This window comes from Haemaphysalis longicornis, unplaced genomic scaffold (assembly GCF_048455015.1).
Source record: "Haemaphysalis longicornis isolate Haplotype H1 unplaced genomic scaffold, Haemaphysalis longicornis Haplotype H1 scaffold_11, whole genome shotgun sequence".
NCBI classification, from domain to species: Eukaryota; Metazoa; Arthropoda; class Arachnida; order Ixodida; family Ixodidae; genus Haemaphysalis; species Haemaphysalis longicornis.
In genome coordinates, this window is record NW_027526214.1 from 34,293,729 (window position 1) to 34,365,817 (window position 72,089).

Consider the following 72,089-nt stretch of genomic DNA (forward strand, 5'->3'; position numbering starts at 1 on the left):
TTCTCTTCACTCATACGCTGCCTGAAATTCATATGACATATGTGGTTTAATGAGGGTCCATCCCAGGTGCTCGTTGATCAATGCTGTGCGGGCGTCGTTGCTGGGGATCGCTGTTCCCCTCCTGCTCCCTTTCCTAACCTGCGGTCGCAGCTGCTATCGAGTGTTACTGCGTGGCGTCCTGCCATTCGCTCAGTAGAGAACCGCCACCACCTTTTTTGGCACAGGGCCGGGTTTGATGGTTTCACGCGCACTTGGCCGTCTGTGTCACCGGGGGGATCGGTGTACAGTGTTTGACCGCATGCGTGGGGCATACGACACGCAGTGGGCTTATGTGCCCGCAATCTAAGGTGGTTACTGCGTGTTTGTGGCCACTTCGTATTTCTCGTGGCCACTTCGTATTGTGCACGTCATTCTAGGCCTATTTTCTTCTCTTCTTTATTCTACTTTGCAGCTCATCCAATAAACCACCAGTTCTCGACCAGTGTTTTGTTTTGTCTGCCCTTGTTCGCCTAATCGACAACAAGTAGCGCGGATCATCTTGGTACTTAGCCCTATTTACTTGCCATTTTTTGGTTCGACGCCTAGTACGTTGCCTTTTTAAAAATTTATTTTACTAGCGTTGCCGTTTATGCAAACTAAAAAAATTATACGATAATATATAGAGTTCATTTCGGGGTTTACAGCTCGTGTACTTTATTGTGAAGGAGTTGAAACATCTTGAAAAAACTTTCAAGCAAAGTACCTATCAGTGGTCACTGGTAATAGTTTATGTGGCCACAACTTAGGATTTCTGCCATAAAAGTAGTTAGGAATCTCGCCAAAAACCGGAGTGGAGCTTATGGTGTTGCTTCATCATTTAAAAAACGTGTATCGCTGTCCTCGACTAATAAAACAATCTAGTGAGTTCACGTTCAAAAGAGGTTGGAATTCTAGGAAAGTAGTCGTTGCAACTTTTGTCTTTCTTTTGATGAGTTTGGTTGTGTAGAGGCTAAACATTCCAGCAATATTACATGTGAAAACTCCCGAGTGCCGTTTTTTCTCATTCGGAAAAATAAGCAAGGATGAATGACGAATGCTGCTGTGAAACGGAGTAATATCATATTCAGCGTGCTAGCTAAGTTTAAACTAATTTGCTACATTTTCGATTGGGAAATAAATTAGAAATGCGCCAATATTTCAACAACACAGGTTGCGCATAGACACGAAAGCGCATTTATTGTCGAGCTGATGCCATTACAGAGCCGGACTTGCCACTAAACGCTTTTACATTGCATTCCGGTTTTATTTTAGAACAGTTAGCAATGTTTTAGGCTGAATTGGCTTTGTTTCCACTGAACGCTTAAACAAACCTGTGTTTCCGGTAGGGAAAATCTGCTTAATATCTGTAAATACTTCTTTATTTTACCTTATGTTTACATGGCTCAGCTAAACGTAGTAACTCACAGCCGTGTTTAAGGTAAGATGTGTAAAACTGCTTTTAACCTTTATATACTAAGTAAATAGAATAACCGTGATATTGTTATTTGTAAGCAGAATGCTAATTCTGGTTAACGCATAAACTGGTGGCTATGTACGTTATTCTTGCTGGAAAAAATTATTTTCCTTTACAGGCCCCAGCTCAAGTGAGTTTCTTCGCAGGTTGTTTTCCATAAGCACATAGCAACACACCTTATGGCCAAACGATAACCGGGCATGGCTTGATCACCAATGAGGAAATATCGCGTCGCTCAAAAATTTTGCATAAAATTGATATTCAGGAACCTGGTAAATGCGACGCTGCTTAAAATATTACAATCTTTGTAAAAACATCACCATATGAGCAGCTGTAACAAGATCACAAGAACATGCAGCGAAATATGGTTGATACGAGGGTGTAAATGAATAAAGTCTATTTCTTGAACGAGCGTGTTCTTAGCAATCGATGATTTTCGAATATAGTTGCTGAGCTTTTACAGTTTTTGTACGAAATTTGTGACTGGTGTCACTAGCAATCTACAGTGAACCTACCCAGCGGAAATTTTAAGTCCGAACAAATGATCGTATGAGCACTCTGGACACGTACACAGTGACAGACGTGCTATAGGAAACTCTAAACAGGGATTATCAAAGGTTTTTACTGTGCAACAAGAACGCGGCAATCCGAAGCAACCACACCGGAAGAAGGAAGTTTTGTTTAAGTTGTTCGTGATATTCTAGTGCAAGCATTTTTTTGCGCATGAAAATCTTTGATAAAGTTGTACCTACTGGACCACAAAGAACTGTTGGTATACATAACAGACCCCAGCAAGAAGCGTGAAGCAGGCGTCTGCCCAAGCAGTCAATTTCATTTTCAGAGTTGTGCGCGCTCAAATGATTAAACAAATTAGTGGACTCAAAATGTACCATACTTGTCTCAGATGTATGTTCTTATACATCATATCGAAGTAGAAGAATTACTGAAGGAAAAGGCATATACACAAACTAGTACGGTTAAATATCGGCCCTAGCGTTAATGAGCCCACTCGGCTATTTTATCAGCGGTAGCTGCGGTCGACCACTGCATCCGTTATATGAAGTAGCTTTTTTTGTTGAGTTGTTTGATTCTGTGTCGCGGGGGAAGGTAAATTGGAATAAGGGCATCCAAGGGTCCGCCGAACCTTCAGGAAATTCTTTGTTTAGGCCAGGACTAAGGGATGGTGTTTGTTGGTAATTGGTTTGGCGCCAAACAACTTCGTGCAGTAAAAACCAATTCACGGTAAGCTTTTTCGCAATGTTCTTCCAATGCACTGCGCAAATGTCAAACTTGCAGAGGTATTGTTTGCGCGGTCGGAGGCGTTATGTAAAATTCCGTATTTTGCCGACATACCTCGCGAGGCAATATGCAGAAGCAATTTCTCAATGACCACTAGCGCGTTTCTGTTTGGCGGGCACATTTTAGGCGGGTGCATCAGGAGTGCAATCGTTTACACCGTCTTCTCAGTTACGAAAATTTATTGTAACTTTAAGAATTCGGGCTTATTAGCCTCGCTCGTTTGTGGAGTCTCTGGTCCGGGTACATAATTGGAGAATTTTTCTTCCTTCAATATTGAAAAGCATCTCAAACACAATTTTCGGCTTAATATCTTATACCCTTCGGACATTTCCCGTTTTGTGAGAAATGTTTGAAATAACCGTGCCTTAAAGCCGTGTAGTTTCATATAGGTATCAAAAAAAATATATATTTATTCACTCAAGAAAACCTTTTGCGAGAGGACTTTATCGAAAATAAAGTGCCAAAAAAAGGAAAACAGCTATTAAAAGTTTGATGTCCTAGAATTTCATATCTTGTAAACGGAACTTGCTTAGAGCAGTAAAATAAAGAAATATGGGAATGAACAATGTATGATGGCAACGTTTTAAACGAATGCCAATGGAAAGCTTGAGAACATAAATTTAATTAAAAACCTGTCCCACCAGAAAAAGAAAAGTGTTCAGCAAATATTGTTCAACTGTACCCGCGGACCTTTGTTCTGAAAAAAAAAAACGCCTTACACTATACAAAAAGATGAGGACATATATGTAGCTAGTTCTGGGTTAGACTATTGAAAAACACTTTTTTAAAATCTTTGAGGAAATTAAAATTGCATTATGTAGAACATACAACTTGGTTCCCAATATATGTTTCAAAAGCATGGTACAAAAATGCTTGAACAATGTACGCAAGAAGCTTGGGTGTCCTTTGCTGTAAAAAATATAGAGGTCCCAGAACAAGGCCAAAACTAGCGTTTATCTTGTGAGCATCATTCCAACAGCGGTATTAAGTTATTGTTCGAGAATACTAACAGAAGAAATATTGTTGTTACATGGCGAAAGACAGATATGAGATGAACCCCGGTAGTTTAGGAGCGATCTCGTTACACTAGGCACATGGCGGCCATCAGAGAGTGCACGCAGGATGCGCCCCTCACACAGCCCTTTTCATCGTTCTCTCGTCACATGGCCTACCGGTTACCGGTTTCGAGCGACTGTCCCGGCCGAAGCCACAGTAGGTAGAAGATGGTGTTAAGAACGAAAGACGAGATGAGAATAAACATGTATATACTTGCTACAGCGAGTTATTATGGTTGTCCTAGTGAGCAGAGGCCCCAGAACAGCAGTTGGCATTCACGTCCCGAAGAAACGTCAAAGGCCGTTTGAAGCGTGCCGGAGATCTGGCCGGAGGAACGGCGTCGGCCTGACTGCAGATCGCGGCTGGTCGGACCAGCTTGTCTGCACGGGTCATAAGCAGGGAACATGCTGCTGGGATATGGTCACGTCCATGGCCCACCGGGGCTGGGGCGGGCCGACGCCATCCCAGCGCCCTGGTGAGACAGCTTCATGAGGCGAGACAGGATCAAGCTCGGGGCCAGGACGGGGATGAAACCAGCACCCTCCACCAAAGGTTACGTTGCCGCAGGACAGATATGAGACGAGCATGGTAGATCATGGGCGATTTATTTCCACAATGTACATGACAACCATCAGAGTCCGTGCAGGCTGCTCGCCTCACAGAGCTTTGTCGTCGTCAGGGGCTGTGTCACAGCTACCATACACTACCCCGTCATATTCGCCTGCTGATAATGATGATGATGGTTGGATTTTTGTGGCCGAAAGCCAGCGCCAAATAACGCTACTAAACGACAGAGATATTCAGATGGATAATAAATTCGGTTACTAAGATAAACATTCAAATCTACCAAATTTCATGGAGGAGGCTGGTGTAGAGCGCCAGGTAATGACTACGCGTGATAGGTAATGAAGCGTAAAAATTCAATTTCGGCCAGAAACTGTAAGGAGGGTTGTAGAGCAATCATGGGATGATCCGCTAGAAAGAGGTCCGGGTGTAATGAAATGTGTTGTTTGTATACTTGTGGAACTGTTTGAATCTCTTTGTCTGGTCTGCTTTGCGTGTAATGAGGACTTACACTACGAATAGGCCCTCCCCACACCTGCTACACAGGGATCTTGAAGATCCAGTGAGCAGATGAGGGAGTTTCGTGTGTGTGGCGTATCCGAAATCTAGCCGTGGGAACTTCGATGAATGTGTTGTGTGAGTCACTAGTGTGTGGCGTATCCGTAATCTAGCCAGGGGAACTTCGATGAATGTGTTGTGTGAGTCACTAGTGTGTATTTTAGGTGTGGTTTTATGATGTGTAACTGGTCGTCTGTGTGTGCACTAGACTAGGGGGCACCATGTTTTGCGAATGTGATGTCTTATCTGTGCCTTGAGGTCGGTGTAGGGTAATGTTATGTCCACTGTGTTTTTAGGTGCAGCAGCTGCGGCCATTTGATCCGCGGTCTCATTCCTCGAGATTCCAGAATGGTCTAGAACCAAGCACGGGATAAGGTGAAAATTTTAGCATATACAGATATTATGTCATTAAAAAAAGATATACTATTCGTTTTTTTGTCTGGGTACGTGGACGACAATGAATGAACAACGCTCAAAGAGTCTGTAAAAATAACGGATTTAGCAATTTGTTTGTGGAATATGCTGAAAGATGAGTAAAATACCATATGCTTCTGATGAGAAGATAGTGGTGTGTACACTCATGGTTCTGCAAGAAATAAAGTTGCGCACATGACTGGCGCCCGACACCATATGTTTTCGAGGCATCACTATAAAATTTGGTACATTTACATTTACTATGCAGGGACAAGAAAAGCTGTAGAATCACAGTTCTCGGAACGCTGTTCTTATATATTTCTTGTAAAATACATCACAAATTGCAAGCTGATGTTGCTATGTGACAAAATGTCAGTAAATGATGATATGTATACATCTAAAAACCCGTCAGAAAGGCCTGAATGTTCCTTTCTCACCCTCAGTGAAAAGTGCAAAGAAACAGATAGATGATTTGAGAAGAGGTTGGTTGTGGACGTATTCTTGACCACAAGTTTAAAATGACGGTTATTCAATGATGAAACCTTAAAAGCATATCATAAATCTATGTACATTCGTTGATGTTCCAGGCACCATTTGTTATATGCAACTCATAAACTCTGGCCAGTCAAGTGCGGAACGCACCAGAAGCAAGGCGAAGGCCCAAGCGAAGTACTAGATCAAGAATCTTTAATGTTGTCATTGATGCCTACCCAACACGACACTGCCGTAGTCTAACCGAGACCAGACTAACGTAATAAATACCGGGAGAAATGGTTCTTTCTCTGCTTCATGGTATTCGTTGGAGAGGACCTTCAGAATGTTTAGTGTTTAGAGGCATTTATGTTTAGGTTGTTTGATGTATGGATTGAACATGAGTTTCGAATCAAATAAGACACCTAAAACAAGTGCCTAATTTTAATATGAATAGATGCACGATAAAGGGTAGTGTCAGGGTCAACAATAATCGCGCGCTTGCGGGAGAACAGCACAATTAATTTGCACTGGTTTAGTTTAAAACCTTAAGCTAAAAAGTTTATTAACACGGAGCTGTACTTGACCTTCGAAAATGGATAGGTTACATGATTTAAAATATACTGGAACATCGTCTTTCAAAGATGGAAGAGAAAATTAGGGTTGGCAATGCCTTTCGGAGGGAGTTCATCTCAACTATAAATACTGGGCAGTATAAAGCTCCGCTTTCGGCACACCATTTTTCTCCACATGTATCCCGGACAAGGATAACCCAACCTTAACACGAAAGGTCCTCTTGGACATGTGACTAGAAGTAGTGTTCAACATTTTACCTAACACACCAAAGGACTTCAGGTGTCTAACGATGCAGTATCGCCAGGCTGTGTCCTAAGCCCTTTCAAGACAAAAAAATACCGTAAGGACGAACTGGTTACGAACAAATGCATCTTTTATGTATGACTCCAACGCAGCAAGTGTATCCTTGCTAGATCGCCCCACCCTATTGCCTGCCTGGCCGCTCTCGATAAGACCATTCTACACCAGAAAGTACACGAGCCTCCGGTTTATTATCTTGTCCAGAAGCTTGCACAGGCAGCTGGTCAGGGTAATGGGTCGATAGCTAGCGGCCCTTCACATGTTACAGGAAAGTTACAACTATAGCGTCCCTCCAAGAGTCTGAAATGGTCCCCGAAACCCATAAATTTTTATATAGGTGCAATATTGTTAGAAGAGTGTCTAAGTTTAGGTGCTGTATTATTCTATATGTGATGTTGTCTGGGACTATAGCTCAGGGTTTACAAATTCTCAGAGCAGCCCTGAGCTCATGAGGTCAAAACTCAGAGGTATAAGAGCAGGTTGACTTTTCGTTATAAATAAAGACTTCTTTTTGGCCATTTGTTTGTGCGAAAGTGTTTGTGTTGTGTGCTGAACTGTCCACGTGTATAAAGTGTTTTGCAAGCGTATTGGCCTGGTCTTTCTCTGTGTCCCCGGTTGTACTAACCAGGGGCAGGCTGTGTGTCTGATGTTTGAGTTTTTATATAGGTCTCCTGACCTTGTCTGTATTGGTGTAAAAGTTTATGGATTTCAAGAAGGAACGCCAACTGTCTCGTTTTGCCTCATGGCAACCAGGGTTTCCAATCGCCTTTGCCCTTTTGAAAGAGAGGGGGTTATCCGACGTGGGATACCGGCAAACGATAGCCCACGCCTTGTGCTGGGTGTCTTGCGCCCGACTACAGTCCTCACTTCACCATGGTCTGCGCTGGTTGAACAGAGCACCACAGGAGTGTGGAATGGACCTTCACTAAGCGTTGAGGATGTGTGATGTGCGTAGTTGGGTTTCCTATTCAACGTGTAGCTGTCTTAAGGATGTGTAGTGTCGTTAAGATGCATGTGTGGTTGTATTGTAATGTACTATTGCTTTCTTGAAGATGTTCTGGGAAGGTAGACTGTTTTTGTCTTTACCGATGTATTGCCGCAAGGCAGTTATTTGAGAAATGAGATAACCGTTTGCTGTACAGAGACCCGACATGGAAAGTGCGCAATCCCCCCTCCCAACGTAGGTATGACCCATTGTTGTGGGGGCAGCTTAGCTAGCCGTCGGAGAAGAAGCTCTAGTGGACTAGCGTGTGCCCGAGCAGAATGACCTACCTGCCCGCCTGAATCTGACTTTAAAACTATCTGTTAATAAAGTATTCTACGTTTATTACTTTTAAATTGGTGTTTTCCATGCTCCGCCGCAATATGTTAGTGAGGTGGGTAAGTGGTCACTGCCATATAGGAACGTGCCCACACTTCACTCAAGACATGGAAAGAGAACTGTGGAACCAGTCGCCAAGTCACGATATGAGTATGTGTGGTGTTCAATATTAACATTTATGGGCTTATTTTTGTTTAAGAGGCACGCTGCTGAGGATGCATTGAAGTTCTCGATTACGGTACCTTGGGCATCCGTGCGGGACAAGCCCCACGGAGAGTTGAGTGTATTCAGGTCGCACTTAAGAATAAATGGTTTGTGTAGCTCACCCTTAGGGTCGTCAAAATTGGATCTCGAAAGCTGTAAATCAGGAAGTATGTAAACGCAGCATACTGTTATTACCCTATTGAAGATTGTGGTTCATATTGTAGCAGCCTCAAGGACAGTCTGTACTTGTACGGTGTGACACGGCAAGGAGTTTCGGGCAGTGATGACCGTGCCACCTGGAGATGTACCGCCATCATCCCTGCCCTTCCTAAATATTATATAACTATTTAAAAATTTGTGTTTTGAGTTTACAGCATTTCTTAGAGAAACATCAGACTTGGCTGATTGGATTGCAATATGTCGCAGGCGTCACCAAGATTCTTAAGGAGGCCTCTGCAGTTTCATTGAACAATATTTTCTCTTCCGATTATAAACATTGAATGGATACTGGAGTGCGTCTTTGTGAGTATTTATGTTATGTCTTTCGAGGGTTGTGCTCTCGGGGGGAGCTTTTTGGACTTCTCCCTTGGTCTGGACATCGAAGGCCGCTGCTTGCGCAGCGCGGAAGCGTTAATGGCACTACGACCATCTAGTTATGAGATGTCCGGGAGGTGCCCAATGGACCGGGCGCTTTGACTGTGCACCCATTTTGGTGCGCTGCATTTGATGCGCCACCGCCGAAGGTATCATTACCACCAGACGGGGTGCGAGCAGTGCTGCGGTGTTGGAGCCGATGCGGGACCCCCGTTTTTAACTCTTCGGCAGCCTCCAGTGGAATCAGGCAAGGTGAGGAAGTAGGGGCCGGAACAAAATCGGCCCCGACGTTGACTGTTGCCACTTTAACCGCTGCTGCCTGGGCAGGTGGTAAAGGGGACCTTCTTTTTAACCCCCGGGCCGTGACTAGAGCGTCTACAACATGTCGAGAGTGGTCGACATCCAGACCGGTATTCTGGAGATCGTTGGTTCATATCCCACCTGGCAGGCATTTTTTCTAGACTTTCTTATTTTCCAAATTCTTTATTGGTTTCAATGACCTATTACATCCTCCCCTTTGCTTTCCGAAGTTTTCTTGACTGCCAATTCTTTATCATCATCATCATCATCACCAGCCTATCTACGCCCACTGCAGGGCAAAGGCCTCTCCCATTATTCTCCAATTATCTCGGTCCTGTGCCAACTGTGACCAATTTATGCCCGCACACTTCTTGATCTCATCTGCCCATCTAACTTTCGGCCGCCCCCTACAACAATTGCCTTCTCTAGGGATCCACTCTGTTACCCTTAATGACCAGCGGTTATCTTGCCTTCGCATTACATGCCCTGCCCACGTCCATTTATTCTTCTTAATTTCTACTAATATGTCTTTAACACCAGTTTGCTCCCTGACCCACTCCGCTCTCCTCTTGTCCCTTAATGTTACACCTATCATTTTCCGCTCCATTTCCCGCTGAGTCGTTCCCAATTTAAGTTGAACCCTCTTAGTGAGCCTCCGAGTTTCTGCCCCGTAGGTGAGTACCGGTAAGATGCAGCTGTCATACACTTTCTTCTTCAGCGACAATGGTATGCTGCTATTCAATATCTGAGAATGTCTGCCATATGCACCCCACCCCATTTTGATCCTTCTAATTATCTCTGCCTCATGGTTGGGATCTGCGGTCACAACTTGGCCTAAGTAGATATATTCGCTTACCACTTCCACTGCCTCGCCACCTATTCCAAGCTGCTGTGCTGTCCCGAGGTTATTGATCATTACTGTAGTTTTCTGCACATTAATTTTCAGGCCCACGGCTCTACTCTGTTCGCCCAGTGCGGAAAGCATGCTTTGCAATTCGTCCCCCGAGTTACTGAGCAAGGCAACGTCATCAGCAAATCTGAGGTTACTGAGGTATTCTCCATTAACCCTTCCTCCCACCTGTTCCCAATCCAACGTTCTGAATCCCTGTTGTAAGCATGCTGTGAATAACATTGGAGAGATTGTGTCTCCTTGTCTGACACCCTTCCTTATAGGTATTTTACTGCTCTCCCTATGGAGGATGATGGTAGCTGTAGACCCATTGTAGATATCCTCTAGTATTCTTACATAATGCTCATCTACCCCCTGGTTCCGTAATGCCTGAATCACTGCTAGGGTTTCGACCGAGTCAAATGCTTTCTCCTAATCTATGAAGGCTATATATAGGGGTTCAGTATACTCAGCGCACTTCTCTATCACCTGATTGATCGTGTGAATATGGTCTATTGTTGAATAACCTTTACGGACCCTTGCTTGTTCTTTAGGTTGACTAAATTCTAAGGTTGCAGAAAATCTGTTAGCGATTACATTGGTACATCCTTCATGTCGGGTTTCTTATGTATTAGGATGACGTTCGCGTTCTTCCACGATTCCGGTACACTTGCGGTCATTAGGCATTGGGTATACAGGTTTGCCAGTTTTTCAAGTACAATTTCTCCGTCGTCCTTCAATAGGTGTTCTATTATCTGATCCTCACAAGGTGCTTTGCCCCCTTTCATTTCCTTCAAAGCCTGTCTTACTTCTTCGGTCAATACTGGTGGGATGTCTATCTCCTCTGAACTTCTTTCTTGTTCGGCATTATCCTGGATGACACGGTACTCTACAGATCCCTATAGAGCTCCTCAGCTACTGCGAATATTTCATCCCTTTTTGTGATGGCATTGCCTTGCTTATCTTTATGCGCACACATGCAATTTTTGCGCATGGCAAGACGCCTCATCCCTGCTTTTAGGCTACCTACGTTCTTTACAGCGCATTCAATCCTCTACATAATACACTTCCGTAAATCTGCTGTCTTACGCTTATTGATTAACTTCGAAAGCTCCGCGAGTTCTATTCTCTCAGATGGGGTGGAGATTGTCATGGTTTGCCCAGTCTTAATGAAATCTTTCATCTCCTGGGAAAGTTGACCAGTATCCTGTTGAGCCATCGTGCCCCCGACTTCTACTGCACACTGTCATAATTCGTGTAAGGTTGTCGCTGGCTTGCTGTGTCGTAAGGTCGGCTTCCTCAGTATGAGCTGAATATCGGTTCTGCAGCGCGATCCTGTATTCTTCTACGTTACGTCTTACTGTTAGCTCATTTTCGGCTTCGGTTAGATAGGATGTGTCCATTTATTAGCACCGTAAAGGCTTCACCTGCCCTCCTAACATTACTAAGCCTTATGACATCCCATTTATGCCCAATACTTCCTCGAAAAACGCGTCTGGACTCGTTTCACTATAAACGGTTCTCCAGTTAAACGTTGTCAGGTTTAGATTCCCATGGCGGCCTGTCCGGGACCAGGGAGTCTTACACCCTCTGTGGCGACACAGGTCTGACCGCCGCAGTGGTCGGTTGCTTCACAGCCACTGGAGACTGGGCACCCTGGGTTCAGGGTAGGTTGTGGCCCTTACTACACCTGGGTGACCAACCCTGCTCTGGTGAGGTTGTGCGTTACCAGCATTGGTTACCGGGGTCAGGCCGCAACCCAAGCACCATTCTACAATTACATAAATACGAGGAATTTATTTCTATTTTCTTATTCCGGTGGGAATTATATGGCACCGGGATTCGAACCACAGTCCTTCTGCACGTGAGGGGTATGCTCTTTACCTCTACACCACCACCGCACACAGTTTTTCCGTATTCCACAGTATGCTGTTTTTATTTCTTCATCACCTATATATATGAGTTGAATCCCAGGGACACCTACTGCTCTTCTCGAGCTCCAACTTAAACTAGCCCATGCGCATTCCAGCGATCAGGGGGACAGCTTCCTCGGTGCACTGGAGGTCTGGGGCAGGGTCGCAAGACAACGGCGTGATTCTGAGCTGTGAAAATTGCCTACGCGTCTTTAGCAAAAATAGCTGGTTGTTTATCAGCTTCCAACCAGTAACTTATCAACAATTTCACTCTTAAACAATGTAGCTTGAAAATGGCTCACATAAATAGCAATTCTTCTTGGTTCCTGGATGTGCCAAACAACGTGTTACCACGCCATGAAGACTCAGGTGCCCCGCAACTTGGCTGCAGTCGCAGGCGAGCCAAAATGCACCGCCATTACGGTTTCCAAAATACAGTCCTCACTACCCAATACGACCACACCGACAGCACAACACCCCTGTTGCGCTCTCTACTAGGTTTTGCAGCTTGTTAAGCCCCCACTCACCCACTTCCAGAAAGTGGGAAATCCTCGCTCTGCTTATTCGCAATATCTCACCATTGCAATTGTATACATAAACCTACTCTTTTTTTATTTCAATACAGATAATTCAAAGCATTGTAATCAAGATGAACTATAGAAACTGCTGACGTCTTCATTCAGTCTTCTTGATTTCGACATGGCGCTACCAAGGTCCTCAGAACACACTGCGAATTCCCACTCAAATAATACTTTACAGACGACATCCAGCGGATGAGTAACATCAAACACCTCAAGACAATAGCACAACACTCACACATGAAATGACTAACTAAGCACCCTAAGAAGACCATCCTTCATATTATCGCCGTTGGTACTGGTATTAAGTGCTCCCTTGCAAAAGAAACGTTGGCAACAAAGGTGAGATATACAGCTTCTGCAGACACTTCGCAGTTTCAGAAAACTTCGTCCTGGTCCAGGATTCGAAGCCGTGACCACTGCTTAACCGTAGCGGTCGCTCTACCAACTGAGCTAACTGGGAATCTAGTCGTTAGGTGGGCGAGAGGAAATTGATCAACAACTCGAAGTAAAGGACTTGTGTTAATCGAACAGATGTAGGCGAAATCCCTAAGGTGGAGGACGTTTCTGCAAAGGAGCAGGAGCTGGAGGTAGCCTTTATTGTGGCAGGAAGAGTCTACATCAAGTAGGGGAAGGGGGAACATAACCTGGGGGGACATGTCAAATGCATACGGTTCGGCACGAAATGGATGGGCTCCTTGAGAAGGCTGGAGAGGCCGCTTAGGGTCACCAGGGCAGGCCCACGACTTTAAAATGCTCGCGCTAGGCACCGCTTTTTAGAGAAAATGTGCCATTAACGGCAGCATAGAGGTTTCTAGTGTACGAGGATCAATGTAAAGACAGGTTGTATTTGGAGGAGGATAGAAGGTTCTGTAGCGCGCGATCATCGGGAAGTGCCAAATTAGGTGCTGGAGATTGGAGGGTGAGGGAGGCACAGAAGGAACATCGAGGCGGCAGACACGGGGTGTACCATTTGTGGAAGCCCTCGGGGGTAAAGCTAGCATTGACAAAATATTTGTTTATGAAACTTTCGGCTGATATTGGGAGCGGGGGCAGGGCGGATAAAAAGCCGGTTGGAGTCATGGCCTTGAGGCGGTCTTTTTTTCTTTTTGTAACGTAGAGGCTGTATCGCTGTTGGTAATATCTTAGTAAGCGGAGAAGGCAAGTCGGGTAGCAGCGGAGGACTTGAGATTATATACTCCCGCGCAGCCGACGGGGCTGCACGTTCCCCGATGATGTCTTCTCGTGTCCAGGTGACCAGTCGATGCGAACATGAATGCCACTAGATTTTAGGATGGAGATCTGATGAGTGTTCTTGTTGGCGATGGTATTAGTTGGCGGGGGGCATTTTAGAATCTGCAAGGCTTCGAAAGAGTCCGTCAGGATGCGTATCTGGGAAGTCATGGAGGAGTGAATGTAAAACATGAGGTAGTTTATGGCTTGAATGATAGCAAGGAGTTCCGCATCCAGGATGGTAGCACATATAATATTAAGAGATCGTTTGCCTTCGATTGAAGGGAGGTCAGGTGAAGCCCATGCCATGCCAACTAGCGGAGGAGAAATGCTCCCGTCGGTGGAAATGGGGATTTCGTGGTGAGTTTACTGTTTCGGAGAGGATTGATGCGTGCAGCGCGGTCGGGGCGGGATTTACGCGGGATGGGATGGGTGGCCGTAGATTCCGTTATAGAAGGACGGCTCCACGGAGCGAGAGGCGATGGGATGTCGGGGGGGTTCTGGTGGCTTGAGATTGTTCCAGGCGATGATAAAGACACCTTGTTGAGGTATTGTGCGCTTATAAATGGATTGATTCACTTGCTCTTGAAATATATTTTCCATTGGGGGAAGAGCAACTGCAGCTTCGGATATTTCCAGATGAATGTTTGTTATTCACCTGAAAGCAGCCGTACGGCTAAATAGGAAAGCTGTGCAGCTTCCTCAGAAACTTCGCAGTTGAAGAAAACTTTCCTTTGCATAAACGTACGGCACCTTGGGGATTTCTTCTAAATCTGGCCGATTAACACCTGTCCTTCACTTCGAGTTGTTGATCAATTAGCTAACGGGCTACTAACGACTGGCCTTCCGGTTAGCTCAGTTTGTGGAGCGACTGCGCTGGTGAAGCGGTGGCTCCGGGTTCGAATCCTGGATCAGGACGATTTTTTTTCAACTGTGAAGATTCTGACGATGCTGTATAGCTTTCCTTTTTAGCCGTACGGCTGCATTCATGTGGATGTGAAACGTTCCTTTGTCGAAACATATTCCACCTTAGGGATTTTCCCTAAATCTGGTCGATAAGGTGCTCCCCTTCGTTACTTTTTCATTGCATGGCTGCTCGGGATACAAGGTGTTTTGTAGTTCAACCATGTGCAAGGCCTGTGCAATCACAATGGCCTGTGCGCTTATTTTATATGTTATATGTGACACCAACCTCGGGTATGCGCAACTGAGAAAGCCTCAAAAACTAGACAAGGGGCGAAGTAAACAGCAACGTGCAACGCGGAGTGCTCCAATCTTCGTCAGTGAGACGCAGGTTAGAAATATGGCGGGAGAGTGTGACTGTGGACCTCTGTTCGCCTCTACCATCTTGGCGAGAAACTTATCAAGTGACATTTTAGCCCCTACAAATATCTCTTCTCCAACGGAAACATCAAATACAAAATGAGTCCTGATAAACTGCCGGCATTGGAGCGAACACCAAAGTCACAAATAGTGCACGCTTTGGGGCTTAAAGTCGATTCCAAATGATAGCTCGATAGTTTCAACAAGCCGAATTTCGCACACTTCGTCGGCATTGTGCCCGAAAGCGAGTCCACATTTATAAGACGAGGAGTGCACCACATTTATTGTTTGTCGTTGTGACGCCCTTAAGACTGCAAACGATAGGTCATAAGCGATCACCATCAAGCCAAAACCTATTACCGAAGATCATCAAGCAGCTGGAAGACGAGGATGGTGACGACTGTGAGCGGCAACATCGGCAAACATAGTATCTGTTCCTCCTCAGTCAGCGTCTAGTGCACAATTTTTGTAAGCTCTTAGCAGTCGTGTCCCCAAGCATGCCCGTTTTTTATAAACAAACACTCAACGACGTTGTCGTTTAATTTCTAGATAATTTATTATTATATTCTACCATGAAGCCAACGTCTTGTGTGTATAAAACTAACATTTAACGAACCATAGGCGCATTTGAGCAGGTCATATCCGTAACTTTTAAAAGGATTTCAAGTAGCTTTATTGTTCACACAATTTACTATCAGAGTACTTTTAAGTAACGTGAGAAACTGCTTTATTGCAACTACAAAAGAGAAGCATACATTAGAAGATGCAACACACATTTAAAAATGCGGAAGTTTGCTTCAAATACATTTTGTTTTTAAAGAATCAGGTTAGCAAGCGCAAGCTTCACACGCACAAGTACACACACATGAATGGCTCGAGCGTTCCGAAAAACCTCCTCTGATAAAATTGTCGCCCGAATATAAATCTTGTTATCTATCAATCCTAATACGTCTACTTTAGTTTAAATCGGATCAAAGTGTGTTATATATTACAAGCATCCTTGTTCTTGTTCCTCAGCGGAGTCTTGTATCCTGCCCCCTACTCATAGGACACTGTATTGCCTCCTTTATATTGGCCATCATATCGGAAATTTTTAATGCTAAACGAAAGGAAAAACAAGAAAAATTACTCCCGTCTTCCTACGAGGGGAACCGTGATGTGATGCGACGTATCGAGGGGTTCAATTGGTGTTTTCATTGGGTTGATTCTCTAAATCGCATGAAACGTGTTGTGAACGCGTAGGATGCATTCCATCACATGCGGGTGTTCTCATACGCGGGAAAGATGGGCGTAATTTTCATTCTTTTACTTAGAGAGAGAGACTGGTTGCCATTTTCAGCGGTTTCACTTTACTTTGAGCACGACGGCTTTGTGGTCGCTTAAGTACACAGTCAGTTGATCGCGAGCGCTGACTGAACCGCCGCAACCCGCAACCCTCTTTGTATTCACAGCACCATAAGGAGAGGAGACGGCGGAAGAGAGTCGCGCATGCGCGCACTTGGGCGCCGCAGCAGACGCGAGCGGAGCGAAGCGCGCGCGCAGTTGTTGTTATTACGTTAATGAGACGGCGTGAGAGTATTGCGAACAGCTGTCGGATAGAAGAACGGAGGAGAGTTGCACATGCGCAGGTGGTGTGCGGACGCCACCGCCGCAAGAGGGACATACCCCCGAGCAAGATATGCGTCACATCTAAAAATATTTCGCGTGTTGATTATAGGCAAAACAATAAACAAATTCCACGAGTTTTAGTGCCTGTAATAAAAGGCGGCGCGCAAGAATCCGAACAGGGGCAGTATGTTCTAGTTAGACGCAAATAGTCATTTTTAAAGCGAGGGCTTGGGAGAAGCATATGAATTAGAATGGAGAAGAACAGTTAGGCATTGGAATCTAAGCATTTTTTCTCCTTTGGTCAATACCAATACGTATTTACAGGTATCGCGCAAATAATTTGGCTGGTTTATGCACACCTAGATATCTATCTGAGAAAACAGGCGACAGCAATGGAACTGAGATAATAGGTGTTTCATAAATTAGTTGATTAATACTGACACAAGTAAACATCGCATTTTATGTTCATCGCAAGTTCTGTACCATAGAACGCCAGTGTTCAAATTAGTTTTAATGGCTGACTACTTGTGGTAAGCGGCTACTCCAGGGAAAAAAAGACCCAAAGAAAGGCCGGAAAAAAATGGGTTATCAAAAATAGAGAATGTCCTATAAAAATATATAAAAATATGTAATTTTCCTGCCACGTATTTGAAATATTTGATGCGATATTGATGTGTAGAACATTTTGTCTAAGCGTCGGAAAGTGTAGAAAAGTGCCATAAGCTTTTTCAAAGCGATGCTCACTACTGATCCGTTAGTTGGTGATATTAGTTGCGCTCGAAGTGCACGTTTTTGCTGCGCGAAAAATATATTACTGAAAGTTCACAACACTTCAAAATATAACCTGTTGTGTATTTTGCAGGACAAAGAAGTAAGCGATATAGATTTATCACTGAATTAAGTTTACATTAAGTAGTTGATAAACCTAAAGCGCCCGCTTGATCCACCACGAAGCGAGTACGCAAATGCGTGAAATCTATGTAAGAATATTTTTGTCACATAAAACATTACGAAACCCAAACCCAACCGCCAGAAACCTTTACTTTTGCGGAAACCAGAAGCAGCAAAGAATACCTAACAATCATTTATTGCCGATGATTTACTACAATCAATCAGTTCGTGATCCTATTTAGACGGGAAAAGCCTTATGTTTAAGGTAAAAAATTCCTGGAAGTAAAAGAGTCAGGCAAAAGTACATTGTTTATTATCATTGAGCATGTGTATGGATTTTAAAATTCTTCTACAGTTTTATATATTGTTCTGTTTCCTAAAAATTGCGCTCAGATAATTTAACGTCAACAAAATTTTTGTACATAATTCCTTACTGGAGTTTTCAACGTCGGTCTGTATTGTGAAACGGCTTGATGGCACTCAGAAGAGCCCTTTTGGAAAACGTATGTTTATGTAAAAAACTTAATTTATGTGGCGAATGATCTGTAATAATACTGTAGTTGGTATACTTCAAGTGAAATGTATTCACGTAATAATCTGTTTATGCGAAAATAACCAGCACAGGTTTTCTGAAAATTGCAACAATAAAAGTTTCATTCAACAACATAAAAAAAAGAAATAAACAAATAAAACAATACCGACAGAAATAAACTACAAATAGAACAAACTTATTATTGTAGCTCACCGGAACTTTAACCCTTTATTAACTGCAGTCACAGTGTAGTTACCGGACGCGATAATTTTAAATCAGCACTAAAAATTATAAACGGAATAGTTTATTGATAAACCAACACTGAAGATAGCACAAAAAAACTCTGCTGAATGATATATGTAATACCGGGTGGTAGTTTTAGGTTAGCAGCAAGTTGTACAGAGAAGAGGATACGCGTAAATCCAGATAATTGTGTAAAACAGCACAACAGTATAATAAAGGTAAGCTTGCGTTCGGTAAAACATAACTGCTGAAGAGAAACACATGAAATTTTGGGATATCTTGCTGGTACTCTAATGCTGTCAGGCACTTCCTTGATCAGTTTGAGGGAACATATTTGTGACCAGCCAAAAGCCGTAAACATATTGGTACATTATCACCTCCATTAGAACGTTTTAAGACTCCGCTATCAGTATTTGACTACATGGAGAATAAAAATAAAAGAAATGGCCACAAGAACGCTGCCAAGTTGTTATGACCCACGTTCGCTGTCCGAAAAAAAAGAAAGTCTGCCCCGTTCACACACTTTTGTCAAAAAATTGAGGTCTCGCTTACTGATACCTGTTTGAGTGTTATTTTAAAAAAAACGAATGAGGCTATACCAGTTGACAACTGTCACTTTCATATGTACCGGTACATTGGGCTACTGCAGCGGTTTTTAAATGATAAAGCACTGTGGCCATGTCTTCTCGCTGCATTCCTATTGGACCACACATGCCCGTAGTACATCCGTTTTGCTGCCGAGCGTCCGAGACTCGCGGTGGACATCAGTTTGACGTACTTCTGATATAACTTTCAGGGAAACGTGAACGTCCGTTCAATTTGGTGCGACGGACGACCGAGCTGCATCTGTGAATACGCGTTTATTATGGTGTCATCAATAAATTCCGCAGAACACCCGTAGTAGCTATCGTTGAAGCAGCACTTCTCGATCATTGTTGTCACTCATCGTATTAGCCTTGAGTTAATTACAGCTTATCTACTTGCTGCCTGGATCGAGAGTCAAACAATACCTCAGCTCCTAAAGCAAGTGTATTCCAATAACATTTTTGCCTTTCTTGTGCGCCGACAAAACACCCGTTGCACGCTGATCGAGTGAACATCAAGTTCAAATTTAAAAAAAGAAAGAAAAACAGATCTCGTGAAGTTTTATAAAAAGAGTTGTGTTGAGATACAATGTTGTATTGTTTGATTTGCTGCTAATTGGGCTAGAATGTTTTATGACAGCACTTTTTATTCCTTTCGGGATAAGGCAGTTCTAGCCATGTCAAGCCGTCACCCCATACCACTCCTGCGATGCCCTTGCGGCGCTGCATGGCAAGAGACCAAGATGACTGCGGGGTAGTGCTTCCGGGTAGTACAAAGCTGCAAGGGTCCCATTGAATCCAGTGTTTAGAGAAACAAAATTAACTCGGTACTCCCGATTGTTTAGCGACATAATCTCCAGCCCATCCTCGGTGCGTACGATCTCTTCCCCCGATAAACCTGGCACAAAGGAAAAAGGTTTTGCAGCGCTAAATACGATCACAGTGTAGATAAAACGGCTGGGTCGGTGACGGCGCCCTGCCACTCGGAAGCTCAGTGATGCTCATATGAAGTAGAAGTTTAAGTGAGGGCTTTTTGGTTAAACTAATACACTTGGTGAAAATCGCTTTCAGCAAGCACCGACAAAAAAGACGCGCAGCGCAATGGGCGGCGATTGCGCGTAAAAATCAGAGGTACCAGCCGTTCACGCCGGCTCAAGTAGCAGAGGCGTATTGCAAATGCTTGAAAACCCCGTGGGCCCCCATTGGCATCCGAGCATCGGGCAGTCATCGGTGACTCGGTTAAAATATTGAGCGCAGACAAAATGGTGAGTGGAAGTAGAGTTACAGGGAAAGCCTATCGGAGGCTAAATTTTATCAGACAAATGAAAGCGATCTTTGGCCAATCCCTTGACGTGTCCCTTTCCATGACAGTTTCAACGGTGAACAGGTAACAATAAAGCAAAATGTTGTTACCTAATAAGCAATAGCATCATGCCACGAAACAAAGCCTGCTAAAATTTGATTGCAGAAGTATTTAACATCTGAAGACAGCGTTTCACATTCTGTAGGAATGATTCATTTGGTTCTCCTAACGCGACGTTGACCGCTGCACTTCCTGAGTGTTGTGGCTGGTTGACGAACGCGTCGCTACGACGCCTGCGTCTTTTTTGTGGCATTAAAACCTCCGTAGTTCTTCTGTAGGGGACTGTGAGGTGCGTTTTCGTGACGGTGGCTGTGTTTGAAGTAGTCCTGATTTGTGGGAGACCATCGTTCACCTACTGCGGCCGACCGGTGAAACCGTTAGTCATCGTCTCTTTGGTCAGTGAGCGGTACAGGGGGGCTTCCGCTCATTCCCACCTAAACCTCAGTTGACGTTCATTACGGTTGGCATGCGTGAGTGCTTCTTAGTGTTGTTTGTTCTTGCGAAAAATTAAGCGGTCACATACATATGACTCTATTGGTGTGATGCTAGCTCTAGCTGTCATCTTTTCCGGCTTTCTGTTCTCCCAGCAACCGGCTGTGCTCCCATTGCAGGTTCGCGACGTCCAGTATGCGTTCAGCAAGAATCGTGGGCACTAGAAGAGTTACGGATGAAATTAAGCTTGCTGAAATCAACGCTAGCTATAAATTAGGCTTACGTTTCGTTATTTTCGTGAGCAACATAAAGATATTGCTGATGGAAGAATGAAGCTTAGCGACACTGCCGCTGGGTTTATCGTCGGTTCAGTTCGCTTCCGGCATGTCCGAGGAGGCAGAAGTGAGTGACGGCGACAGCAACACCGTAACAAGTTTATGCCTAATCATTAGGCTTGTAGCGTGGCTCAGAATTGTCGCGTTATTTGGTTACCTCTTAACAATATCACGGATTAAACAGTCACAGGGCTTCTCATCTAGCTGCAGGATGACAAAAATGTTTCGCATTGGAACATCCGAAATTTCGTGCGTTCCCAGTCCATTGTGTATTGCGTTATCTTGTAGTCTGAACCCACGTTGCTAGAAAACAAAGCTTGCGGTATTATACGTTACGAAAGACATTTAGGTTAGTTTCAAATAACTGTTTTATTGTTTGTGTGACTACAGTGGGCACAACAAGTTTTCACAGAACCACTGGCGTGTTGTTTCGTTTAATGCATTTTTCGTATTGCCTTTTGCGACTTGCATAGCGAAATGCGCCTTTTGAGTGAACTTCCTGCATATTTTCTTTAAAAAAAGCCAGGCAACTGGTGTCGTACTGCGCAGTATTGAAAATAAATTGCAGTGAGTGCAGAACATTAAAATTGTGAGCGCGAGTGTTATTAGGCTAAGACTTTTGGTAGAATACAGGTATTGTATTAGTAATACGCCTGCATATACCTTTGCAGTAAAGTTTTTTTTACGTATTACAGGAGCTACAACGTAAATGCGTGTCCCATGACCACGTGGCGGATAGAACAACGACAACAAGTCATCCAAGCTTGAATATTGTACAATAGTGCTGTTACACTTCACATTGTGATGTAGTCAGATTGGCTAATTACCAAAGAAGGTCTTGTTGTAGTTTACATGAATGCTTCTGTCTTATTGGCATCTCAGTCAGTTAAGCGATTGACTGATCTGTTCGGGTTTCGTGGGCTTTTTCATTTTTCTCTTCAATTGTGTTTGTACGTGTTTTCGTGTTTATTCTTTGTTAAGTCAAGCTTCTCGTAGTACATTTCATGCGCATAATATATGTAACCAAAGATACCTGGAGTGGTACGTTGCTCAATTGTTTTTTGAAAGTCTTGTAATTGATTAGAAAAATTGGTAAAGTTTGTTTATGTTGCCTTGCGGCTTGATTCCTGTTTTTTACATGTCATTGTACCGGAAACAACTTAATGTGTGCGCCTGTGCACTTTCGTGCGCCTGTGCACTAATTCGTGCACTTTCAATAAATACTGCTGGTTAGTACGGCCGTTAAGAATACGTGTTGCAGAGCTGGCTTGCCTTCCTAATGTAACCTGGCTAAGTGACCAAATACAGTGATTGTCAAAACTGTGTAGTCCGTTTTTTAATTCCGAAAGAAGGGGCCGTAGATCCAAGCAATCGGGCGCACTGAGTGGCTCTTGTGTTTCGTTATTTTCGCTCACTTTACTTAATTACGCTATTTGCTCATCTATTCCCAGTTCGAGCCTAATAGACTAGAACAGGGAATGACAACCTTCAGAGCTGGAGGGCCCAGTTGCATGGAGTCTACACGGCCGAGGGCTGGACGGCACGTCGGCTGGAATGAGAATGGGGCTATAAAAACAAAGAAAAATAAATCAGCCAATTGGCAATAATCATTGACATTAATGGGTTATCTGGCACAGGGTTAATGTGCAGAAAAATGCAACAGAAGCGATCAATTCACTGTTCTTGGCTCCCGTCCAATCCCATCGCAGGTCAAAACTGGCGTGTCGGCATTCAGATAATCTTTCACGTGAGGAGGATGGGGCTTCTGACGACGTGCCTGAGGCCTTACATAACTGTCCGCGCGCTGCATGCTGCCCGCGGCCATATGTTGTTGCCCCTGCACTAGAAGAAAATGAGCGCAGTCAGTGACGATCGTATATAAACATTTTGGGCTATGCACTGGGTATGCGGCTGTGTGATGTGAAAATACAATTCATCAATGCAGTCAATGGACGTGCTATTTTGTACTTGTTGTGGACCTTTAATTATGTTTACTTTTGTTAATTTTATACTATTGGCTTACGTTTTACCTTCGAAAATAACTGTACACTGCTGTTCGTAAATCGTGTGGCGTAACATGTTGCATGAAAAATCATTCATTTTGATAAACCATAACACAAAATGTCGACTCATTTTCAAAAAGGTGCCGGCTGAGCCGCGACTGCGCTTTTCGCGTCCGCTTGCTTTCTCCCGTTGCAGCAACGTAGATGTGTATTGAAAGAAATGCGAAGAACAGAGCAACCAGCCTCCGAGTCATGCAGCACCATCTACCTAGAAAGTCAGTAAACAGCGCGCATGTGCACATTTTTGGAAGCGTTTGAGAGTGTGGCCTACATTTATGGGAAATGCTTCACGAAGAAACGACGTCGGTCGTTTCTTTGAGGCGCCTTTTCAAGCTGAGTCGTCGCTGAGCAGTGTGATCGTTGAAGGGCATCATGATGCAGGCATCATTATGATCATGCAGCGTGCTTTGCTCCAGAATGTAGCAGATAACAGTATGGTATTTGGCAACTGAGTATGAAATTAGTCTGAAACTAAATGAGCGGTGTCGCTTTTTTTTCAAGTATTTACCCTAACAGTAGGCCCCACTCTCAAACGCTCTGAAAGAACTACGCGTGCGCGCAGTTTACTGATAGTGCTGCCAGACAGTGCGGCATGCATCCGACGCTATGTGCTTTGTTGTAAGTATTTCTTTTATTCCCCGCTGTACAGGGGGATTAAAGAAATACAAATAACAGACCACACAGCCTCCGCCGCATGCCGCACAATCTGGCTGCGATGTCGGTAAACTGCTCGCATGCGTGGTTCTTTCAGAGCGTTTGAGAGTGTGGCCGGCTGCTAGAGGAAATGCTTTAAAAAGAAGGAACGCAGGTCATTTGCTCTGTCACCACTGAGGATCGTGTTATCTACTACATTCGGGAGCCAAGCGCGCTGCAGGCTGACTGCAACTAGCATGATGCCCATCAACGATCACACTGCTCACCGGCAACTCAGCTTGAAAAGGCGCCTCAAAAGAAACGACCGACGTCATTTCTTCGTGAAGCATTTCCGATAAATGTAGGCCACACTCTCAAACGCTTCCAAAAAAGTGCGCATGCGCGCTATTTACCGACTTTGTAGCCAGACGGTGCAGAATACGTGGCTGTGCGCTTTGTTTTTCGTATTTCTTTTAATCTCCGCTATACCTTTCGTAATTACCCCTGGGTATAGGAAGCTACGTCTTGGGCTTTCTGCTACATGTGAACTGTTCCTCAGTTTACCGTACATAAGAAGAATCACCGTTTTTTATTGCGAAGCGTGCTACTTTCTTCAAGGCATCTCTTTGCGTCCTAAACAAAAGGTGTGACACTATTTTTTGTGGCGGTAAGTGTAGAGGGGGTACGGCAATCGTCTCTACTTTTCCGTGTAAGCCCAAATGGAGCACACGCTGTGCGGTGTGCCGAAGTTAGGCATAACTGCTTGGCGCGGTTTTAAATAGCAATGTAAAAGAGTTCAAACAGAATCATTTTTGATTTCGTCTCCATACGCGCTATAAATAGGTAGTACTGTTTCCTTAAACCTATTAGCGGACAGAAGACGCCAGGCTGGACATCACAGGTCTCCGCAGAAAGCAGCGGACGCCCCCCTGCGGACAACTGCAGCTGACACGGGGCGTCGTCTGGCGCGAACTCGAAAGCCACGCCCTTGTTTACACGGACGGCTCGGTGCACTAGCAGCAGGGGTGGGCCGCAGAGGCCGCCGTGCTGGGAGAGGCCACTAGGCAGGCGCAGCTGCCCTATGCCTCTTCTTCGGCCACAGCTGAGCTGGTGGGTGTCGGACTGGGCCTGGACCTGCTGCTGAAGGTGGAGCCCTTGCCCAAGCACTGTGCCCTGCTGTGCGGCTCCCAGGTGGACCTGGCGCGTCTATGGGACGGCGACTCACACTCCCTGTTGGTGCGGGGCATTCGGGAGAAAGTGGCGCAGCTGGCGGACCGGGGCATTCGGCTGTGCCTGCAATGGGTCCCCGCCCACATCCGGCTGGACGGAAACGAGGGGGTGGACGAGCTGGCCTCTGGGGCTTACGTGCTGCCTCCCTTGGACATGGTAGCCCAGGAGGCAGCGGACGACGCCCGCCTGCTAATCCAGCGATACCTCCGCACCAGGCATCGAGACCTGCGGCTGCGTGTCGGAGGGGGTCTGCCACCTGTGCGGGCATCACGCCTGCCTCGTCGAATGCGCTCGGCCGTCCTGTGCCTCCGCGTGGGGGCCGCGTAGACGGCATAGCGGAAGCACCGACAGAGGCGGGTGGCTAGTGCCGCCGGCACTCAATGCCGAGTGCCCGTGCAGTCCCTGCCGCATGTACTGTACGAGCGCCCCAAGTTTGCGGCAAGGCGGGCGAAGCTTCTGGCCGTGCTCCGAGAGGTGTGGCGGCTCGAGGAACTGTTTTGTCCAGCAGGAAGTGCCAGTGAGCGGGACAAAGGGCTCGAGGCCCTGAGAGCATGTCTGGGGGCATCGGGGCTCCACAACGCATTAAGCTACAACTTTACGCAACTGCCCGCGTCGCAGTGGAGTGTAGCTGCTAGTGTAGAGTTCCTGCGCGTGTGTTTGTGTGTGTGTGTGCGTGTGTATGTGTGTAGGTGTCTTTTTTGCTACTCCTTCCTGTCCTGTATTTTGATACTTATTTTTATGTCTAGTGTTCCGTTTTCTGTTTTTGTTATCTTTCACCAATTTTGTAATTATGTTATTTTTGCCCATGAGATATATATTTATGTTTGCCCTCTACCCTATTCCTATGTACTTCTTTCTCCTTTTCCCACCTCCCCTACACCAGCAGGCGTTCTGGTGGCCGCCCCTAGGCGAGACAATTTACGCCTGTTGGTGGACCATCCTTTCTTTTTTTGTGCAATAAATACATAAATACACACGTCCACGTAGTATCGTTGAAAGAGAATGTCGTTCACTACGTTCGCGTTGAGGCCGGCGCTGCTTACGAAGTGGTGTCTGTTGTGGTTCGAAGGGGCTTAAACATGCTTACTGTGTGAGCTCGTTGCGAACGTTCGGTACGCATTGGTGTTGAGGTGAGGTGAAGGAATGGTGTGATGACACCTGGAAGAAGATGTACGGGGCGATTTGGTGGGGGGATTTCACTACTCCGGCATGAAACCGGCCGCAGTGCTTACGCCAAGATACCCTGCTGGGTGGTTCATGCCGGCTAGCGCGGCGAGTAACCGCTTTTTGCAGAAGTGGTTGTGCTAATATAATAGGCGTGCTTGCTGTAGCGCTTGTATCCATACAAATTCGCCGATAGACGCCGTCAGAGGGCGAAAGTAAAACTTCATCTGAATATATGAGAAACTTCAGCGGGCGTGACTGAACTTCGCTTGACTCAACCGAAGTACGCCGTTTTTTCTTTTTTTTAAATTACGACTAGGCCTTCGTTGTTAATGTACCCATTCGCTCTTAAGCTTGGGAATAGCATACCTGGTGCTTAGAAAGTTTGAATTATGGATTATTTAGCCTGACTAATCTGGATGTAGGTGCGCGAAGGTACCTCCCTTCACATGCTCTCAGTGACCTTGGAAACGTTACGTTTATAAAGGCTCGTTCACACTTGCGGCAGGAGCAAGAAAAGTTGCGCTCACTGTGTTGTTCTTGTCTCGGTGACAAAAAGTGGTCAATGTCAATCTATAATGGGAACGTCAATTGTAAGTTAAAATGATGCTGGGTGAATAAAATGACAGAATTCAAGTGTGTTTTGTCCCTCCAGTTGCAAGTGTGAATGGGCTTCAAACATTTTTTTACAATTTCTAACAGTACATACTTCCCTATGTGTGTCCTGGTTCTTTTTACGTCGTACGTTCTTCTGCTACCCAGCACTATTGTGTTGTCTCTTGCCTTAGGAAATAACGTGCCCTGGGCCCTGTAGTCACCTTTTTCGTAGTTTCCTGAAACACATACGCAGCATATTTCACCATTTTCTTGGCCTCTGCAGTGAAACTTTCAAACGAATTTGCATAATTTTCAGGTCCCCAATAGAAGATTTCTTTTTCGAAAGGTATCGCTTGTGTTCACTTACGAGGCGCGCATTCAGGCAACCGTGTGAGTGAGCCATCACTCGTTCCGTCGGGCCCTTCGAGATGGCGGTACTTGTCCCGGCTGAGCACATGGCTGTGCTACACGATAACGTACTCTACTTCAACGAGCGCGAAGTATTGCCTTGAATGTAATATGAGTGCACTTGTTAGCGTTTATGTTGACACCACCGTTGAGAATTGGGTTGAAATGTAATAGACGGCACACGCTTGTTTTTTCTTCCGCGTGGGAGCGCATTGCCCAAGCCGCAAAATGTCCGTGGTTCCGTGACCGCTAAACATTCCTACGAATATGACCCATGGTTTTATTGTGGTTTTGGAACAAGGACCGATGCAGAATCTCGGGTGTGCATTTCTTCCACCTTCCTAGGGAATCCTGCAATGTTCTTTTGTTGTGCCATAATTTTTATGTCACTCTTACTCCTCGGAAAAAGCGACAAAATGACTTCAAATATATTTGTTACGATTACCAATTATTCGGAGCAATGACAGTGATCGCAAAGGCTGGTTTGTTGGAGTGCAGAATATTTCCAAGGTGAACGTCTTTTGAAGATACGTCAAAGGCTCATTAGCGTGATTATTACTCTGCTTGCTAATCCTTTCAAACATTACATTGTGATCGTAATGTGTAATAAAAATTATTATAATTTCGATTTTATTATACACAAACAGGCTACAAAATGACACAAAAAGGCAAACTGCCTACTGGGGATTTATTAACGAAAATTCATATGTATATACATCGTCCCAAACGTGAGTAGATCGATGAAGTAGTAGGTGAAGAAGTTGATGCGGAAAAGAAGGCAACGGGAGGAAACGCGCAGATGTTAATGCGCCTCATGAGTGAGAGATTTAGTAAGAGGAGAAACAGATGAACGCGACGGTGGTGTGCCGGTAAAAGCTTACGGTGGCCCGGCAACGAACAGCGCCTTCCGCTCCTGACACTGCCCGAGCAACCGCGGCGGGATCACTTCAGCTACAACATGATATAACGCCCGCACCACATGGCATCCGCGCCGGGATATTGTGACTATAGTGGCAGCCAGATACCCGTGCAAACGCTCCGGGCGACCTGCAGCTCCGGTCACTGTGGCGACCAGGAACGTCATCAGCTATTGAGACTTGACGGGCTCTTGGTTGGCTACAATTTACAACTGACCATTCCACTTTGTAGCTGGTACTAGAGATTTTGTATTCATCTCGGGTCACATTGCTGGTCCCCACACTGACCGGAACGGTACGTGGCCCGGAACGTGTCCACGGCCATCAGGCCGATGTTATTTTTTTTATTTTTTTTTGGTTCTAATATTGCGCGTATTGGGCATGGGGAAATACTCTTCCCCTTCTCCAGCTTCCGTCCGGCGCCCCTGGGAGCACGCATGCGTTAAAACGGTGATCACTGCTGCTGCTGCTGCCGCACGGCCAGAAAGACGTGCGCCTCTTGTAGCAAAAGATTGCTCGTGTTTGCTGCCTGGAACATTCTCGTGCTGCAAAATGGACGCCAAGAACACCATGACGAAGTGCAACGAGAAGGCTTTTTGAGTGCTGCTAGCGAAAGGTGACAAGCTCATTCGTACGACGTGCACCTGAGCTGAAGGATAGGACTTGTCTCATGCGTACGCTATGCTTGATGACAGACAGCCTTGACCGTGTTGTATTGCGCATTATTGTGTCCACCGCAAGCGGCATTCGTGCTCGTATGCGAATAAAGTGTTCAGCAAATGCTCAACAGGCAGCGTAGATGCACTGGCTGCGTGCTGTTCACAGCGGAGCCTGCCGTGTGAACGCAGCAGTGCGGCGCTTGCTGGGTGAGAATCGGGGGCGAGCAGGGCATTTTAGAATTGATTGGAGGGCTTCACCCGCCGACGCAACGCAGGCGATGAGGTGCGCAGTATTGGAGGTCTGCCGAGGAATTTTGACCACCTGGGGATCATTACAATGTGCAGAAATGTCGTACACACAGGCATTTTTGCGTTTCGCATCCATCAGAATCGGTGACAGAATCATAGCGGCAAGAGAAGGCAAGATTATCACCTATCCCTCACGCAAGACGTGCGTCCTTGCAGCGTGCATTGCTGCCATGACGATTATAACGCCTTCAAGGCCAATATAATGGCGGCGTTGCATGGAAATAACCATGCAGTGATGTTTTCCAGCCTCACCAAATAAGAATATGAGGCTAGTACTGAAAGTAGCTCGGAGGCTGGTCTTAAGGCTCGCAACGCGCAGCTGGAACAGAAGCAATGGTATTCCAACGCGGTAACTGGAGCACCGCCATTGGGTGAATTCGCTGTTCTTTGAAAATGCCCCCAAAGCTTCCACCAGCGAAATTGCCCTCTCTCATTCTTCCACGTCTCTTGTAGGCTGTCTTTTTTACCTGCCATCCCATGTTCAAACTCAAAATAAAAGGTCAATAAATACATGTTTTCATCTACCTACTCTGCGGCGGCCGCCTGGACAGAGGGATAAAACTGGTTACAGAGCTTGTATGTATACTCTTACAGACTTTTGCGTATTAGGCGTTCACTAATTCACTTGCTATAAGCCTGGAGTACACCCTTCTATGTGCGCTAATTACAAGCTACGTTGATGCGAGGGTCTTTTGAGGAACTTGCGTCCGCATATTCGGTCAAGCACACAGTGCAATGGTAGACTCCTTCTTTTAGTTTATTTGTTATTTTTGTTACACTCCTGAAATGATGCACGTGCTTAGCAGGTTGATTTGTTTTCCACTCCTAAATATGCAATAAAACCAGTACTATACTTCGGACAACCGCATTTCCAGCGTAAGTGGTTTCGTTCCTGCAGACATGAAAGCTTATACGTTCAGTTCTATCGAAGGAAAAGTGGCAGTCATAAAGACCTGCATGATATCAATCCTTCCTCTGAGAATGGTAATACTAAAAAAGGTCTACACTGTATCCGAAACAACAGGATAGCATCAGTAATCATTGTTGTGTCCAGCCATGTGCGCTTGCGTTCTTTTGCTTTAGTTTGGCTCTATGCTCTCAGCATCCTGTTGACATACCGGCGTCTTTGCTGTACGGATGAGGTGTCACGTAACAAAGATATTCATGAAAACATGATTCTGTGGCATGCAGCGAAATGCTTATGATGAGTGATACCACGTCACCATCGCCCACTTCAAGCCATGTTCTTGTGGTGTTTCCGTCATCATCATCATGATCGCCCCCACCACCACCACAATCAGCAGCAGCAGTAGCAGCCCGTCTATGCCCACTGCAGGACAAATGCCTGCCCCATAAAACTCCCATAGTCAGCCTCTCTCGACAGCCGGCCAAATGCTGCTGATTTTAAAAGGCGCGACAAATACCATTGTAATCGAAGCACTTTGCCACCTTAAGCCCATGCGACGTATTTGAACCTTTTCTTTTTCGCATTTTGTTATTCCAGCACGCGACCTGTGTAATTTGCCATTCTCAACCTACTGATTTAACACTGGACATTTTGTCACATTCTTTCAAAGAATGCACCCATCGAACCAGCATGCAGTCACATTCAGGCGGGAGCATTTTTATTCAATTATAACTTACCGAAATCACAATCCATGAGCTGCGCTATTCACGCTTTGCGGAAGATGTTTGCCGGGATTAGGTAGAACCAGAAAGTGCTGCTGGAATATTCAAAAATGAGTAAAAATGGTGTGGCCTTGTCGCGTTTCTGTTATTCTGTTATGGATTTCAAGGAGAGATCAGCCAGTTGAAACTGGCACATTATCCATATTCGGGGCTTTCTAAACAAACTAATATATAAGATCATAAGGGGAAAGCATTGGCCAGGCACAAATCAGGAGGAGAATTTCTCTGTCGTGCCGACGATGTCATATGCGCTGAGGAAGGTGGCATACACTAGGAGGTCAGTGTGGCATTCTTGGCGCCTGCTAAAATTGACAGCATTTGTCCGGCCGTACACAAATATTAAAAGAATATCACCCTAGGTGGGCATGGGCGACGTTGTATTACGCTTAAAAAAAATTCAGTTTTCTGCTTCCTAAACATGGCTAACAAAAACCTGGATCATGTGGTGCCTCGTGCATCTTTCAAGCAATCTGGCATGTTTACATAGGACTGAGAGAAGCAATGAACCCCATTAAAGCAAAGTGAGCATGCACTCGCCAACGTTTTTATGGCATACCACATCAGCAAAAAACTAGTGGATGTACAGGGCAGCAACTGTCACACTTTTTAGATTATTTTTTTGGGTTGCAAAAATTAGATTTCGGATAGTACTGTGTTTTAGTTGAATAAAAATGCAAGTTAATAGAAAGCGTTTGTGTGAATTTTTTCGCAGTTGTCCTTGTGTTTTACTCCAATGGACCACATTGCGGAAATTAGTATGTTTTGAAATATATAAAATATGTGGTAAGTTCAAATGTTGCGGTAATTTAGGCATTGAATCAGCTGCATTTGACGGCCTATTAAGCTGTATCAACTTTGTTAAATATAAACATCGTGAACATTGAAAGCCATTAAAAACTGCTGCAACCAGGCCTGTCCTTTAGTAGATGTACTGCTATGTTTGCATGCATGTGCAGGCACTCTCACTCGTGAAATGAGACCTAGTACAGTATCTAACAGAAGAGATGCTTAGGGGTTAGGGTACTTACATAGCACGTGCAGGGCATGGAACGGCTCGGTGTTTTATATTTTCGGCTGTCAATTGATGGCAAAATTACGATGAAGCTGCAACGAATGGCACAATTACAAGACGCGGAAGGCAGTGACCTGTCTTCCGACCAATTATTTATCTAAACCAGCAGCTGTAAATGCAAGATAAACACAGGCTGATGCAGAATACAGTATTCGATAGCCAGGAATTAACGATGTACAAAGCGACACCACAGCCAAGCGAAAGGAACTTTTTTTAAGGGAGGCAGAAAGCAGAAATGCCAGGATGTTGGGATTCAGTGCAATTTAGGATGTCAAAATGTTAAAATGAACACGGAACCGAGCGCTAAGTCAGGCTTCGTAGTTCCGCGAACCATGTATGGGTTTGTTTATTTATTATTTGTTTTTACTGCCCGGCCACGCCCGGCTGTGTTATCTGCGCTCCAAACGAAGCGCGTCTTTCATTGTTTACTTTTATGCCGCACGGGCTATCCCATTCAGATAAGCAGACGGTTTCGTCTTAACGTCGCTAGCCCAGAATAATCATCTGTGATCTACAATGTTCTGGATGTGTATGAACGGTTCCAAAAACACTTGCGCCGAAAGATAAAAGCCTGCAGAGCAGATGCCATGGCATTCGATCTCCGACGCTCGCTTGAGTACGTCACTTTGCTGCCTGCTGCTTCGCCACCCGTGTAATATTTGAGTTGTTAGGGGAGCACAAGTTCACTCCAATAAAGCTGTTTTCCTTCAAGACAACTGCGTCGTCTCTGGCTTCGTGACATCTCGTAGGTGCTGGGTACGCGTCCTTTAGGACGACCTCTGAGAGCCGCGAGCCCGGTCCAACCAGAGGTAGCCTCCGACTGCACGGATTGCCGCCCGAGTTCGGCCTCCTGCCAGAAAGGCCCAAGACAATGACTGCTGCAATGCCCAACGGTGCAAAAACCAACGTCGCCAGTACTGCTGCAGCAGCCCCGGCAACCACCAACATTCCGAGGAGCCCACGCTGAAGACCCGGAGGAATGGTTGGAGAAGTTGGAGCGCGTGTGGATCTTCAACAGGTGAGAGGATGAAGCAACCTTTCGGCATGCTTTCTTTTACTTTGAAGATGCACCTTGAACTTGGTTTGAAAACCACAGGAGCGCCTTGACCGACTGGATAAAATTCAAAAGCGAGTTCCTTCAGACCTTCACGACCGTGGTGAGAAGAGAATGAGCAGCGCTTTTGCTGGAAACTCGAACGCAACACCCGAACGAAGGAGTCGTAATCTTCGTTGAGGAAATGAAGTGACTATTTCGTCACGCGGACCCGAATATGACGAAAGAAAAGAAACTGAGTTTTCTGAAGTGAGGAGAAAAGCAAGAACTTTTTGCTTGCCTTGTCCGCAACCCCACCAAATCGGTGGCCGAATTCGCGCCCGAGGCGGCCGCCACGGAGAAGACGTTGCAAATTCACACGAGGCAGTACGACTGTCCCATAATTGCGCTAGTTGCGGACACGGTAGATGCCGTGGCTCTTAGCTCTGACAAACTACGTGAGACAATCCGCACTGTCGTCATGGAAGAACTAGCGGAACTCTTCGCCAAAACACCGCAACACCAAGTCACCTGTATGAGCGACGTGATCCGGGAAAAATTTGAACTCGATTTGGGGAGGATTTCTACGCCTTCCGAAGTACCACGTGAGCCTCAAGCTATAACCTACTCCGCGGCTGTTCGACGAGCCCGCTCTGCTCCAACCCGTCATCAAGAAGTCCCGCCGTACTGCCGTCCACTGACGCCCGCCCGATCCCCTGCAGGCCAAAACCAGGCGTCGAGGAAGACGGACATATGGCGAACCGCCGATAATCGTCCGCTGTGCTACCACTGCGGAGAGGCCGATTACATCTATTGTCGCTGCCAGTACAGGAGACTCAGACTGCGTGGTATCTCCGTCGACGCCCCACGCCCCACACCCGACCAGCGCCCTACTGAGATGGACGAATACCTGTCCAACATCAACCGATCACCAGCCCGCTTCAACCGATCACCGTCGCCCTACCCATACCAGTCGCCCAACCGCCGTAGCAATGCTCATTTCGTACGTGCAAGGTCCCCCAGCCTACGCGGGCGAAACTAAAAGCAGCAACTTCTGGAGCTAAATTTGCAGAACGGCAAAAAATGAAAACCCTCCAACGACGCAGCGACTGGCTGAAGACCCTGATTCACGACATGCCCCGACCCCGACGACCCAATCTTACCCTGACGTGACTCCCGACCACGACGACCGCAAAAAGGCGCGACGTGTACCCGACATGACCGAAACTGCCGATGAGAATACAAAGAAGACCGTCACGCACACGGCCCGACCGTTAACACGCAGAAGCCGAGATACGACGCCACGACGCACCCGGAACTCGAAGAAGGCAGCGTTCGACGTTCATCCGTCCATCGACGGCTTTGAAGTAGTCGCCCTCATAGACATGGGCTCCGACTACTCGGTCATGAGCGGACCTTTTGCGTCTAAGCTGAAGAAAGGTATGACCAGATGGGACGGTCCGCACATTCGCACAGCAGGAGGCCACCTCATGACGCCAAGTGGAACGTGCACATCGCGCGTCACCATTGACAGCACAACGTACCCTGCGACGTTCGTCATTTTGCCTAACTGCTCCCGCGATGTAATTCTTGGAATGGACTTTTTGACAGACAACGGTGCAATAATTTATCTACAGACCAAGTTCATAACTTTTTCCTCCGATCACTCTATGACGCCAGAACCGAATCCCGAACACCGTGCTGCTTTAAGGATCGCCGATGATCATGACACACTGCCACCCCGCACAAGCTTGATGATCACCGTCTTGTGTGAAAATGCTTCATAGTGAACAAATGTAGCGCAGCAGAAACACAAGATACGGATAGAATTCACACGGACCAGCGATCGTCTGTGTTTATTCTATCCATCTCTTGTGTTTCTGCTGCGCTACAGTTGTTCACTATGAATTAACAACTACCCCATTCTACAGCTTTACTTAGTGAAAATGCTGTTCCTGACGTCGACGCTATCGTGGAGAGTGACCAAAGGTTGCTCCTCGACCGCGGTGTCTCCATTGCAAGAGGCATTTCGCGCATTACGCAGCGCCAATCCCAAGTTTTGGTCACTAATTTTAGCGAGGAATACCAGCATTTAAACAGGGGCGCTGCAATTGCGTACCTGGAAGAAACGCAAGAAGCAAGTGACGTCATCGGGGTTGCCGACTTTGAACGCGCACCCGAAGAGACCTTCAAGCTTCCGCATCCCTTGATCCCGCTAGAGGGCCGCAAGATGCACAAGCCCCCCGCATCGGCTCCGAGTTTCGCGCCCGCTTACGCTGGGTAATCGCTGTCTACGCCATCGAGAGTGGTTCCACGGTAACCAGCAAGTCACGCGGATCACCTGGACACCACCATCTCGGTTATCGAACCACCAGAAGGTTAGTTTGGAGTGCCCGAAGTTCACACCACGACGCCGGCGTCGCTAGGCCTGATCAGGCCTAGCACCCTCGCTCTCCTCATCGTCGCCGCCGCAGCTGCGCTCGTGCACCGGCCGCTCTGGCGCGTGCACGGCCACCGCGTAATATCCAATCATGAAGAACACCGTGGAAGGGGAAGAAATGGACCCCGCCGAATTCGAACGACCAGGCTGGGCAACCATCAGGCACCGCCAGCATGTCCTACGCTCGGCTGCTCAGGCAACGGCGGAGCAAGTAAGTCCGCTCCAACTCTACTCGAAGAAACAATCCCACCGCAAGCGACCGGCTCAGCGGACACCGCCGGCGACGCCACTCCCGGCAACTGATATCAAAATTGTCCTACGTCCCCGAGGAGGCCTGGCCCTTGCGTCACTAGCCCAGGCTACACTTGCCGACGCCATACACGTTCAAGCTCACGTTGCGCCGAACCGTGAAGACCAAGTGCGAGTGCAACAAACCGCTAACTACATCGTCATTAGCACCCCATCGGAGGAACGTGCCCACAAGTACGCAAGTATGACCTCCTTGACGGTCCGCGGGAAGCAATATGAGGTCTCTGCTCACGTAGCAGCTCCAGCCAACAGCGTACTCGGTGTCATATTTAATATCCCAGAAGACGACACGCCTGAGCAAGTGTTCGACAGCAAATGTAGCTACAATCCGGACCTTCACATTCTTGACGCTAAGCGGCTGAACTCGTCAAACATGGCCCAGATCCTGTTTGATGGTCTAAAAGTCCCCTTTCGGATTCGGTATCGGTCTTCGCTCTACCGATGCAAGCCGTTTCGCCGCAAAACGGAAGCGTGTTATGCCTGCTGGTCCACGGGACACCGACAAGATGTGTGCCCCAATGCTCAAGTCGCCCCCCGCTGCCCCCGTTGCGGTGGCACTAACCCCGCCGAACCCCACGACTGCTCCCCACGCTGTATAGTCTGTGAAGGCCCCCACATCACCGGATCGGCTGACTGCCCACGTCGATATCAACCACGACGGCGGGCACCTACATACGCCCAAGTTGTCACAACGGGTGCTCCAGCCTTATCATACCAAGGCCAAAGCGATAGACAGCAGTTTCCACCACTGCTGAAAACCGGACCTGCCGGCCGCCAAGGTCTCCTCAAGGGATCCCCCCTCAAGCCACCACCCGGCCAACCACAAGGACTTCATACCAAGCATAAGCATGCGCCTGCAGGTGAACAACAAGCCACCCCGGATCACCAGGTGAGCTGCCCGGTAGCGCCTGCCCACTGCTCGTCAATCAATCCCCCACCGCCTCCCCTTAGCCCCTCACTGGATATCCTTCGGGAACTCAATGCTATCCGGGCTGAAATCTCCCTCGTCCGCCAAGAGAATGCGGCTCTGCGACAGGAAAACCAAGCTCTCAAGTCGGTAATATCCCCTAGGCAAGAGGATACCAATTCTCCCACCCCTCCTCCCCCTAAACGAAAGGCGGTCTCAGACGACTCGCCCTCCTCTGAATCGCCCCTTACACCAGACGAACAAGTCCAAAACCAAATTACTGAGGTCGAGGTATCCTGTAAGCAGGCGCTGACGGAGCAAAAAGCCGAATGCTCGAATATTCATCAAGCTCTGCAAGCCGGCATATCCAATGTCCATGCTAACGTAGAGGCCTTACGCTTAGAATTGCGCAACAGCGTTCAAGAGCTCGTGAACAAAATTAATACCCTCTGCAATCCTAATCCGGCCCTCGTCCTAAATTATGACATCTCCAGGGAATAAGAAGGACCCGCGGCCCATTCGGGTCTGGCAGTGGAATTGCAGGGGGTATCGGCGAAAACGACAGGCCCTGCAACTTCTAACCCAGGCGACGGAAACTCCCCCTACGGTAATTGCGTTACAAGAAGTAGGCTCATTAGTTAAGCTCCCTGGCTATAAGGCATTTCAGGGTAACGGCAACCTCACAACAGCAGTACTAGTTCATCGCAATATTCCTGCTGAACGCACACAGTTTGATGGCATCGCTGTTCCCCATGATTTGGTGACTCTCTTTCCGAGCAAAAGAGACGCTGGGCGGCTATACATCCTCAACGTGTACAGCAGTCCGAAGGAAACAGGGCATACATTTAATCTCCTCTTCTCTTTTGCTAAACAGACGGTAGGACCCCATGCGCTTATCATAGTAGGCGATTTTAATGCGCCACATACAGCCTGGGGATACCACCATTGTACTCGAAAGGGCAGACTTCTCTGGGATCAGATTCAAGCACATCGGCTTACTACAGAATCGGACCCGTTGATTCCAACTAGGAGAGGCAATAGCGTGCAGCGTGATTCATCACCCGATCTCACCCTCACTTATCACGCTAAACACGCATGTTGGGCATCCACTCCTGACACATTAGGAAGTGATCATTTCATCCTCCAAACGGACGTGACAGTAGCCAGTTTCGTGCGCCGCCGCCCTCGGCAGGCCTTTTTACCGAATTGGGACGACTTCCGGCAAGTACGCCGAACTCTCGATCCCCCTGAAATTAGTACATCTGGATTAGACAATTGGGCTCAACAAATTCTTAAAGATGCGCGGCACACAAGTATCGCGCTGGATCCGGAAATTCCTTCAGATGTGGTTTATTCCCACCTACAGCATTTGTGGGCTGCATATCGCAGTATACAACGTAGATGGCGCAAACAGAAACACAACAGAAAACTGCGCTCTAAACAATCTCGCCTCAATGCTGAAATTGAGCAGTACTCCGCCCAGCTTGCCCAAGATCAGTGGCATGAAATCTGTAATCAAATGAAGGGAAACCTCGGAATGAAACGCACTTGGTACCTCCTCAGGCATCTATTAGACCCCTCTCGTGCGAAGACCGAGCAGACCCATCGGCTTACAATGGTCACACAAAATTTCCCGGGTACCAATGAAGAACTACTCGACAAAGTTTGCTCTCTATATGTGCCCACTGGTGACACCCAACAACTCCCACTATATAAAGGACCACCAAATACTGATCTTGATGCAGATATTACAGAAGCAGAGGTACGCAGCGCCCTCCTTGCTCTCCGGCCCGGGTCAGCCCCGGGGCCGGATGGAATAACCTATAAGATGCTCCGCAATCTGGACGACTCCTCAATATCGGCTCTTACAGATTATTTTAACCACTTTTGGAAGCTCGGTTATCTCCCCCAAGCATGGATGCACGCCCAGATCACCCTCATTCCGAAACCAGGGAAGCCTCTTACCATCGATCACCTCAGACCCATCTCACTCACCTCATGCATAGGTAAAGTCATGGAGCACATCATCCTCTCTCGCCTCACGCTCCACCTTACATCTATTGATGCTCTTCCGCACTCAATGATTGGCTTTAGGCCCGGGTTATCCACCCAGGACGTCCTGCTCCAATTATCTCGAGACGTAATAACACCTACTACCAAGCGCGACACAGCAGCAATATTGGCTCTGGACCTTACAAAAGCCTTCGATCGGGTCTCGCACGCCGCCATCATGCGCGGTCTAGAATCGATGGCCCCTGGGGAACGCACTTACAACTACGTGCGTGCGTTCCTCACGTCGCGCACGGCGTTTCTCCAAGTAGGAGATCTCAAATCGAAAATTCTCTCTCTTCCTTCCATTGGTACCCCGCAAGGGGCCGTATTATCACCCCTACTCTTTAATTTGGCCATTCTTAATATTCCCAAACGCCTAGAAGTAATACCCCACCTTCACTACAGTCTCTATGCGGACGATATAACGCTATGGGTAACAGGCGGTAGTGACGCACAAATCGAGTACACCTTGCAGCAAGGGGCCCAAGCAGTCGCCGAAGAAGCTTTGCTAGCAGGCCTTGCATGCTCACCCGCCAAATTCGAACTGCTCCTTCTACCATCTAAATTCGGATCGCGAAGCCCCCCAAACATCGCAGTTTTCTTAGATGGTCACCTGATCCCAGAGGTACCTGCCCTTAAAGTGCTAGGGCTGGTAATACAACGCAACCGAGGCAACACACAATACATCTCAAAATTAAGCTTCCATGTAAATCAAATGATTGGACTCCTTAAACGAATTTCCGGCCGAAATCATGGGCTTAAAGAACAGGAGAGGCTACGGCTCGTACAGGCGTTTGTCGTCAGCCGGATTACTTATTCCCTCCCCTACCTTAGAGTCACCAATGCGGATCTGGCGAAAGTTAATAATCTAATTAGAAAGGCATACAGGGCAGCACTGCGAATTCCCCAGAATGCACCCACTGCCAGACTTGAACGCCTAGGCCTCCACAATACGGCTCAGGAGCTGATTGAAGCCCATCACATCAACCAACTCCGACGACTTTCCACTACATCCACTGGTGAGCACATTCTTAAACGTTTGGGTATCCGCGCACCAGAGGTCTCCGACCCGAAGGTCCCTATCCCAAGAACCACCCATGCCTGTCTCCGCGTTCGTCCCCTCCCACGGAACATGCACCCCGAGTACCATAGGGCTCGCAGGGAGGAGCGAGCGCGAGCACTGGCGAGGAAATTGCCCATCCGACCAGACCTCATGTATGTCGACGCGGCAGAATACCGCCATCACGAAGGCTATGCCCTCGCAGCCATCAACAGCCCGGATAGCCCCCCTGTTACCTCTCTTACCGTGCGTACCACCTCCCCAGCGGCGGCAGAGGAGGCTGCAATAGCACTTGCGTTAACGACCCGGCCTACCCCAACAATTATAATCACAGATTCGAAAACGGCCATTCAAAATTTCGCCCGTGGGTCAATTTCCCTCGCGGCATCCAAAATCCTCTCCAAAAATCCCCCGACCTCTCCGGTCGAACTCATTTGAACCCCGGCGCACACTGGTCTGGGAGGGAACGAGGCGGCCCACAATGTGGCACGAGGGCTTACTATCCGTGCCGGGGCTAGCATCACCCCCTACCATGGTGCTCGATCCGCGAGGGACCGACTTATCACCTATCACGACATCGTCGTGCATTACCGCCTCGCCCGCCGCCATTATCCCCCCGCTCATCCAGGTGTAGAATCTTTTTGAGATCCCAGCCCCATCGCCATCGACCGCCATCAACCTGCTGCGGCCAGCTAGCCTGATGGACCTGAGGGCCTTGGGCCAATCTCCCCTGGCTGGCATCATCATCGTCTCAGGCTGCATGAGCGCATGCACTGTTTCTTCCTCTTTGTCTTCTCTTCCCTTCGACATTCCATTAAAGACAGACCTCTATGGTCGCTTCTCTCCCCCCTTGACGGTCGATTCTCGTCCTTGGGGGTCGACGGATCCCACACCAGGGCTTACCAACTATCAGGAACGTCTCTGGTGACTTTTACAAACGAATACCCTCGCTTGTCGGGCAGTACTGCATCGCATCTACCCCGCACAGTATCCCTCACCGAACTGCCTCCTCTGTGGCGCCCCCGCCACACTTGTCCACTCCATGTGGGCATGCCCCCAAGACCCCTTCCAGTATGTAAATAGTGATGAGCAGTGGGAGCGTGCGCTGGGCAGCTCGGACCTGGACGTGCAAACACTCCTGGTCACAAGAGCTGCCACCGTCGCCGCCAGACTCCAACCGGTGGCCACCACGCATTGATAAACCACAAGACTCAATAAAAGTGTTTCTCTCTCTCCGCATCCCTTCGATGTGAATCCAGCGCTACCGCAAGAAGAGGGGAACAAGCTATTGGCTTAGCTTCGTCGCTGCAGCGAGTGTTTTTCGTCGAACTCAGAGTTACGTCAGACACCTCTGGAAAAGCACCAGATAATAACTGAGGATGCCGCGCTACCTACCCAGCAGTCACCATACCGCGTCTCTTCACACCAGCGCGAAGCCATCCTGACTCAAGTCGACGACATGCTCAGCGACGACTTTATACAGCCATCGAGAAGTCCGTGGGCTGCGCCAGTCGTACTCCTGAAGAAGAAAGACAGCACGCTGAGGTTCTGCGTTGACTACCGACGAATAAACAAGATCATCAAAAAGGACGTGTACCCCCTGCCACGAATCGACGACGCTCTCGGCCACTTCTGTCACGCGAAGTACTTCTCATCGATGGATCTGAAGACAGGCTAATGGCAAAATTGAAGTGGACGAGAGAGATCAAGAGAAGACTGCATTCATAACCCCGGACGGCCTATACGAGTTCAAGGTAATGCCGTTTGGGATGTGCACGGCGCCAGCAACGTTTCAAAGAGTCATGGACACTGTGCTAGCTGGCCTGAAGTGGCACACCTGCCTCGTATACCTCGACGACGTTTTAGTATTCTCCCAGACTTTCGACGAACACCTTGCAAGGTTGCAGTCTGTACTCGAGGCCATTCGTACATCAGGGCTAACGCTGAAGCCTGAAAAGTTCGGCTTCGTGTACAAGGTACTGAAGTTTTTGGGCCATGTCGTCAACGCCGCGGGAGTCCGGCCTGATGGCAAAAAGTTCCGCCATAGCGAACTTCCCAAGACCGAAAGATAAGAAGGGCGTGCGGAGACTTCTACGAATATGCGCCTACTACAGGCGCTTAGTCACAAACTTCGCCCGCATTTCACAGCCACTCACCCGCTTGACGAAAGATGGCACCCCTTTCAGCTGTGAAATGCCCGAGAAACAGCCTTCTGCGAGCTGCAACAATTCCTTCAAAGCCCGCATTTGCTCGCGCATTTCGATGAAAATGCTGAAACGGAAATGCACACCGACGCCAGTTATATAGGCTTGGGTTCCCTCCTCGTACAAAAGCAAAGCCGGTGCGAGAAAGTAATCGCCTATGCCAGCCGTCGTCAGTCCAAGGAAGAAAGAAACTACTCAGCCTTTTAGAAAGAGTGCCACGCTCTTATATGGGCCTGTGAAAATTTCGCCCATACGTGTATGGGAGACCACTGAAGGTTGTGACCGACCCCCACGCGCAGTGTTGGCTCGCCAATTTGAAGGACCCTTCTGGCCGTGTTGGTAGGTGGAGCTTGCGCCTGTAAGAATTTGACGTTACAGTAGTCTATAAATTAGGGAGGAAACACTCCGACGCCGACTGCCTGTCCCGTGCCCCCGTGGAGCCACCACCACAAGGCTCCTATGAAGAGAACGCGTTCTTCGGAGTCGTGAGTGAGAGCGACCGGGCCACCGAGCAGCGTGCCGACCGCTGTCTACGCGTCATAATCGACTGCCTCCAAGGATGCAGCGTCGCCGTGCCCAGGGCCTTCAAACGCAACTTACCTGCATTCAGCCTAAAAAACTCCGTCCTCGTGGAGAAGAATTTCAGCAATGGAACGAGAGCGCATTATCTTCTTGTCATCTCGGCAGATCTTTGTGACGAAATGTTGGAAGCGTACCACGACAACCCGTCTTCCGGTCATCTCGGCACAGTTCCCACAATTGGGAAAATCAACATGAAGTACTACTGGCCCCGTCTTGCATCCGACGTCACCCACTACGTCCGAAGCTGCCATGACTGCTAGCGACGAAAAACAGCACCGACAATACCCACCGGACTTCGGGAGCCGATCGGCGTCCCATCTAGGCCCTTCCGACAATTTGGAATGGACCTTCTTGGCCCGTTTCCTACATCCCGATCCGAGAGCAAGTGGATTGTTGTAGCAAGAGACTACATGACGCGCTACGCAGAGACCGCCGCTCTTCCGACGGGGACTCCACAAAAAGTCGCAAGGTTCTTTATAAGCCAAGTTGTGCTGCGACATGGAGCCCCGGAAGTCCTAATCACGGACCGCGCAACGGCGTTTACTGCGGAGCTGATGCAAGGGATATTACGCTACACCAACACGGATCACCGAAGAACGACAGCGTACCACCCCAAAACTAACGGACTAACGGAACGCCTGAACAAGACAATCGCGGATATGCTGTCAATGTACGTCGACGTTGAACATAAGACTTGGGACGACGTGCTCCCGTATGTCCCCTTTGCGTACAATGCGGCTATCCAGGAAACTACTCAGATGACGCCGTTAAGCTTGCCTACGGAGGACGGCTGACTACGATGCTCGACGCCATGATTCCGCACGTAGAAGACGACGAACTCACCGCCGACGTCCAAGGATACCTTGAGCGTGCGGAGAAGGCCCGCCAGCTGGCTAGAGTTCGTACAACGGACCAGCAGCTGTGGATGCCCGGCGCTACAACCTCCGACCCCGAGACGACGAGTACCACCCTGGCGATCGTGTGTGGGTTTGGACTCCCATCCGTTGACGTGGACTCAGTGAGAAGCTTCTGCGACGGTATTTCGGACCCTACCAGATTTTACGACGTATCGGCCAACTTACCTACGAGGTAATCCCTGATGGCGATTCGGGAACATCACGACGACGCACGCGGCCCGAAGTCGCCACGTGGTTCGCTTGAAACTATACTATGCAAGATGACGGACTTTTTTTGTTGTTTGTCCGGACTGTCTTTTATTTTAGCATTGGGTCGATGCACTCTTAGAGGGGGGTAATGCGCGAACCATGTATGGGTTTGTTATTAATTGTTTGTTTCAACTACCCGGCCACGCCCGGCTGTGTTATCTGCGTTCCAAAAGAAGCGCGTCTTTCATTCTTTACTTTTATGCCGCACGGGCTATCACATTCAGATAAGCATGCTGTTTCGTCCTAACGTGGCTAGCCCAGAACAATCTTCTGTTCTCTACAATATTCTGTATGTGTATCGACGGTTCCAGAAACATTTGTGCCGAAAGATAAAAGCCTGCAGAGCAGACGCCAGGGCATTCGATCTCAGACGCTCGTTTGAGTACGTCACTTCGCTGACTGCTTTTTCCCCACCCGTGTAATATTTGAGTTCTTAGGGGAGCACAAGTTCGCTCCAATAAACGTGTTTTCCTTCAAGACAACTGCGTCGTCTCTGGCCTTGTGACAATAGCACCAGGTTGCTTTAGGGTTTTAAACTCTCAAATTTGATTTTTTGTAGCAATACCTTACCAGCACTGCATGATCAGCAGGTCTCAGCAAAGCGGTCTCCGCATACAATTATTGACCGATAAGATGGCCCAGTTGTTTTACGTTGTTCTGTCTGGCCAATGTTCTGGCTGACCCTCTACGGCCATGGCTTATGCTAGTGGACAAAAGAGCGCAGATTTTCAGTTAATGATATGAAAGAAATCCAGTGAGTCAGTGCAAATTCTACATCGTAGAAATGACATCACAAAATTCTAGAAAAGCAGGACGGTAGGACAGTAAGCTGTTGATTTTTAAAGAGTACACATACACCACATTTAGAACAAGAAGAAGGGGAGCTGCAGATGTAGGTTGTCTTTAAGGGATTGTCTTTAATGGATGACAAAACCTTTGATGTTCTATTGTAGTATATATACAGTATTTTATCAGCACTGGCTCCTTAGTTTCTGGCTTCTGTTTTCTCTGTTGTATAACTTCTTCTGTTTAGGTTCTTCGACAGTAAACGTATTTTGAATCCGAACTGCCAAAACAGCAGATGCGATTTTTGTCACTAATATTTGATGAAATTTCGTTCCCGCTATTGATTAAAATTGCTTTATATATATCAAACGGGCTTGAAGGGTGACATCCCATTGTGTGCGAATAGCGCAGTTTTCTTTTCCTGATGGAAAGAAATATCCACTAAATCTCTTTCGAGTTACGATGTTGCTTTGAAAAAAAAATGAGGTTATTTTAGCATTGTCCTTTAAGCTTACGCCTAAGCGGAAGTGGTAGGTAAAGCTGAATTTTGCGCTGCACTTTGTAATTAGCGTTATTCGTGTGTTGTTTCATTTTGTGACACCAGCTTTCTCTATTCAAGATTAGCTGGAGAACAGACTGGCCATCCAATGATAAATTGGGTTAGTGAGGTATTCTGCTCTCCGTAAACTCAATTTATACTTATACAGCTTGAATATAACATCGCTAAAGACATTGATAGGGCGTATTGATGTCTATCGTAAGTTGCGGTGAATTTTTTTCTGCTGGCGCTGTTTCGATTGTTCTATAGTCCTTTCTAAGCAAATTGAGTGCAAGAGTTTTCGCGACTGCTAACCATAAATTTTCAACGTTGCCTGAGTAGGCATTTGGTTCACTACTTTTCTTGGATAAGACCGGCTTCGGCTTTTGCGAGTTTTAGATTAGAGATGAAAAGATGTATAGTGAATGAGAAATTTTTATAACTGTTCTGGGAAATAAAATGTGATTTTTATACCTGCAATACAGGAATATTTGCTGATACTTGGGGCTGTGGTTGTCTTTATTGTTATAGAGTACTGGTATTCTGAAATTACGTTTCGTGTATACTACCCCAATTGTGAGGTCGTTTTGAAGTTTTACAAACATAATGTCAATTCAGAGAAACCAGTTCATGCTGTTTTCTATCTTATCACATCCTACGACGGTTGAAAAGTACAAGCACCCCACTGCCACTGGAAGCAGATTCCATTCAAAAGAAAACAAATTGGTTGCTGCGCAGGGTAATCACGACACTCCTTCCTGGCGCGCGATTCACAAGATATCAAGGTATGCCGGTCGTGCTGCTTCAATGCTCGCACGTAAACCCACGCACGTGTCCAACTGTCGACGGGCAGATTGGGTTCCTACACTGCCTCCCTCTCAAAACGACACAGCAGTAAGTCGAGTCCCGCGGTTGAGAATGCAGTTCTGCCTCATGGGGGTGGCGCCGCAGAATGTAGGGCCGGGAAGGTGTAATCAACCATCCATCGGAGCTCTTTTCTTCAGGACGGGGAGCGGGTGATGAGGCGCGTCTTGGCCTTCGTCTTGTTCCTCGGCCTGGTGAAACTGATTAAGATCGGAACCATGAATGGGGCCGCACTGTTCCTCTGTAGCGCAGTTAGTCAGCATGTGCGACAGCAGTGACCGAGTACTCACTCTGTATTGTCCATCCAACCTGTTTGCAACTGATGCCGTAAATCCTCGTGCGGCCTCACTGAGGGGATGTGCACGCATTAGTACCAGATTGCCGACGTCGAACCTAACGCCTCGTCGGCGGTAGTTATACAAATCGGCTTGTTCCAGTATCAAAACCGCCAGTTGTTCACGAGCCTCTCGTACGGTTTCCGTCAGCCGCTTGCGGAGGTCGCCTGCGAACGTGTAGTGGTATGTCAAATTTTCATCCGCAGGACGTCTGAAAAAATTGTCCAGAGAAAATTGTAACTCCTTCCCAAAGTTCAGCTGTGCAGGATAAAATACAATTGATCTGTTAACCATGGTGTGAGTCGGAAACGCCATTTTAGGAAGCTTCAAATCCCAGTCCTTGTGGCGGACAGTGCGAGCTACAAGCACCGATATAAAATTTCGGTTTACCCTTTCGGTGATGTTTTCCAGTGGGTGGTTGGTTGACGTTCGGGCGTAACGAATTCCCAGGGCATCGCAGCAGTCTACAAACACCTTGCTGGCGAAGTACGTCGCGTTGTCCGTGATCAGGTGGGAAGAGAACCCGAACCTAGTAAATACTTCGAACAAACACTCCCACACATTTTGAGAAGATGAGCTCGACCCATTTTGTGATGTGGTCAGTGACAACAAGAATAAATTGATTTTCGCGAGTGCTCCTAGGAAAAGAGCCCATCATATCACATACAACGACTTGTCATGGCACATTGCTGTCTACAGAGTTCATTGTCTCAAGGAAAAAAATACCACGTAGCTTCCCTTTCTGGAAAAGAGAGCAGGAGGGTACGTAACGCAAAACATCTTGCCACATCCCAGGCCAAGTTTCTCTCCTGTACAGTTTCTCGAAGGTTTTCTGCCCGGATGCGTGACTAGCAAGAGCATAATCATGGTAGTAACGGACGCATGACTTCCGCAGTTTGCGGGGGACGACAACCCGGAATGTTTCACCCTTGGTTTCGTCAGTCTGGGGATGTAGTGGTACAGCAAGCCACTGTCTCCCAGCACGTATGAGTCCAATTCCTCGTCGCTTCAGTTGTCGACCGATGCTAGCGTGGCGAGCTTCTCGATCACTTTACGGCAGAAGCGGTCTTCGTTTTTTGGTGGAGCGGAGGTCCTCAGTGCTCATCAAGGTACCCCAGTAGTTGTCCATGGTTTCCTGCAGAGCAGCGACTAGCGCTCCTTTATCCGGTTCTACCTTCGCCTCCCCAGCAACAGGAGCACGTGAGAGCTCATCGGCAACTGCGTCCGTGAATCCCTCTTTGTACTTAATAAAGTAATTGTAGCGCTCTAATGTCAGCGCCCATCTCGCCAGTCGGCCAGCTGCGTTATGAAGACGTTTCAGCCAGGACAGGGCTTGGTGATCTGTCTTGATCTAGAATTCAGCTCCATATAAAAACATGTCCATTTTTTACTGCAAAGAGAATGGCCAGGCACTCCTTTTCAGCTACCGAATAGTTTCGTTCGGCCGGGGTGAGCGTGTGACTGGCGACCGCCACAGGCGTCAGAGCGTTATCGCTTTTCTGAAGCAAGACATCTCCAAATCCAGACTCACTGGCGTCTGTCTGCAAAATAAAAGGATTGTTAAGGTCCGGCAGTTGCAAAGATGCGTTTCCCGCTGTTGTTTGAAGCATCATCATAAAAGCGCTCTGCTGTTTTTTTCCCTCAGCACCACTTCGTACTTTTGCTCAAGAGCTTAGTGAATGGCCGGAAATGTTTGCGCACTGTGGAATAAACTGCCGATGAAATGCAAGCACGCCAAGAAAGCGCTGCAAACTTTACACATGTCGTGGTGGTGGGTAGTGAAGAATTGCCTACTGCTTGTCACGATTAGGCTGAAGGTGGCCTTTGTCGATCACAAAACCCAACAGGTAAATCTTATCAGTCGCGAGCTGTATTTTACCGTGGTGAACCGTGAGCCCGGCAGCGCGCATGCGCTCGAGTACAATCCGCAAATGTTCACTGTGCCCTTCAAATGAGCGCGAAAAGACACTCACATCATCCAAATACCGAAGGGTGAATTTGTGTTTTGCATCGCTGAGAACTATGTCCATCATTCTTTGATAGGTACTTGAAATGTAGTTCAAACCAAAGGACATGCGTACAAATTCAAACACTGCTCGGTGACAAGTGAACGCTGTCTTTTGCAAATGAGCCGGATGCTTTTTGATTTGCAAATACCCATGAGAGCAGTCAAGGGTAGTGAAGTAGGTAGAAACAGGTAGGCACGTCTTGCAGTCATCGGCTTTAGCTTGCGGTAGTCCACACAAATATGTGTCGACTCATCCTTGTTTTCCACGGGCACAACGGGAAACGCCCACGGGCTTTTGGACTGGGGCATCGTGCCAGGCTCTAACATTTCATCAAATGCCTCATGAACGGCTACTCTTTTCCTGTGGCTCAGCGGCCTTGGATTGTACAGCCAAGGGCGGGTGTTGCCGGTAGATACATGATGTTTTAACACAGTCGTTTTGCCATGTTTTTCTGTAAGCATGCTGGAAAACTGCATTAACAGCATTTCGAGCCTCTTCCTCTATCCTGGTGTTTTTGGAATTTTTGCAGCTGGTCTTGCAGAGGCTCTGGCAGCGTTTCTCGAACAGCGGCCAATGTTTCCGCTATAACTGGGACGCTCTTAGGAAGCGTCGCAAATGGGATGATGACGCCGTCCGCACCAAGCTTGCAAACACCAGCGGCGATGTCAAGGAGGGTCTTGTGTCTGCAATGGTCTCGCACCAGGAACATTTCGACCGCCATTTCCGAGCGGTGTACAAAACTTTGCCATTTCGGATTTCCCTCCAGCGTGTACGTAGACGTACAGCTCTCCTACTCACAGCTGCGGCGTTGGACGGCATGCGCAATTGAACGTTAGCAAATCAGAACCTCACGTTCTTTGCTTTGCACCACTCGTATAGCAAGTCAATAATAAGTGAAACACTCGAACCGGTGTGAAGCAGTGCTGTTACCTTTGACTCCTATGTTGGTTTTTTGACTCTTTATCCCGAGCCCTTTGTCTCTTATTGTTGGTTCAAGCGACCCTGGCGGAATTGGAACGCGGGAAACAGCGGGTATCAAGGTGGGTTCGCCAGATTTAACGGCAGCAGGTGGCTCACCATCCACGTTCGCTTCATCACGAACCAGCAAATGCGACCAGTTGTAGGTTCGTCTGAAGCCATGAGGCTCTCAGCCCCATAGCCCTAGTTTGCAGGACACGGGTGGCATGTGGCCCCGTAGCTTGAGTTAGCTGGAACTGGGTGGCCTGTGGCCACGTAGCCCGCGTCGTAAGGAACCGGATGGCCTCCGGCCCCGTAGCCCGCGTCGTCAGAGACTTGGTGGCCTTTGGCCCCGTAGCCCTCTTTGTTGGAAGGGCGGGAATGGTACGGCTTAGGCCTCATTGCTGGGGGTGCTGAAGTCTATGGTTCGTAGTCAATGTGTCTCCTCCAGGCACAGCTTGGTTCCAAGGACACGTCGCATGGTGGTGTAGGCACGTACTAGGCGACTGCGACTAAGCACTCATGAATTCAACACGCATGTTTGACAATGTCCTCGCGACTCGAAAATCTGCGAACGTGAAGGTAACGCATGAAGTGTGGGTGGCACTGTCGCAGAAGCCTCGCAACGCGGTAAGGCTCTGGTTTTAGCGGGCTTGCTCTGTGGTACAAGTCGTGCAAAAATCCAATTCACTCAAAAAGACATTCGTTAGAATGCTGAGTTCGAAGGCTTGGTTCATGGAGTATACGGTCTTTGTCAAGTTTTGTGGCACGTCTCGACCAGCTCAGAAGAATCGACCAGCTCAGAAGAATTGACACTGGAGAATCGTTGGCACGTTTACCACAGCACACATTTATTATACAGAACTACAACACCGAAGCAAAATAAACAACAAAGCAAACAAAGCACTCAACCAAAGAAATTCCTAAATACTAATCCCTAACAAAAACCCAGAAAAGCCACCAAACGAAGCCGAAAGTCATTATAATGAAGTCCCTAATAACGCAACCAGTCCTAGTTCCTCTCTATACAACGTCCATGTTAGCCATCTCAACAACAAGAGTCATGTAATACCAAGTCCCTAGCGGACGGGCCTACCGCTGGCACCGGCGCTGACGTGTCGTAACCGTAGCGTGGCCGTGACACGCTGGTGGTCGTCGTTGTCCGCTGCCGCTGTGCCGGTGGTGGTGGTACCAACGTAGTTGTGCATGGTAGTCACCCGGTTTACCGCTGTTCAGCTACTCCTCGTGGTAGCCCTCGTAGCCGGAAGCAGCCCCTGGCCTCGGGGCCGTCGCCGTGGTAGCAGGTAGCACCGGGGAGCTCCGGGAACGTCGCCGCGTGGGGACCGCCAAGGCGTTAGTTGACGGTGCGTGCTCGCTGTACGCAGGCGCCCGACCGTCGCCGCTGGGGCCACCAAAGGGCAGGTTGGTGGTACGACGCGGAAGTGGGAGCCGATGCCACGTCGGTCCACTCCGGCCCAGGCTGACGTGGCTCTGGTCGATGGCGTGGCCTCGTACCCCCGGCTTGTTCCTCGGACTCCTGCTACCTGACCTTCCAGCTGTGGCGTTCTTCTGATCTCTCTCCCTCTCTCGGCCTGTGACTCGGGATTAAATAGCCTCTGCCCGGCCGTCGCGGCACTCTCGCATTCGCTGTGCCCGTGTCCGCCGCACGGGTCACCACCACATTGATTAATCCTCCACGTGCCTCCATCGCGTCACTTCGTCATTAGTCCTCCCTCTTCGCGGGAAATTTGCATTCTCTTCGTCTTCCTCTTCGTCAGCCTCGGGCTCTACTATGACACGTCATCCTTGCACCCCTTAATCATGACAGTCTTCATACCCTGGAGGCAGGAATTCGTCTCGGAAACGCCGGCAGACCTTGTCCCTAGTTTGGAATGAAGCCTACAGGCTCCCACCAACAGGCGGCTGAACCATGAAATGCCAGCGGCAGTACCCGGTTGAGCATGTGGCTTTCCGACGCTGTGACAGCTGCTTTTTACGCGCGCCCAGGTGGTTCAAAAAGTCCGCAAAGCTTTGCGGGTCATCGTAGCCACCGTATACTGGAACTGTGACTGGCGGTGCTGGCGCTAAATTTTTCAGCAGCAGGAGGCGGTTAGTGATGACGTCAGAAAGGCTGGCCACTTTCCCAAGGGCATCATCTGCATTCACCATCGCTGCTCACACAAAAAAGACAATGATAGCAGTGAAAAGCATGTAATCAAAGAAGTCACGGAACTACATCTAAAACCTAGAACACAGGCCGGTTGCGAATCCACGTTGGAGGCCACTGCGGCCTGTCGGCCTTGCTGCTGTCGGCAAGGGGCATACGCTGAAGCAGTGGTTGAATAACACTGCGGTTTGTTCGCCGCTCACAAGAATTGGTGCTTGACGGGTGCAGTCGAGAGCCAGCGGCGATCTTTCAAAACCGGGTGGTCATTCCTGAAGTATCGGCGGCGGTGCGGTCACGGTGAAGGCGTCCGCCTTGCGTGAAGGCGTCTTCCTTCCACAGGAGCTCCCACGACTCAGCCCGGATGGAAATAGACCGGTGCCACATGTGGCCTCCTAAGAAGCGGAGGTCCTTGCAGAAGGCCCAATCGCGGCAGGGTACTGTGCCCGGGTCTTGCTCCGCGGGGGTGCTGTCCAGCGCAGTCGTCAGCAGCTGTCTCTGAATCAAGCAAAAGGGGCCTCCTGGGCTGGAGCGCACGCCGGTTATAAAGAATTATCCGAGCCACTGCGCATACTGCTGCGCAGGATAATTGCGAGACTCCTTCCTGGAGCGCGATCCACAAGATATCAAGATATGCCGGTCGCGCTGCTTCAATGCTCGCACGTACACACACGCACGGGTTCATGCGTCGATAGCCAGAATGGGTTCCTATAACATACTGTGAATAACATTCGAGAGATTGTGTCCCCTTATCTGGCGCCCTTTCTTATTGGTATTTTAGTGCTCTACTCATGGAGGATGATAGTACCTGTGGACCCATCACAGATACCTTCTAGTAATCTTGCGTAATGCTCGTCTACACCCGGATTGTGCAATGCCTGAATGACAGCTGAGGTTTCGACCGAGTCAAATGCTTTCTCATAATCTATAAAGCTATATATAGAGATCAATTCTACGTCACGCGTTTCTCGACTCTGTGATTGATCGTGTGAATTTGGTTCAATTTTAGTCGACTTTATGAAACCATGGTTGTTCATTGCGTTGACTGAAGTCTTAGGGGTAAGAAATTTTCTTCGCGATTATCTTGGTAAGTACCTTGTAGACGACTGACAGTAAGCTGATAGGCCTGTAAATTTTAAGTCTTTTATCTCACTTTTCTTATGGGTTAAAACGATAGTCACGTTCTCCCGAGTTCCCTGTACAGTCGTGGTCATTAGGCGTCATTACACATTAATTACAATGATTAACGATTGCAATATTGGCCAAAATATTATAGGCCTTCTTCTGAATCTACTAAAACTCGAACAGCTTGGTCCCAATGCAACTCTGTACTTCTGACTTTCTGTCCCCTGAATCACGCACTCAGCAAGACTTCCAAGAATTCCTGAAAAATTTTTTACGCAAGGAAAGCATTTCGAAATGTATGAATCTTCGAATATGCTGGTAAGGTAACAAAATAGAGCGACACATTCAACACAATTTTAGGCAAAACACCAATGCATAACGCATACAACGCAGGGTTATGTAAATAATTATAGATGTGTGTTATCTATCTTTAAAATACAGCAAAGAAGGCGTTGAAAACCATGTTTTCAAAGCACATAAAAAATATTTGGGCTTCACATTTATTTCCGTAGGTGCATTCTATGTTAGACATACCGAAAGGTTCAATACAGGGGAAAGCCATAAGAGGCGGTAAAACTAAACTGCTTAAGGTGCAGATATTGTCTGCAGCTGTAACAACAAATCTATATTGGTGAAAAAAGGGTATGAATCATGCATAACGAACAAAAAGTACGCAAAAAAGAGAATAAAGCAAATGAGATAACTCGCCCCTGGTGAGTTATATTCAATTAACAGGTTACGACAAAACTTTTTGAAAGCACACGCAACCATAAAACCCTTACATCTGTCACCCAAGGTTTTGTGTGGGGAACGGGAGTTGTGTAGAGCATTTTCGCCTATGTAGGCGAACGTTTGTTACGTAAACTGGGTGCTGCATGTATGTGGAGCTAAGTTAATTTCCTACGCTCGTGTCTTCATTTCTGCATTGTAGATTGCGTAAGCCAAGTTGAGTGCAATCGTCTATGTCTGAAAAAGGTGTTAGTGGTGTGAAATTTACGCATGCAGCTACGCCGAAACTGTAACGATGAGAATAAAAAACCGGACTTTTTTTTTCCAATTGACAATATTGCGATATTACATAGGGCAGCACCCAAATTGAAGAAGAAACGTTAGGCCACTTAAGAGGGAAATGCTCTACTCTTCTTCCGTTGCGCACGCAAAACATGACTGACATGTTTCTGTCTGAAAACAAACACTTCTTTTTGAATGTTCCGCCTGTGGAACACAATCCGAAAAGTGTAAAAGATGTATGCCTGTAAAGTAAAGAACCGGACGTCCTTTGCTTTGCGGGCATACATCACGCCCATGTCTTATACATCCGTTACGTGCATGTGCTACGCAGGCAAAGTGAACGTTATAGGGGATTATTTGCTTGAGCCCCAGTGCAACTCCTTAAAGGGACACTGAAGTGAATTTGTCAAGCTCCCGTTTTTGCTTGCACTGCGTAGACTGGCTCAAATTAGCACACTTTTCATCGTTTATTCGGTTGACAAATCGGTAATTATTTTACAAAGCGCGAAAGAAGAAAAACTACCATGCGCGGTTTGCGGCGGCCGCACCAACTAAAGCTGTGACGTTAGGAGGAGCGGGCACCATGATTGGACGATGCCCAAGGTGAGCAACCAAACAAGTTTCGGTTTCGGTTTCGGTTCTGTAAAACACAAGCGTTGGCGTTGTTGGATGGGCATTCTCAATAACTCAGTAATCATCGTACCGCGCTTCTGCCATGTTGTCAGCTGTAAAAACGCATAAAGATAAGCCTCCTAGGACGGATTGGAATCGTAGCATTCCAAACCTACGCAGCATTCCAAGCCGAAACCTACGCAGTGCATGAACGCCCTCCGCGTACCCGCAGACGGCCAAATGTCATGCGCTTTTCCCCCATATTTGGAGCTTGCCTTCCTCATGCCTGTGCCGTAAAAAGCGTGTTCGCACCAGGCCAAGGGTCTGTTCATTCTGGCCTGTGCCCACTGCCTGCAAGCAGTCGGTGCTTATGGCAACAGCACGCCAACGAGAACTCGCTAGCGCGCCAGTGCCAGCCTGCGCTCGTTTTGTGAACTAGTTCGTGGAGCCATGAACGTTGCGGCCCAAAAAAAGGTGAACTCAATATAGAAAACATCGGCGGAAATCGAAAAAGTTAACTTACAAAAAAAGCACGTACCCGCGGGGATTCGAACTCGTGACTTGCAAAATACTTCCGGTGGCATACCTAGCAACCCAGACCGCTCGGCCACGGAGCGGGCTTCGCTGGCATGCGTAATATAGGGTATATATTGTACAACCAGTTTACACTTTTCTTTAGTTTTGGCATTTCAAGCAGCTTAGGTGACTATTTGTTGTATTGCGCTCATGCAGTAAGCGTCGCCCGAGTTTCCACAATAGCTCACGTCTAGCAATTGCATTTAGTAGACGGAAAAGCGTTCGCAGATGCGTAGTCGTGCTGCTGACCGCTGTGCTTGTTCGCCCAGCGCAAAAAAGTGCTTCCCGCACCCTAGTTTTACGCTGTACGGTAAAAATATCAGTTGATTTTATTTCCTTAGTACCTATATTGACTTCGCTGACTCTCCTCCTGCCTTCAAGAGGCCTTATATTTTCCTACTGGCATACCAGTCAGCGAAGCGTCGCATGTGCGCTTGTGCAGCGCTTGTGCAGCGCTTGTGTGAAGCAAACTTGACTTGGAGCTAGATACAGAGTACAAACTAACCAAGTAAAGAAAGGCAAATTCTACCATTCACAAACGTGTCCTGGCTTCGTTTCAACTGAGTGAACGAATTGCGAAGACCCGTCGGCGGCCGGCGGATGAAACGCTGGGCCGACTGACTCTGTCTGAAGGCCGGGGAGCCAATTGCCAGCTTATCCCCTCCTGACGTCACACGAAAACGCCGCAGAAAATGGGCGAGCGTAAAGAGAGGAGGACAGCATTTTCGAATTAATTTTTCTACTAAATAAAATATCGTAAACGCGCCCAGGGTGGTCGAAACATGGCCTGGGGACTCCAGACTACAATTTGCGCAAGTAATCCCGCAATGTTTACATATCACTTCAGTGTCCCTTTAAGCATTGAAGGGGATAGTTTTGTATTTAAACGGGCGAATATAAGTTTTGTTATCAGACGGAGGGTGGTCTGTGCGCCAATGTCGCCTGTGCGTTTGCATTACTTTTCACCTACGCGTCTAGACAACCCATGGCTGAATCTGAATGCGCCGAAGAGAATGAGATAGTGCTGTGGGCATTCAAACATTCGGAAATAAATTTTTCGGTGTTTTCCCAAAGTTTCCCAGAAAAAATCTCGTCAATGTAGAATTTGCGAAACATCTCTTTTCAAGCGAAGTATTCTCGGAACTTGCTCTCAAGGGTGCTCATTATCAGGTTGCCGTAATTGTCCTATTTTGTTCGGATATATATGCCTCTGAATTGAACGGAGTGCTGGTGTTTAATTTGAAACTTGTTTTTTTGAACAAGTATTCCCAATATTTTTATAAAGTTAACCTGTCAAAAGATTTGTCACATTGGTAATTACTGTAGGAGCCCATGACTACTTCTCTTTTACCTGCGCGAGGTATATTTGCGTAGAAGAAGCTACATCCAATGTAAAAAGACAAGAATTGTCGGGTGTTTTGAGATCAGTTGTAATAGATAGAAAATCAGTTGTGTCCTTCAAGTAAAAAAACAAATGTTAGAATTTTTAAAAGCCAAGCTTTTTACCTCTTCAAGAGTTCTCTTTTCAAGAGTACCCCTTCAAGAGTTCTCTCCTCGCGACCGTTGGTGTCAACAGAAAACTCGCCCAAAAAATAAAAGAAGTTACTGGAACTGTCAGGAACGGAACCTGAAAATAACAGAGAAACAAATTGAGAGCTCGTTGTCTTACCGATTCCGCTACGAACCCACTCGGGGACGGGGAAGACAGGTGGTGCTCTCAGAAAGCACATCTGCGGGTTCACCTCCTGCATTTTCGGTGAGGGCCACGCGCTAGCTTCACGCGACCTCTCGCTCTGCTGTGCCCTCCAACCACACCACGTGTTGCGGCCGTGTGCGCGCCTTGACCACACACTATGATTTAGACAAATTAAAGGCTGCTCACACCAACGCATGACATCAACCTTCTAGCTACTTCATACTTCTAGTATGACATCTCTGTGGCCTCCAGTGATCACCTCAAAAATCAAACATCCTTATCGTCCGCCCTCACGCCAAACGACACATCACGCAAAATATTCAAACACTCCTTAATTGGCAGGCCATCATTCTAAGCCTTAGCATCAAGATCCTGGGCCGACATCTCCAGGCCATCATCAAGAGTGACTTATCCTTTGAGCGCCTGAAACTCCGCATAAATGAAATCATACATATAACCGTGCGAGTTGTCAACAAGAAGCAAGGCCTGAAGAAATTCGATACATTTTAAATATTTCAAGCATTTGTCCTTTCGAGAATCACTTATGTCACACCCTGCCGTCTTCTCGTCAAGGAGGATATAAGATGTTTGATATAATGATTGAAATTCTGATAAGCAGGCCATTGGTCTTCTCATGTGCGCGTCCATGAATGGACTGCTTTGGATGGGGCTCCACAACACAGTGGAAGAGCTGATAGAGGGCCATCTTTCTAACTAAAAGCTATTAAAGAGCAGAACTGGCGTTTGTGGCCACATCCTTCACCAGATTGGCTGGGTAACCGAGCATGTCACTCCGCGCAGTGCACTCCCGGGCTCCAGGCAACAAAAACTAAAGATCCACAATTTACCTAGAAATATGAACCGCTCATAGCACGAGGGTCGCCGACAAGCACGGGCTACAGCACTAAACACCACCCTCGGCGGGGATTATAAAGTTATCTACACAGGCGCCTCCCACCATCGACAGCAGCAATACGACATCATCGTGACCACCTCCAGAACCAACCTTCTGCGTGTGCCTCTATCAATACCCGAGACATGAAGGGAGCAGAAGAAGCCGCCATCGCCTTGGCTCTTACTTAACCAGGGGTTCGGAAGGTAGTCATCGATTCTCAACAAACCTACCGGAATTACCAGTCTAGGTGGATTTCCCGAGCTGCTCTACGTGTGCGGAATAAACACTCCCCAACAGTTTCCATCAGATCATCTTGACGCCGGCTCACGCTTCCATATAAGGCAACAAATACGCCCTCCAACAAGCCGATGATTTTATTAGGTTATGGAGCTACTCGAAGATCGCTTGTCACCGCTTGTCCACTGCTTGTCACGTACAGGGACATAACCCAGCATTATTGCATTGAGAGACATACCCTACCTCTGCCTTACCTTGAACATTCCAGAGAACAACAAATTACCCAACGGCTCATACAATCCTAAACCTTCCCACACCCGACGCTTCTTCAGTTATTGCATCCGAATCGCTACGACGCTCATTGTAAATTTTGCTCAGCACTAGGACCACAACATCAAATAACATGTGTGTGCGACTTTAGACCTAAGCACCCTACATTATTTCCGGCAACTACCCAACAAGATCAATGGGACATGTTTGTGCCTAGCCCCTCTCCTCCTACCAAGCTTCAACTGGTGGACAGAGCCCCGGCGACACGCAAAGCATAGGGGCTCCAGTGAAGGAACCACTCCCGTGCGCCACCCTCAGGCCCGCTCAGAAATTTGAATGAAAGTATTTCCCCTCTTCCTCCTCTCTCCTCTCCTCCTCAGTCTCTGCCGTCAATCGCGTGCCTGCGTCAGCAGCGGCACAGACGGAGAAGTGATAGCGTGTAACACCGGGTTTGAGCTATCTTTATTTTATAAAAATAAGTTTCCACTCATGTGCTACACCAATACAACCAAAACAACCACGGTTCGTGCATCATGCATTGATTTAGCCCTTGATAAGAATACCTCTTTAAAGTAATAAAGGCGGTGGTTAAGTTCATTTTACTTGTCTCTTGGTTCACTATTTTTAGAGCCAAGTCAGTAAATTTATGTGACGTCGCATAGGTAAACGTTGTGGGTGCCGTATACAGCTTTGCTTTCCAACCACGCTCGCAGGGTAGATTGGCACGATTTTTTTAATGTGGTCTACATAACTGTAATTTCCTGGGTAAGGGTTCACATGAAAAATACGATTGGCCAGCCGAGATTGCTCAAATTGGTAATCTTGTGGAGCTGGTAAAAAGCCCTTGGAATTCAGTGTAATAGAATAGGAGAGCCTGAAGTTTTTTTCTCTAATATTTTATAATCCTTAAGTTAAAATATGACAATGCGTTTGCTTTTTAATTGTAATATCGGATCGCCCGGAAGAGAATATTGAATGACGCGTGTCTGATTTGTTTTTTCACTTCAGTGTTGTAATAACTTTGGTTCATGAAAACATTACCTCTGTAGCGAAAGAAGACCAGCGTCTACTTCCAATGTGGTAATCGAGTCGATTAGCGAGGCAGTGCGCCCCCCCAAATCGTCCTCTTCCTCTTCTCCCACTGTTGCCCCCTGCCTGCGAATCGTTATTTCTTAACATACTCCCGCCGCCGCCAAGTTGGTTAGGAGCTAGCTAGCAGCGGCACGGTCAGTGGCGAAGTCCGGGCCCCACTACGACCAGTTTATCGACTTGCATAGCGGCGCATGATTTCACAGCAGCGATGCTTGTAGGCTGGCTAGGCGATCTAGTGGAGCCTTCGGCTGGGTGTCTCGGTGCCGTGGATCTCGGTAAACGGCCTTGTCATTCGAGAGAGGGACTATAAGTCCCTGGGCAACGTCACGGGCAACGACCGCTTGCGGAGTTGCTGGATCAAAGTGACTTAGGGAATAAAGGTGAAGATTGCGAATGGTCAACCGGAAAAAGAGACCATGCTCCTGATTTTCAGTCGCCAGGCAGCCGCAAGGATCAAACGGGAAGAGTTGATTTAGGCTGCCAAATTTCCAGAGAGCGTCACGGTAGTGTGATGACATTGCCTTTGCATCCACGTCTGATACTTCTTCCATGAGGAAATATGTGTGTTCGATCGGCGTATCCGTTATCTCCGCGAACAATAGGACTTCGCTCTCGCCGTACCCAACAAGGTACAAAGGCTTGTCCCGAATCGAGTTGCGCTTGCTGAAGAAGGGGTCGTCACCATAGAAGCATCTGTTCTGCTTCGCCGCGAGGATACCTCCCCACTGGGCCTTGTCGAGCGCGGCCGAAGCTTGCTTCCGGCGTCGAAGCTCGCTCATGGAGCGTCCGAGCAGCAGGCGCTTCGTTATCCCCTGACGCGAGTCCATCTTCTGCACGAACCGCGTTTTTGTTGCTGAACCCAATTAAAACATGATATTGGACTCGAAATCGGGTTGCTGCACTGATGGTGAAACGAGAGGTACCGCACCGACGTAAAGGTCGCAACCGGGAAACTCGGAGGTTTCCAAAAGAAGAGACGCATCATCGAATCTAGGGCCGTGGCAGAACGGGTCCGGCGTCTCCGTGGCGGTAGTTAAGTCGTGAATGCGAGGGTTGCGGAAGGGCTGTAATGACGCCTCTGATGTGAGAGCCGCGTCGGTGACGCCAGCGCTGCGGCAAGGCTGGTCAGACGTCGCGGAAACGATGGTTGTGTCAGCGGCGGCGCGGTCTCGGCACGGGTCCCTCAGGTTTCTCCACAACGGAAATCTTGGCAACACTAGGGTTATGCGGTCGCTCGAGCCACTCTCCCGGGATGAGCCCATTGGGGTCTGGCTTGGCGCCCTGAAAGGCTGCAGCACCTCCGTCGTCGTTGTCCTGTTCTTCTACCACCTCACCAGTTATTTCCCGAACGGGCGGCACGTCACCCGGGACCAATGTCCGCCGGGCCTCCTCGGGAAGCGAGCAAATAGTCGAGGTTGCGATGCGGGTGGTGAACAAGGCCACCTGAGGTTGAAGGGGGGCGTGTAACATCTTTATTTGCCTGCTTTTCGGCTACAGGAGCTATCCCCCTCTTAGGAGGGGGCAACTACCCGCGCTTGCTGGAGTTGGACTGCCCTCAGCGCAAACTGCGCGGCGGCCCGTTGAGAGTCCAGATCTCTTTCGCCCACCGCACGGGCGAGGTGAGGCGGGAGCGCCTCGGATGAGTCAGCGTTCACGTCGCAGTTCCACATCATGTGGGCTAGCGTGGCCCTCGCGGCCCCGCACACCACACACACATCGGTTTCGTAGAGCTCCGGGCTCGCGTGTACGGCCCACACGGGAGTCCACGTTGCTCTCACTTGCAGTTGGCGGAGGAGCACCGCCTCCTGCCTGGTGAGGTCGGGGTGCGGCTCTGGTTAGCGTGTGCGACGCTCCCGGTACCACTCCAGGACCCCTCCGTCCGTGGTCACCGGCACCGGCTCCTCCGGCTGCGTGTCGTCGCCGTCGACGTCCTCGCCGTCGTCGTCGTCGACTCCGTCGTTGCCGGCTTCGGTCGTTCGAGGCACAGCGGGCCGCGGGTCGGCTGGGCGTCCTGTCGGCGCCTTCGCCGCCCTGTCCGCGTCCTGGTTCCGGTTGGGCTCGGTTCCCACTGCGCCCATGTGGGCCGGGAACCACCGTACCATTATCGACGCGCGGATTGGGTCTGGGGCCCCGCACGCCCTCACCGCACTCGCGCACACTTGATTTCTTGCAAAGTTGGTGACTGCCGCGCGGGAGTCGCTCAGTACTGTCGTGCATTCCGGGATCGAGAGGGCCAGCGCGATGGCCAACTCCTCCGCCTGCTCCGCCGACCTGGCCCGCACGCTGCCGGCCGTGACGAGCTCGCTCGTCGTTGCTCTGACTGCTGCGGCCACGTACGCGTGTCGTCGGCCCGGGTATCGGGCCACGTCCACGTACACGGCGCCGGTGTCGTTGGAGTACGTGCCGGTCAGCGCTCGGGCTCTGGCAAGCCGTCGTTCCTGGTTCTCTTGTGGGTCCATGTGCTGCGGGAGCGGTGGGACCTGCAGTTTCTAGAGCAGGCCCCGCGGAAGCGGCAGCCGGTCCCTACCCTCCTGCAGCCGTGGCCTGTGTCCTAATCGTTCTAGGATCGCCCTGCCCGTGCGCGTTTGCTCGAGACGAGCCGTCTGCGCTGTTTGCTGCGCTTCTCCAATCTCTTCGATTGTGTTATGTATTCCTAGCTCGAACATCCTTTCCGTGTTAGTCTGCGTGTATAGACCTAGCGCGACCTTGTGTGCCTTGCGTATGAGAGCGTTCAGCTTGTTACGCTCGGCGGCGTTCCAGGTGTGGAAGGCGACAACGTAGGCCAGGTGACTGACGGCGAAGGATTGTGTCAGTTTGAGTGTGTTGCGCTCGCTGGTGCCGGCGTACTTGATGGATATCTTCTTGATGAGCCCCATCGCCCTGTGTACCTTGGTTTGGAGCTGGTGTATCGTGTAACCGTTACGGCGCGTGCTCTCGATGTGCAGTCCCAAGACGCGCAGGGTGTCGACCTTGGGAATGGGGGTACCGTCGCTCGTGCGCACGTTGATGTTCGGCTTATCGTTGTCGGTCTTGTTACTTCGAGACGGCCGCAGCAGCAGCAGCTCCGACTTGGCCGGGGAGCATTGGAGACCCGTTCCTTGAAGTTGTTCTTCGACTTCTTCGACGGCCTGCTGGAGCGATTCTTCGATCTCGCCGTCGCTGCCGCCCGTGGTCCAGATGGTGATGTCATCGGCGTATATGGTGTGTCGTACCCTTGCGAGGGAGCCGAGGCGTTCGGCCACCCGATCATAACGAGGCTGAACAGCGTCGGCGAGATCACCGCTCCCTGCGGCGTGCCCTGCTGCCGACCGTCTTCGTCGGTAACTCCCGGTCTCCGCCACGATGGTCGTGGTTCGCTCCGTGAGGAAATCCTTGACGAATTGGAAGGATCGCTCGCCCATATTCAGGCGCGACATCTGCCGCAGTATTGCCGAGTGCAGTACGTTGTCGAACGCTCCTAATAAGTCGAGGCCGAGGATGGCCGCTGTGTCTCCGGATCTCTTGGTCGTCCGGACTATGATTTCGTGCCTTAGGAGGAGAATCGCGTCCTGGGGGCTCAGTACCGCCCGAAATCTGAGCATGGTGTGGGGGTATAGCTCTTTCTCCTCCAGATACCGTTGCCACCGATTTAGAAGCACGTGTTCTAGGACCTTGCCCACACACGACGTCAGCGATATCGGGCGCAGGTTCTCGATGTCTGTCGGTTTCCCGGGCTTCGGGATGAGCACCATGCGCGCCTCCTTCCACTTGCGGGGCAGGACGCCACGGCGCCAGCAGTTGTAGTACCGCGTGAGAGCCGCGATCGCGCCGTCGCTGAGGTTTCGCAGCTCCTTGTTCGACACGCCGTCGGGGCCGGCCGCCGACTTTCCGTTGATCTTTTGGCGAACCGCGAGAACTTCCCACTCCTCGATGTCCGCGTCGAGTTCTGGGTTGACGTCGCCCTCGTAGCTCGGCAGGGGCGAGGGTGGCGTGGCCGGTAGGTTCTTGGCGTCGAGCCGGTGCCGGACTTCGCCGTCGCCGAGCTTTCGGCGGGCCTTGAGGAGGGTTCGCGCCAAGACGTGCTGTTGCGTGCTCTTGGTCTTGGTGTCGTCCAGCAGGTGTCGGCGAAACTTCCAAGTGCGGCTCTTGTGGATTTGCCCGTCGGCCTCCTGGCAGACGCTGGCCATTCAGCGTCTCGCAGTGCTTCTCGATTTCTCTGTTCAGCATCGCCACCCTCTTGCGCAGCGTGCAGTTGTGCCGCTGGCCGTTCCACCGGCGTTTGAGGAAGTTGCGCGCATCGATGAGGTGTGCTAGTTGCTGTCGACGTCGGGTGCATCCTCTTCCGTCTCTGAGGTTGAAGGACGGGGCAGTCTTGCGGAAGAGTCTTGGCTCGCGCAGAAGCGTACATGCGTTCGCAGGGCGCAGATACGCTCGTCGTAATCGATCGCTTCCAAAACGTCATCATCAAAGTCTTCATCCTTCAGGTTCTTCTGAACTTGAGCGTCGAATTCGTGAAGGCTCACCTGGTCATGCAAAATGAGTTCGAGGACATTTTGTCGGTCAAGGGACGTTGCTACCTGGCTCCGCAGCAAGGCTTCGAGGACTGTCATGGTCCCGGAGACGGTCGCTCGCAGGACATCTCGGCGAGTACGAAGAGCGTCCATGGCACCAGTCGATGAAGCAAGACGCTGGGGTAGCGAATACCAAGGGGACAAGTGCGGGCTTGGGCACGAGCCAAAAGGGGCGGCGGCAGAGGGCAAGGCTTCCAGGATGAAGCAGTACGAAGGTATCCAAGCCTTGCGTGCCTCGGAGCCGCTGCACGGTCGAACGTGGGTCCGCTCGGGCCTCGTTTCCCGGGTTTCGGCAACAGAAAATGTGTAGCGAAAGAATACCAGCGTCTGTTTCCAATGTGGTGATCGAGTCGATTAGCGAAGTCGATTAGCGAAGTCGATTAGCGAAGTCGAGTCGATTAGCGAAGTCGAGTCGATTAGCCCCCCGATCGTCCTCTTCCTCTTCTCCTACTGTCGCCCCCTGCCTGCGCATCTTTATTTCTTAACAACATCCGTGTTTTCCAGCGCCCCTTGTGATTATCTCCGGGAGGGCGCAAACGACTTCAAGTGCCCTTTGTATCTTACGAGTTGGATTTGACAGGTAGTAGTGCATTTGTGCTATAACTTTAACGTGTTTTAACTGCTGTTATGTAGATATCCCTACACTTGCCACTTTACGGGGGGCGCTCAATGGGTAACAGAACCTAGTTTTGGTCTGATATCAGCATCGTTGGGGTGGTTACTTTAGTACTCTTTTATTCGAAGTGAACGTGCAAATTTTTGGGTATCTTTTTAGAGCTGCAGCATATTTGATTTCCACAGGATAGAAAATTGAGCTCACTTGAGGGAATGCGCTCCATTTATTCTTTAAAACTGCTATTCTGGGAGTCTTACTATGTTATTATAAGTTTCGGTATCGAGTGTGCCATTTAAAAGAGATATGCGGAGTTCAAAATGTCTTAACAAGAAACGGCTTCTCAGACCACCTTTGCTGCTCTGCAGGCGGAAAAACCGTGTGTTTCATTCTATTTAAACGTTTTCGGCTCAGTTTCTCTTTTTATAGTCAAAACTTTTTGTAACTAGTAATGGTGCTCCCTCATTAAATCGTCAGGGCAACTGTGGTTATGTTCAATTACAAGTCCCCCGAAATGCATGGACACTCTATTCAATCTGCCGCGCCAGTTTCCTTATGAGTAGGAGAAAGGATTAAAGTGTTTGGTTTTCACTGAATTGTGAAGGCTTTTTTTGTCAGCACGGAATTTGCGGCGTACAAATAAATTTTCAAGTCATGTTTTGTACCCAATTGTTTTATTATAACTTGTCTTACGACAAAAATTCTCTCAAAAACGAATGGTTACGGGTTCACCTTGGTTTATTTGGAAAGTCAGTGTCGCCGTAATCTTCGCACGCCATTCGTCCAGTGAGCCGGGATTAGCGGGGCAGCGGAGGCCAAAGCAGCAGCTGTTTGTGGCACTGGAGATAGAGGTAAGGTCTGCGTTCCGCATGGTCAAACAGAAAAGGGCAGCATGTTTCAGCAACGTTGACTTTCTGGCCATTCCCCATCAAAACATTTTTTTAGAAACGGTACATCGACATAATATTTTGGATGGTTTAATAGTGAGGAAAGAACGACAAAATTATTTTAATTTAAAAAATGAGCGTACCAGAATCTTATTCCCACACACGTATCCAGACTCTACAAAACGTTTTTTTATGTGCACTTAACAATTTACAGGAAGAGACTGAAGAAGACCCAGGGTCTGAAAAAGACCCAAGGAACGACTTCCGTTATTAACATTTTTACGGCAGCCATGCCAGACGCTAAAAGTGTGTTTCCGTTATGCCAAGCCAGACATCTCTCCAGGATTCGCTTTAGCCAAAATGATTTTGCTTCACCTTTTGAACCGCTCAGATCACATTACAAAAAATGCCCATTCCTTCTCCTTGAGAAATATTCAGGAAAGCTTCGAAACTTGACCATTATAGACTTTTCAGTGACAATGGAAGTTTCAATTCTGTGCCAGGAACAAATCCTTGTTTCTGGATGTATTCTGCACATGGCAAAAACGCTATCAAAATTCACAGCAGACACAAGATCTTCATGAACGAAAAAATTAGGCAGGTAATGTCGGATAATTCAAGGGCGGTGCATCGTAGGGCAAGAAACACCATATACAAGATCACATGATTGGAAACCCAAAAAAACGTTTGACGGGCTCTGCGTCATGCAGAAAATACCGGAGGAAACTCCACCTGATGATAAATCTCTCCGCCATCGCTGAGCCGGGAATCGGTTGTTTTTCATGCACATCAGGCTCGACTTATACTGTGGCACCGCCAAAAAAGTGTGCCTCCAAGCGTGTGTTACATTTGGCGTCCGCTACATTGGACAAACTAACAAAAGGTGGGCAGGTTGCACTGCTGGTACACGCTCGAGACACAGCAGAGTTGCCGGTCGTCGAGCACGGCTGTTGCGCTACACTTGGGTTTCCGAATTTCAGGCTATGTCGTCTCCATGACTTGCAGGCCGGGATTGTTTTGCCGCAGGCTGGCGAATTTCTCTCAAAGCGAACCGCGTTAGAACGCTGTAAAATCAGCAGCAGCCGATTTTGTAAACTCAACATCCATACTGCAATCTCGGTATCTGTGCTCACCATTTCATGAGAAAGACCAAGCAGGAGAGGTCAGGCCGCGAATGCTTGGCAGAGTACTTTTGAAGGCCGAGGTGTAGTCGCCGGGTGGGCTCACGAGACGCTACTTACTAGTCGCACGCTCACGTGTGGTCGGGTTTTTAACAATAGAGCTCTTTAGGCTTTTGTGCCACTTTTTTACTTGGTAATTTTTCATGATATCGCCAATTGGCTCAAGCTCACGCGTAAGCTTGGATGACAAGACTCTTAGGGCGTTTTTTGCAATGAACCAAACCCACCTTGAGCATATTTGAGAATAAGCAGAAGTCGGTTACCAGAACTAAATTCAGGGCTGGTACAGCTATTACATGTTTCTTTGGTCAGCTAGAGTACTTTATTTGAACAAGTAAATAAAAATTATGCGCCGAATTTCAGCAGTATGGGGAGGATGTTTGTATTTGCCTCACATTGAACAGAAAGTCTGAAGTGGAAGCGGTATTCTTATAAAACTTCATTTATATTGACTTCCAAAATTGATAGAAATAGTTTAAGCGGAAAAGGCATTTATTACATGTAACAAAGCTTCAAGGGCTTTACAACTATACGTGCAGAGAATTTGCGTTTTTGGCACCATTACTAGCTCTTTTCGAATACTTTTCGCACACTTCTGTACGATTACGTTTTTGGGCACGCCAGAAGGCACTCACGGAGAAAACAAGCTCTTCAACACCTTGCCACAAATACCGAAAGGGCTTCACCAAGTGGTTCCACAGATCTTTTTCACCTAATGAAGTCGTTCGTACCCTCAGAGGGCGGGAGAGAGATTTGTAAGGACTTGTAAGGGGCGTGTATTTCGTTAAGTACTAAAAAATAAATATGGTAGCAAACTAACTATAACCCTATCTACGCCGTAAAGACGGGGTGGACGAGATGAAGTGATGGTTTAAGACCTCTCAGTCTTAGTTATTTCACTCTTTCTTCCATTCCCTTCGTCGTTGACGTCTGGTGACAGATCTTGTGCTGCTCTGCAGGAAGTGCGGAGTCCACACTAACTAACCCAGACATCACTCATAACGGTGCGTCGATTCCTGTGAACAAGACGCGGAAGTTTTTAGGTATTTTACTCGAATAAAAGCTTAAATTCATTCCGTAGATCCAACAGCCTAACTTCAAATGCTTAAAAACAATGAACATCCTTCAGGGCCTATCACAACGATCCTATGGTCCCGACAAACAATTCCTGCTGCGCTCTACACTGCCGTGGTAGGGTCAAGGCTTGATAAAAGCAGTTTTATTTATTGTTATAACACAAAATAGCGTGAAAAATGCTCCACCTAGTGAAGCTCCTCGGCCTTCACCTCTCGCGAGGTGCTTTCCGCACTAGTGCTGTCGTGAGTCTGTACGTCGAGTGCGACAAATGCTGCCTGGGGCATCAGGGAGAGTATGTTGCCTTGCTGTATGCATCTGCGATCGTGCCTCCCACAAAGCAACCTTTTAATCCCGTCATTACGGTACATCAAACTTACCGTTTTGTAAACAGGCCGTCTATTTATTTAACTTTCTCTGTCAGAGTGAAGGAAAAGGCTTCCGCAGTCAAGGTCTCCCTTTCAGGAACTCACAAGGCACCCTTCCATAATTATTAGTGTACCCTGTAGTGCGATTCTGCAGCACTTCCTGTTCCAGCTGAACAAGTACAGTTGCGCAGAATTCTTCAGCCATGCATCGAAAACTTCCTCTTTTGTCTCTAGTGCATTGAACGGACCAAATTTTAGCGTCAGTAAAACACTGAATTTTGTTAACACTATTTACACGGCAGAACGGTACGGCATCTTACTTGTTTCAAATCACATCATCAAACACAAAATTGCCAAGTTCATCGTGTACACAGTTTCCCGAAGCGTTGTGCAGGCACTTTCCTCTAAAAAGCCTTCTAACAACTATGTTGTCAATCTTCTTTAAAAGGTAATATTGACTGCATACAGCACAAATCTTCCAATATCTATATGCCGGGTACCAGGGCACTGTAGAATACCTGGCAATGAGGTCGGCGATCAAATGGCGGATGTGGCTGCTCTCCTGAATACCGTCGATATAGCAACAGTATCTTACACCGACCTAAAGACACACATCCGAGAACCGCTTCGTAACACATGGTAATTATTATAACGAGAGCAAAACACGAGGGCAGAGAAACACAGTCGACGGGACGAGAGCTCACTACCAAGTATTTTATTTCGAAACCCTTCCCTGCATATAAACATCAACACCACAGAGGCACGCCTACGCACCCAACACCTAAAGAGCAAGCCACATGCACCCTACCGTTTGCAATTGGTAGGGCGCATGTGGTTTGCTCTTCAGGTGTTATGTGCGCAGGCGCGCCTCCGTGTGTTGATGTTTATATGCAGAGAAGGGTTTCGAAATAAAATCGTTGGTAGTGAGCGCTCATCCCGTCTACTGTGTTTCTCTGCCCTCGTCTTTTGCGCTTGTTTTAATTTTTTGAAGCCATAAACCAACACGCCCAACAAAGCATTCTATTAACATGGTAATTACACTGGATTCAACTAACAAACAACAAACTACCCGTAATAAAAACAGACTAGGGAAGCTACACAAACAACTCACACAACAGATACACAGAAGTCACCCTAGCCAGCCTGCAGATGGGCCACACATGTAACGCACCATCAACTGCCCACTTGATCTTCTGGACGCATGTGTAGCAGGTGTGGAAAGAGCCTATCGGTAGCCGACAGACTAATCACATGCACGGCATTTGACATAACACGACAGAAACAATTGCCTCAATTATGCAGACGACACATTCCTAAGCACCCATCTGAAGTTTTAGCCGACGAACCAATGTTTTCCAGTCAACGTGTTCTTACGGTTTTAGCTGAGGCAAGATTTCTGCTGCTCTTGTCATATCACGTGTAATCATCCTTGCCCAATACACCAGCCATCTCTATTGTCTTTTATTTTGCGCCACTTTTACTTTTACTCACAGGTTTTTGTATTTAGGGTCTCATCAAACAATAAATAAGTTCTTCCCTGGCGATCTTTGCCCCTGTTGGCCTTGCGCCATTAGGTACCAATCATCATCATCTTTCGCTGCTCTCCTGATTGCTGTCTAAACTCATGACAAGCGACCTCTTATATGCAAAACCAAGCATTCTGAAGACATCCGCAAAACAGTCCGAACAATCGAGCGCAATCAAACTCCCACTGGGAAAAGGATTTTACTCCTCTTCATACGTGAAGCAGCAGCATCTGGCTCTTTTTTGATAGCAGCTATGTTCTGCATACACATCTTCAGGGCGTTATCTCACCTTTTTTCTAGCGACATCTTTTCAGGGGAAATGTATCAAGACATTAGTCAGTGCAGTTTTACCCGACTCATTGTTGAATTCTAAATTCCGCTAATTTCGAAAAAAAACGTCTTGTCTGTCAGAAGGCGCACGCTACTTGCGCTCGCCTGGTCTTGGTTTACTGGTACACCTCCACAGAACAACTAAAATCTGAAACAGCCCTGTTGGGTAAATTATTTCAAGAGTCGCATTAAAATTCGTTTTTCGATGAGAAATCGAAACAAAACCATTTTGCAAAACACTTCAGCTATCTGGGATATTCACTCAACCAGGTTACAGCCACGGAGCTCCAATCTTGACTTAGAAACTAATAGTATACAGAAGTCCAAATTCACAGCTGATCCACAAATTTACAATCTCTCAAGGGGCATCAAAGATTCTCCGTGGAGGCTTTTCGCATTGAGGCCTGTATACACTAGCTTCACGCAATACGTAATTATACTTTGAATCATTGTTTGGTTTAGTGTTATCAACCATTTTATTTCTTTGTATGCTTCAGGGGTTATGATTCCCGAAGGGTCAGGTTGTTGCCTAAATTTGTTTACAAATCTGGACCCGCATGTTTCGTATGTCCTGGCTTTGTTACGGCGCAATCATTGCTCGTATTTTAAATTACTCTGTGTGCAAATATAAAGCTGCCAAAAATACCCCGTTACCCAGCGTTCATTGTTCGTTGGGTTACTGGCTGTTTCCTTCGGGTTGGGGGAGACACTTCCTTTTTTGTATACCGGGCAAGGTCTCTAATGGTATAAATATAGAGGAAGGAAACATGAAAACCTTGTATACACTTATTATCATAAGCTAGGCACTATTTCCACTGCAATTTTTGTAATTTGTTCTTGAGTTTGTTTGCAATTCTGATACAGTGAATGAACGTCTGTGATTCCATTGCGTCGTGGGGGCTGTCATTCTTCTGCAGCGTAAAAAAACGAAACATCATTATTTTGTTCCAGCTGAACAAGTACAGTTGCGCAGAATTCTTCAGCCATGCATCGAAAACTTCCTCTTTTGTCTCTAGTGCATTGAACGGACCAAATTTTAGCGTCAGTAAAACACTGAATTTTGTTAACACTATTTACACGGCAGAACGGTACGGCATCTTACTTGTTTCAAATCACATCATCAAACACAAAATTGCCAAGTTCATCGTGTACACAGTTTCCCGAAGCGTTGTGCAGGCACTTTCCTCTAAAAAGCCTTCTAACAACTATGTTGTCAATCTTCTTTAAAAGGTAATATTGACTGCATACAGCACAAATCTTCCAATATCTATATGCCGGGTACCAGGGCACTGTAGAATACCTGGCAATGAGGTCGGCGATCAAATGGCGGATGTGGCTGCTCTCCTGAATACCGTCGATATAGCAACAGTATCTTACACCGACCTAAAGACACACATCCGAGAACCGCTTCGTAACACATGGTAATTATTATAACGAGAGCAAAACACGAGGGCAGAGAAACACAGTCGACGGGACGAGAGCTCACTACCAAGTATTTTATTTCGAAACCCTTCCCTGCATATAAACATCAACACCACAGAGGCACGCCTACGCACCCAACACCTAAAGAGCAAGCCACATGCACCCTACCGTTTGCAATTGGTAGGGCGCATGTGGTTTGCTCTTCAGGTGTTATGTGCGCAGGCGCGCCTCCGTGTGTTGATGTTTATATGCAGAGAAGGGTTTCGAAATAAAATCGTTGGTAGTGAGCGCTCATCCCGTCTACTGTGTTTCTCTGCCCTCGTCTTTTGCGCTTGTTTTAATTTTTTGAAGCCATAAACCAACACGCCCAACAAAGCATTCTATTAACATGGTAATTACACTGGATTCAACTAACAAACAACAAACTACCCGTAATAAAAACAGACTAGGGAAGCTACACAAACAACTCACACAACAGATACACAGAAGTCACCCTAGCCAGCCTGCAGATGGGCCACACATGTAACGCACCATCAACTGCCCACTTGATCTTCTGGACGCATGTGTAGCAGGTGTGGAAAGAGCCTATCGGTAGCCGACAGACTAATCACATGCACGGCATTTGACATAACACGACAGAAACAATTGCCTCAATTATGCAGACGACACATTCCTAAGCACCCATCTGAAGTTTTAGCCGACGAACCAATGTTTTCCAGTCAACGTGTTCTTACGGTTTTAGCTGAGGCAAGATTTCTGCTGCTCTTGTCATATCACGTGTAATCATCCTTGCCCAATACACCAGCCATCTCTATTGTCTTTTATTTTGCGCCACTTTTACTTTTACTCACAGGTTTTTGTATTTAGGGTCTCATCAAACAATAAATAAGTTCTTCCCTGGCGATCTTTGCCCCTGTTGGCCTTGCGCCATTAGGTACCAATCATCATCATCTTTCGCTGCTCTCCTGATTGCTGTCTAAACTCATGACAAGCGACCTCTTATATGCAAAACCAAGCATTCTGAAGACATCCGCAAAACAGTCCGAACAATCGAGCGCAATCAAACTCCCACTGGGAAAAGGATTTTACTCCTCTTCATACGTGAAGCAGCAGCATCTGGCTCTTTTTTGATAGCAGCTATGTTCTGCATACACATCTTCAGGGCGTTATCTCACCTTTTTTCTAGCGACATCTTTTCAGGGGAAATGTATCAAGACATTAGTCAGTGCAGTTTTACCCGACTCATTGTTGAATTCTAAATTCCGCTAATTTCGAAAAAAAACGTCTTGTCTGTCAGAAGGCGCACGCTACTTGCGCTCGCCTGGTCTTGGTTTACTGGTACACCTCCACAGAACAACTAAAATCTGAAACAGCCCTGTTGGGTAAATTATTTCAAGAGTCGCA